The sequence below is a fragment of the Eulemur rufifrons genome, chromosome 6, assembly GCF_041146395.1.
Source record: "Eulemur rufifrons isolate Redbay chromosome 6, OSU_ERuf_1, whole genome shotgun sequence".
NCBI classification, from domain to species: Eukaryota; Metazoa; Chordata; class Mammalia; order Primates; family Lemuridae; genus Eulemur; species Eulemur rufifrons.
In genome coordinates this window covers 20,911,178-20,982,812 of record NC_090988.1, presented here as the reverse complement: position 1 = coordinate 20,982,812, position 71,635 = coordinate 20,911,178, and the positions used below count along the sequence as shown (strand labels likewise).

General features: G+C 43.2%; 1 protein-coding gene and 1 pseudogene across 1 annotated transcript; one reads left to right on the top strand and one right to left on the bottom strand.

The window, feature by feature from the left end:
* Positions 1 to 16,502: 16,502 nt before the first annotated feature.
* On the top strand, positions 16,503 to 56,256 carry HTR3B (5-hydroxytryptamine receptor 3B). Its single transcript, XM_069470467.1, has 10 exons — positions 16,503 to 16,507; positions 21,366 to 21,457; positions 25,742 to 25,902; positions 44,689 to 44,733; positions 45,073 to 45,182; positions 45,601 to 45,770; positions 46,271 to 46,428; positions 54,832 to 55,042; positions 55,177 to 55,359; positions 56,021 to 56,256. The coding sequence occupies exons 1-10, from the start codon at positions 16,503 to 16,505 to the stop codon at positions 56,254 to 56,256; spliced, it is 1,371 nt and encodes a 456-aa protein (XP_069326568.1).
* LOC138385059 (peptidyl-prolyl cis-trans isomerase FKBP3 pseudogene) lies at positions 40,833 to 42,041 on the bottom strand (annotated as a pseudogene).
* Positions 56,257 to 71,635: the final 15,379 nt, after the last annotated feature.

Here is a 71,635-nt window from a genome sequence, read left to right as displayed (position 1 = left end):
GGAGGCCAGGAGTTCCAGGCCAGCCTAGGCAACATAGTGAAACCCCATCTCTACAAAAAATTTAAAAATTAGCCATGCACCTGTAGTCTTAGCTGCTTGGGAGGCTGAGGCAGGAGGATTCCTTGAGCCCAGGAGTTTGAGGCTGCAGTGAGCTATGATCATGCCACTGTACTCCAGTCTGGGCAATAGAACCCAGTTTGTGGTATTTTGTTGTGGTAGCTCCAGCAAACTAATACATCCTACCTAGACTAAGAGAGAGAGAGAGAGAAACATAGATCACCAATATCAGAATGAAAAGGGGTTATGAAAGGATAATAAGAGAATATTATTAATTTTATTCTAACAAATTGGACAACTTAAATGAAATGCACAAGTTTCCTGAAAAATACAAAATTGACTCAAGAAAAAACAAAAGCAAAATAGCTCTATGTCAAGTAAGAAAAGAGAATTGATTATTTAAAACTTTCCAGAAAAGGGAAACCTGGGGCACAGATGGTTACAGTGGTGAAGTCTATCAAAAAATTCACTGAAGAAAAAAACTGCATCAGACCCAGAAATTTGGCAAGGATTATGCCCCTTTATTGGAAGTAGCTGTCCTCAGCCTCCTGAACACACATTCTTAATTTCTTTTGATTTTACAGGTTGAGCAGCCCCCTTGTTGGCTGTCTGTTTTGCACCTAGTGGTGTCCTGTTCTGTTAATTATTTCCATAACTCTCCACACAGGTCTGGCCTCCTTGCCTGCCACTCTGGCATTGCTGTTCATTAAGATTGTTCCTTGGCTGGGTGCGGTAGCTCACGCCTGTGATCCCAGCACTTCGGGAGGGCAAGGAGGGAGTATTACTTGAGAACCAGGAGTCCAAGACTAGCCTGAGCAACATAGCGAGACCCTGTCTCTACAAAAAATTAAAAAATAAAAAGTGGTCAGGCATGGTGGTGCACACCTGTGGTCCTAGCTACTCAGGAGGCTGAGGCAGGAAGATCACTTAAGCCCAGGAGTTTGAGGCTGCAGTGAGCTATGATTGTGCCACTTCACTCCAGCTTAGGTGACAGAAGGAGATCTTGTCTATACAAATAAATAAATAAACAAATAAATACATAAAGCAAGCCTGCCTCACCTCACTTCTGGTGGTTCAGCCCTGACAACCTGGACCCTAACATCTCAGTCTTATCATCCCCATTGCTACTAATGAGCTCAGTTTTGTAACAATATCTACTCCTATCACTTGTGGTCTTCAGAGGAGAGCCACTGCTGAGTTTAGTCATGTTTGTGCTTTTCTCACTATTGCATTCCTATTGCTTTTGTAAATGGTGTAACCTTGGGTCCTTCCATGGGACACAATGTTGTGGCGGGTTTCCTAGCCTTTCATAACATATGCACTCTAACACTCCCACTTGTCTGAAACTTTCAGTCCCTTCTCCCACTGTCTGCCATGTCAATGTTTGCACTTTTGCCTCATTTAGTGTGGACAATCGTATTTTCCAGGATTCCGGGAGCCATCCAAGCAGTGTGATTGATTGGATCATTCTCTAGGGTTGCTGCTGGCACATTAAATCTTATATCCTAGGAGAGTATTCCCATATTGAAAAATTCCCTTTTGTGCAAATTTATGTCCCCCTGTCCTTGGTCTGGGAGCCCTAAAATCTAGTGTCATACATATGCTCCCAGCTTCTGCTGGACATGATGTCTAAATTATGTAGCTCCTGGGGGGTGGGGGAGGGGATGGGGGTATGCCTACACAATGAGTGCATTGCGCACCGTTTGGGGAGTGGTAACACTTGAAGGTGCTGACTCGGGAAGGGGGGGTGGGGAAGGGAGGGATATATACCTCATGATGGGTGCAGTGCGCACGACCTGGGGAACAGACACGCCTGGAGCTCTGACTTGGGGGGAAAGGCGGTACAGGAGCAACATATGTAACCTGCAATTCTGTATCCCCCATAACAAGATAAAATAAAATAAAAAAAAAAAAAAGAAAAAAAAATTATGTAGCTCCTTTTCAGAATAGTCCCTTTCCTCCCTTATGAGGCCCAGCACATCCCCAGCCTGGCTGCTTATTTACTTGACCTAGTTATTGGTCCAGTAGCCAGGAGGGACCTCGGGGCGGGGGGGGGGGGGGGGGGCGGCAGGAGCACAGCCTGATGGAGGCTCATGATGTCTTGTGGTGAAGAGGCCTCTGTGTTGTCTTCAAGCAAGGGGGCGGAGGTGGGGAGGTGGGGAATGCATCATCCCTTACCGAGGAAGAATGGGCCACTTCTGCAACTCAGAGCGTTCAGGAAAATCTGGGGATTCAAGATTTTTGGATGCTTTAACCCAGACATCACCATCCCATGTATCAGGGACTTTTTTTTTCCTACCCAAAGGCCTGACCCTGGCCTAAAAGACCTGCTTTGTTAGGAATTTACCCTTCTCCTATTCTGTTAAGTCCTAAAACTGGTTTTCAGCTTTCTCTACCCTCTACTGCAGGAGATAATATCTTTTTTTTACATCCTACTAAGGAGGCTCTCTGGCTTTCAAACTTTTTAACTGTTGATAATCACTCTCTGCTTTTCCTTATCTTTTTCCAGAGCTTTAGTCAAGTTTAGCCATAGCCACTCAGTGCTACTGTCTTCATACTTACTGTTACTCTCATAAGTCTCAAGTACCAGATATATTGCACCAGCTAATGCATTTCTTTCTATTGGCACATCATCCTAACTCACTACCAATGAAAGATTTAACAATTGCACTTCTACTTTGTATAGGGGCTATTTATGAGTAAGGAAGCCCTCTTGCCAGCTCGACATCAGGTTATATGACTGCAAAATCTCAGATCAGCTTTTGTTATCTTGGACCACTCATTATCAACTGCCATGTGTTTAGTTCCCTGGGAAACAAACTCTGAGAGGAATCTAGTGTGTAGGACACTTTATTAGGAAGTGCTCTTGGGATCAAGAGGAAGGGAAAGGAAGCAAAGTTGAGCACAGTTGAGAATGAAACAGCAATGTAGTCACAACAAAGACCTTAACTGATCCTGCAGGAAGCTCTGAAGTTGGAATGGCCCTTTTGAGTTATCTTGAGTGGGTATGGGGACAGGGTCCTTCTCTGTCACCCAGGATGAAGTGTAGTGGCGTTATCGTAGCTCACTGCAGCCTTGAACTTCTGGGCTCATCTGAGCCTCTTGAGTAGCTGGGACTACAGGTATATGACACTCTCCAAGCCTGGCTAATTTTTTATAGTTTTTGTAGAGATGAGGTCTTGTTATGTTGTTCAGGCTGTTCTGGAACTCCTAGGCTCAAGCGATCCTCCTGCCTTGGTCTCCCAAAGTGCTAGGATTACAGGTGTGAGCTATTGCACTCGTCCAGGACAGGCCTTTGTAACACCACATCAATCAACCATTGGATGTGGGTCATCCTAGAAAAGGGATAGGACCTTGGGAAAAGTAACTTCCTTCAACTGGAACACTCCTAAAAGTGGCTGACAGTTGAGGGGGCTTTCTGCTTACAAGACTCTCAGCAGCTGGAGAAATGAGTCTTTTATTCTTGAATGAGGATCTTGGTACCACATCCAAGAATGCAAGATTGGCTAATATTTGAAAATCAATGTAATTCACCACTGTAAGAGTTTAGCCAATTACAAAGTCAGAGGAATCACAGTGTCCAGACAAGACCACCCTTACTTCTGACACCAACTGTAAGTTTCAGGATCCCCCAAATCACCCTCAGTTTTTATAATTCACTAGAAGGACTCATAGAACTCACTGAAAGCTGTTATACTCATGGTTATGTTTTATTGCAGCTAAAGGATACAGACACAAATCAGGGAAGACATGCATACGGCAGTGTCCAAACAAAGTGCCAAATGTAGAGCTTCATTGACCCTGTGGAGTCAGGACAGTGTTAATATACTGTCCCAGCAGCAAAGTGTAACAAAATGCATGGAGCGTTACCAATCAAGGAAGCCTGCCCAAGCCGGGATGTCCAGAGTTTTTATTGGGGCTCTATCATGTAGGCATGATTGAATGCCCATGTGGTTGATCTCAGTTTCCAGCTCTTCAGGAGGTTGAGCTGATACTGTGTGACCTAAAGCCTCTACCCTAAATCACATTGTTGACCTTTCTGGCATGGTCTGCCCCCACCCTATACACAATCTGGTATAGCTAGTTTTCTTGTGAACAAAGTTAGTGTTATCAGGCATGATGTCCTAAGACCTTTAGAGATTACTTCCCAGAAGTCAAGGGCAAAAGCCAGACCTCATTTTGGGGCGAGGTTAAATTCTTTACCATACAACCACATTAACCAAAGAAAGAAGAAAAACCATATGATCATTTCCATGTATGCAGAAAAAGCATTGATAAAGTTCAAAACCCAATTGTTATATAACTCACAGCAAGCTAAGAACAGAAAAGAATTTCTACATCCCAAAAAAGGCATCTATGAAAAACTGATAGCTAACATCACACTTTGGAATATGGAAATGCTCTCTCTCAAAGATTGAGAACAAAGCAAGCACGTCTGCTCTCACCACTTTTAATATACATATAGGGGTAAAATTGTCTTTTTTTGCAGATGGTATGACTGTGTATATAGAAAATCCTGAGGAATATATAAAATAACTACTCAAGCCAATAAGTGAATTTAGCAGGGCTATAATATATACAAAGTCACAAGGTCAATATACAAAAATCAATTTGATTTCTATGTACTAGTTACAGTCTGAAGATGAAATAATTACCATTTGGAATAACATCAAAAACATTAAATACTGAGAAATAAATTTAATGAAAGATGTGTAAAATCTCTTTAATGAAAATTACAAAATTGCTCAAAGAAATAAAAGGAGAAACCCAACTTAAAAATGGGTAAAAGACTTGAATAGATACTTTATAAAGTAAGGTTTATAAATGGCTGATACATCATTAGTCATCAGAGAAACAAGAATTAAAACTAAAGTGTGGTACCACTAAACACCCACTAGAATGACTAAAATTTAAAAGACTGTATAAAGTGTTTGAGATGATGTGGAGCAACCCTGTTATGGTTTGTTTGCCCCCCAAAATTCATATGTTGGAACCTAATACCCAATGTGATAGAATTAAGAGATGAGGCCTTTTGAGAAATGATTAAGTCACGAGGGCTCTGCCTTCACCGATGGGATGGGTGCCCTTATAAAAGAGGTTGAGGGAGCTGCCTTGCCCCTTCTGCCATGAGGACACATAGGAGGCACCATCTTGGAAGCAGAAAGCAAGACCTCACCAGACATGGAATCTGCCAGCTCTTTGATCTTTTCTTCCCAGCCTTCAGAATTCTGTGTAATAAATTTCTGTTGTTTATAAATTACCAAGTCTAAGGTATTTTGTTATAGTAGCCTGAACAGACCAGGATAAACCCACACTCACATACATTGCTGGTGGGATTATAAAATGGTATAACCACTTTGGGAAAGTCTTTGATAGCTTTGTAAAGGTTAAACATACACATATCCTAATGCCTAGCAATCCATTTCTAGGTTTTTGCCTAGAAGAAATGAAATTGTGTATCCATGGAAAGACTTGTACAAGAACACCCACAGCAGCTTTATTTAAAATGGTCCCAAGTTAGAAACAGCCCAAATGTGCATCAACAGGAGATTAGATAAACAAACTGTATTATATTCATATGACAAAATATTATTCAGGAATAAAAATCAAAGAATTATTGATATACATGACATGTTTGAATTTGAAAAGCATTAATCTGAGAGAAAGATGTCTGACACAAAAGAGTACATACTATACATGATTCTAATTATATGAAACTCTAAGACAGGAAAAGGATGTGAAGGAACTTTTTGGAAATGTTTTATGTCTTTTTTGGGGTGTTGGTTACATGAATGTGTACATTTTTCAAAACCCATCTATTGTGATTTGAATGTGTCTCCCAAATTTTGTGTGGAAACTTAATTCCCAAATTCATATTTTGATGGTATTTGGAAGTGTGGCCATTGGTAGGTAATCAGGATTAGATGAGGTCACTGGGCTGGGGCCCCCAGGATGGGATTAGTGGCTTTATAAGGAGAGGAAGAGGGACCTGAACTGACGTGCTTCCTCTCTCTCACCCTGTGATGCCAACCACCATGTCTTGATGGGGCAGGAAAGCCCTCACCAGATGCTGGTGCTCTGCTCTTGGACTTCCCACCCTCATGAACCATGAACTAAATAAACCTCTATTCTTTATAAATTACCCAGTCTGTGATATTCACTTATGGCAAGAGAAAATGAACTAAGACACCCTCACACTATATATTTAAGATCTGTGCATTTTACTATATGTAAATTATCTCCATTGAACAGTAATAACAACAAAGCACAAAAAAGAAGCAAAAAATTTAAAACATAGAAGAATAAAAAAGTGAGCTGGCCAAACTGAGAGTGAATGTTAGAACAAAAGCCTTTTAAAACTGTCTTCATGCTAGTTTTAAAAATATGACTGCTTTAATGATGATATGACTGGAAACTTACTTATTTTTCTGAATTACGCAGCCTTAGATTTCTTCCAAGGGCTAACCATGTAATTGGGAGTTAATTCCATCTCTAGGGTTCTTTGAAAGTTACAAGGAGTCAGGACATTTAGCAATGATGGAACACCCAGGAGTCTTTTATATTTTTCATTTTTTTGAGACAGTCTCACTCTGTTACCTGGGCTAGGGTGCAGTGGCATCATTACAGCTCACTGCAGCCTTGAACTCCTGGCCTCAAACAATTCTCCTGCTTCAGCCTCCTAAGTAGCTGGGACTACAGGCATGGGCCACTACACTGGCTAATTTTTCTATTTTTTATAGAGACAGGGTCTCACTCTTGCTCAGGCTGGTCTCGAACTCCTGGCCTCAAGCAGTCTTCCCGCTTCAGCCTCCCAGTGTGCTAGAATTATAGTCACCATGCCCCACCGCAAGAGCCCTCAGTTTGGGAGATCACACTAGGCCTGTTTTATTTATTTATTTATTTACTTGTTTTTTTCTATACTTTCCTCATCCTTAGTCCTTGCTATGGACTGAGTTTAGTCCCTAGAAAGCTAGCCTCTTTGGTTTCAGTGCTCTGTTTCATACCTCTGGTACAGTGCCAGCACAGACATTAAACAGCAGCATTCAGAGCCTATTTTAGTCACAAAGACTTTTTTTTTTTAAAGCCAGTCAAATTTAGCAGTGGGGAGTTGTATACCAACTTTAGTGACACTAACGTTAATAAGTTCTGATAACCCACTACCATCGGACCAGCCTCACAAAGCCTTTGGTTTGAATGAAATCATAGGAGTAAAGTACCTAAAAAAGAAAGGGGCTTTGTGGATGATGTCACAGGGGCAAAGCTTCCCCTTTGCCCTCTGAAGGTTCACTAAAAAAGGAACTGAAAAAGGCAGATTAATGTTAATAGAAGAAAAAGGCATGCAAATTTATTTTAATGTGCATGGGGTGAAAATCACAGGAGTGATTACCCAATAACCCAATGGGGTGCAGACGCTCATAAACCATTCTTCATACGGGAGGGGGAGCTGTGGAATGTAAAACAACTCTTTTGAGGGGTCACAAATGATCATTAGGAATAACGAATGGATCCAGGAGGCAGAAATTAATTTGTAAATGATTCTCTTTGAATTTGAGCCTGAGAGGCAGGCATTATGTTTTGAAAAAAATCCATCCAGGTGTGGTTGCATTCTCAGTCTTCTTTTCTTTGATAGATAATGAGGTTTCACGAAGGAGAGGATGAAGGTAAGTGTGTTTGTTCTCTTTGGTGGTCCCAGTCCTAAGGCAGAAAAGCCTCTTCCAGCATCTGCTGACCTTCAAGGTCCTGCAGTTAAAGATAATCAGTATACGAGGGTGCCATACTTGGGGGTGAAACTCCCTAGGCTCTTCAGTACCCTCCTCCCGCAGCATGACGGGGTCTCCCCTGCACAGCCTCTCTCTTCTAGGTTTCTCAGAGCTCACTTTGAAAACCACTGACTTAGAGCCAGTTGAAGATTTTTACAAAACATGGTGTATAAAAATGTGCGTAAGTTTGATACTTCAGGCAATGTGTGTGTATGTAGGCACGTTTCCAGAATCAGTGAGCGGAAATTCAGCTCGTGTTTAGCATACGTAATGATGCTCTAATGAGCTGAAAGGGCACATCGTGTTTCCAAAAGCATCTAACTTTTACCCAAGAGCCAGCTGGGAGTAACAGTGCTCAGCTTTGCCCTTCTTCCAGCACTCACAGAATGCATTGCATTGAGTGGGTGACATTCACAGTGCTTAGCTACAGGCCAGACTTGACCCCATCCTCCTCTCACTCAAGTCAGCTCACCCCAATGCAAGCAACTGCACTGCACACTCCATTGGTTGAGCCAGTTTATGATGCTGTAACAAACAACCCCCACGTCTCTGTGGTTTAACACACCAGACGTTTCTTGCCCATGTCACAGGTGCAACCTAACATCAGTCAGTGCTTGGGGAAGGCCTCTGCTCAGCCCGGGTACACAGGGACCCAGGCTGATGGAGTCCCTGCCTCAAAGGATGTTTCCTCAGCCAAGCAGGCAGGAAAAGGGAATGGGGAAAATTGTGTACTGGCTCCTAAAGCTTTTGCCTGAAGTGACACGTCACTTTCTCTTACGTTTTATTCACTAAAGCAAGTCACATTAGGCTTGTTTTATCATGATCAAGACAAGTGTGTTGAATACATAAACAAATGAACATGCATTATTATGAGCTGAGTTGTGTCTCCCCCTCCCCAAATTTGTATATCAAAGCCTTAAGCCCCAGTACCTCAGAATGTGACTGTATTAGGAGAGAGTTCTTTATAAAAGTAATTAAAAGGACATGTTTAGGCAGGGCCCTAACTGGACATGACTTGTGCCCTTATAAGAAGAGGTGATCAGGATATAGACAACACACAGAAGGACAGCTGTGTGAACACACAGTAAGAAGGCAGCCGTCTGCAAGCCCTGGAGAGGGGCCTCCAAAGAAACCAGCTCTGCCAAAGCCTTGATCTTAGACTTCTAGACTCCAGACCTGTGAAAAAATACATTTCTGTTGTTTAAGCCACTAGCTCTGTGGTATTTTGTTATGACGGCCCTCGCAAACTAATATGTACATATTCTATTCAGTGAGCTTAATGATTAAACTTAACAAGTTTTCATTGAACATACACTTTACAGTGCTAGACGCTGGCTGGATGATTAAGGCATGGTCTCTTGCCCTTAAATGTCCTCTAGTTTAGTGAGGCAGACAGACATGGTGGTGAGGAATGATTCTACATAGGCTCAGCAATGTATGTGCACGATCAGCTTAAATCCTTCTATGTATAGTCACGTGTCTCTTAACAACGGGATGCATTCTGAGAAATGCATCATTAGGCAATTTCATCGTGTGAACATCATAGAGCGCAATTGCACAAACTTAGACGGTACAGCCTACTAGACACCTGGTCTACATGATATATCCTATTGCTCCTAGGCTACAAACCTGTACGCATGTTACTGTACTGAATACTGTAGGCAACTGTAACACAGTGGTGAGTATTTGTATACCTAAACATATGAAAGAGACAGTACAAGTGTGGCATAAAAGATAAAAAATGGTGCATCTATATAGGGCAGCTCCATTATAATTTCCTATGTGGGATTATAATCTCTTAATGGGACCACCATCGTATATGTGGTTTGTTGTTAACCAGAATGTCCTTATTTGGTGCATGACTGTACTTTATCTAATAGAAAGATATGCTTTGGCACAAACTTCACATCTGGCCAAATTATCATTGTTTTAACAAAGGCTTTTCAGTTGCAAGTGTTAAAGTACGCCCCCAGTACAGACAAAATGGACTCCCCGTGGCTAACTGTGGTACTCAAAGTTAAAACAGAACCAGGTGGCCATGGCTGGTTGAGGTGTTACAGGAAGTGTTACAGCGGGTGGTCCCAAGGACAAACCACAAGGAGAGTTGGAGAACCAAAGTTTATTCATTCACCGGCAGGCTCAGAGGGGACTTGCCACCGAATTCTGAGCCCAGTCAACCCAATTTTCCCCACTTTTATTAAGTTGGGGTAGTCCAAGGGGTGGGGGTCTCAGGTGGCTAGGTTAGTTGATGTGTCAGGTAATAGGTTAAGTATTATGTTGATGCCTCAGGTAATAGGGTAATTGATGCACCAGGAAATAGGTTTAGTGTTATGCTGATATGCCAGGTAATAGATTAGTCAATGGGCCACATGATAGGTTAGTATTATGCTGATGCAGGCCTGCCGGTCTTCCGTGAGGGGTGGGGGTCTTGGGTGGGTGCTGTGCCAAGTAATGGATGGGGGTTTTCCTTATCAGAGGGAGCAGTCATCTACTGTCTGTTCTGAAAAAGACGTAAAAGTATCACAGGATACTTTTCTACAATCAAGCCTTTCTTTCTACAATCAAGCCAACGCAGTTTCCATTGTAGGTGCCAAGATAAACGTGGCTAAGACGCCCCGCCCCCCTGCTGCCCGCCAGCATTTGAATGAAACATCCGTTATTGACTTCTGGTTTTGGGCTTGGAAACCAACTAATCAGAGCTCACCTGGTTTGGCCAATCAGGGTCAGCTACATCAACCAATCAGAACTAAGCAAGTTTCAATCCTTCATTTGTATTAACGGACCTGATTGGGAACCTAGGTGGGACCTTTTGCTGTAAATACCACCCTCACACACCTCCCCTGGTTTGCAAACTGTTCACTGGAATAAAGTCGCTTTCCTCCAAATTCCTTTTCAGACTTTTGTTCACACAAATAACAGAAACCACCACGAGTGGCTATAAGTGTTAACAAAATTGAAAGGTAGGGCGATTTTTTTTTTTTTTTTTTTTTTTTGAGACCACAGGGCAATCTCATGGGAAAGCAGCTGGACCACACAACTGCTGAAACCAGTTCCTGGAGAGTCATCAGCAGCCAAAATTACTCCTCCCTTTGACTGGGGCCACATGTGACTTGTCATCCTTCCTCTCTCCATGGGTCTGTTTTCTTCTCATTCTCTGTAGCCAGTGTTCTTTGCTTCTCTGGGGAAATGGTGGAAATTGACAGCACCCCAGTCTGGGGTCCACAGCACTTCTTATTTCCCAGTTGCAGCACCACTGGTGGTGACTTACTGTCCTGGTTCCAAGTGTTGGGAGAGAATCTAGTGGTCCACTTGGACCAGGTGTTTTTCCCTTGTCCTATTGGCTTTTGTCAGGGTGGGATGATGGTGCATACAAGTCCACTGGAGCTGGAGAAAAAGGCAATTCTCCAAGAAGGGAAGTATAGACAGGGTAGGCATCCCAAAATGTTCCTTTTATAAGCATCAAAATTGAATTTAAGGGCTGGGCATAGTGGCTCACACCTGTAATCCCAGCATGCTTCTGGAGGCCAAGGTGGGACAATAGTTTGAGGGGAGGATAGCTTGAGCCCAGGAGTTCAAGGTTACGGTGAATTTTGATCATGCCATTGCACTCCAGCCTGGGCCACAGAATAAGACCCTGTCTCTAAAAGAAAAACAAAAAAACCAAAAAACCAAAAAATTGAATTTAATAATAATCAAATGAAGGGAAATTCATTCCATCCTTCTACAATAAATCAATATTTGCATTGATTTAGACTTGTGGTTATTAGGCCTGGCCACATATCGGACTCACCTGAGGAGTTCAGACACATGCCAGTGCCCAGTCCCCACCTTATACCATACTGTCAGAATCTATAGAGGTGGGGTCCAGCTCATTTAAAAAAGTTTTTAAGCTCCCCAGATGATACTGATGTGTTGCCAGAGTTGCAGATTACTTGTTTAGATGTCACGGTAGTATAATGTAGACTTCAAACTTTATGATTTCGTGGTTTAGTTTTTTTTTTTTTTTTTTTTGGAGACAGAGTCTTGCTGTCACCCTGGCTAGAGTGCAGTGGCATTATCACAGCTCACTGCAACCTCAAACTCCTGGGCTCAAGTGAGCCATTTGTCTCAGCCTCTCCAGTAGCTGGGACTACAGGTGCACACCACCAAGCCCGGCTAATTTTTCTATTTGTTGTAGAGGCAGAGTCTCACTCCTGCTCGGGCTGGTCTTGAACTCCTGAGCTCAAGCGATCCTCCTGCTTCAGACTCCCAGAGTGCTTGGATTACAGGCATGAGCCACCGCAACCAGCCTCATATTTTATTCTTAAAAGATGTGGTCAAGTTAGGAACCCTGTGTCTCTGCTATTTATGGCAAAATCATCACCAAATATTTTGAGGAAAGGAGTTTTTTTCAAGAGGGGTAGTATGAGTTTGAAAATAGTTAATTGTATTTCTGTATGATTGGACTCTGAAAAGTGGATCATCAGATTTCTTGGAATTTCATTGTCTTTTGGAGGAATAAGAACCTTAATGCCTCCCATCTATCTTTGCTGCCTCTGGAATGGAAAACTTTAGTGGTCTTTCCAGATCTTTTCAGACCCCTATTACTGTTTCTGTGCTCCCCTCTCTTGGTTTCTGTGTGCTGTTGCTTCCAAGGCCCACATCTAAGACTTCCCTTGGACTCCTAAAGCTTTGTCTGCCCAGGAAAAGAGCGGGAAATACCTAGAAGTTCACTCCCTGCGCCTCCAACCCACCCCAGCCCCACCAAGGACTGAGGGTATGATTGAGAGTGTGACAGCCAGGCTCCCTTGTGTAACTTTCACTGAGTTTCCCTGAGGGTTCGGGCTAAAACCACTCTTTCTCCTTCCCGATTTCTACTGTGAGCACTTCTAAAATAAATCACTTGTACGCAAATCCTTATTGCAGGTTTAATTCAGGGAAACCCAATCTAAGATAGTCGAGTTTATGAAATTTTATCCCTTCTTGTCACAGTTCAGTCCACGGCTGGACTTCCAAGTGTTGTCCCAGGTCTTGGGCTTCAGGCTTGGAGGAATGGCAGGCCTTGGCCGCTGCGGAGAGAGGGATGACAGACACTCAGCAAGTAAGAGTGAAGAATTTATTGTAAGGAAAGTTTAAGGGTGCAAAACAAAAGTAAATTTCCTAAGGGAAAACGGGTCTGTCTCTGGGAGTGGAGAAGACACCGTCTTCTTCTGTGTTTTTCCTTTTATATGTTAGTAGTTTAGGTTAAGGTTAGTTATAATTATTCATAACTATACGTGATTGTTTTGGGGACTGAATTCAGGTATGGACATGACTTAAAGGTCGTGTTATACATACTGTGGGGAAAGTTCCATAACCGTTTATGGTGTTTTTTATTCCCTGGTGGTCAGTGTTCCATGGCCTAATTACCCCATTCTTTAAGACTGAAATAACCGTTCTCTTTTTTTATTTTTCTGCCACCATTTCCTCTTTATTTTTTTCTATAAATGTTTTCTTCTTTCTTTTTTTCTGATTTCCATTACCTCTCACTTGTTTTTCTGCCCCTAACATTTTGACAATAGTCAAATTTGATATGGCTTTTATGAATATTGTTTGTAACTTTTCAGAGGTGGAGAGCCAAGACTTTATTTATTCTCCCTCTTAGGAAAAGAGTAGGGAAGTCACCCCTTAAGAAGTCACTGAGGCCAGGAGTAGTGGCTCACTCCTGTAATTCTAGCACTCTGGAAGGCTGAGGTGGGAGGATCACTTGAGCTCAGGAGTTCGAGACCAGCCTGAGCAAGAGTGAGACCCCATCTCTACTAAAAATAGAAACAATTAACCAGGCGTGGTGGTGCACACCTGTAGTCCCAGCTACTTGGGAGGCTGAGGCAGGAGGACGGCTTGAGCCCAGGGGTCTGAGGTTGCTGTGAGCTAGGCTGATGCCACGGCACTCTAGCCCAGCCAACAGAATGAGACTCTGTCTAAAAAAAAAAAAAAAAAAAGTCACTGAGTCAGTTTCCCAGGACACTTGGGAGCTCCCAGAGACCAAGAGCTTGGAGGAGCGACAGCAAGGAGGAAAGCAGGGAGGAACTGGTAGATAGCTGTGAGCTCAGTGGAAACAGATTGGGCGGGTTGGAGTGGTTGGTGTTGGGGAACCCAAAGAGGGAAATTAAGAGCAAAGAAAAAGTAGTGATGTCAATAGAGGCATGGCATGACTTTCAAATCACCCAAAAGTGCATGGTATAATTAAATTTAAAATGGGTTATATGCCGTTTTCTGGGGCTGCACAGAATTTGTTAAGACAGGTGTGACAGCTGCCACAAGGTGGTGCTCTGACTATACTCACAGCCGCAAACTTGGCTTTTCTCGGAGCTTTACAGTTCCCCACTCCTCTGCTCTGAGTCTTTAAGGTCTCTAACTAGAGGTCTGTCACACTCCAGCCATGCTCAGCCAGCCTGTTATTAGTGCCAAGCCTTCCTCCTGGCGCAATGACAGTGTAAATTTCAGCAATGGCAGAAAGGGGACAAATACAGCTGTTGTGCATTTTAGAATAATTGCTGTAGGCCATTTGGAGACAGCCTTGTAATAACAGCACTTATACAGACTTATACAATATTTCACTTTCCTATTTTATCCCCCGCTCGACACTTGTATAATGAACTTGTGAATTGATTCAACGCATGTGAGTCTGGACTTATCTGCCCCCAATTTTACAAAGTGAGGCTTGAGGCCCCCCCGGAAGGCACCATGCTCTCTCATCTCAACATCCAGCCTTTTCACATGCCATTCCTTCTGATGGGGGCTCGTCAGCCCTCCCCGCACCCAGCTAACTGTCTGTACTCAGCACAAATGCCATTTGTGAGAAGCCTCTCCCTGCTGCCACCTCACGTCTGGGCTCCCTTATGTACCTGTGTCTTCTCCAGTTTATCCACCTGTAGGCATTTCTCTCCTTGTCTCGAAGTGTATCTTATTTAGCTCCTCCACCGCAAGTACCTTGGGCTTTCTTATCTTTACATCCTCAGTGTTTACCACAATTCCCCACAGAGTGAGTGGATAAATGAATGAATAAATTTAAAAAGCTCTAAAAGATCAAAGACCTGTCCCCACCTTGAGTCCATAGCAGAGATGAAAATATCCGGAAATGTAGACCTGAACCAGAATATCTTACTGGCTGCTGTGATTATATCCAGCATCTCCACAGAACACTCTTAAATGGGCTTAAGTGGAAAAGCTGGGGGTCCCGTGGTGAGCCACATGTCAGAGGAGATCCCCCAGTGCCAGTAGAGCAAGACTTCAAGGCCCGTAACCTGGCTGGGTGCGGTGGCTCACGCCTATAATCCCAACACTCTGGGAGGCCAAGGCGGGAGGATCGCTTGAGCCCAGGAGTTAGAGACCAACCTCAGCAAGAGTGAGACCCCGTCTCTACTAAAAATAGAAAAATTAGCGGGGCATTGTGGTGCATGCTGGGAGTCCCAGCTACTCAGAAGGCTGAGGTTGCAGGATCACTTGAGCCCAGGAGTTTGAGGTTGCTGTGAGCTAGGATGATGCCACAGCACTCTACTCAGGGCAACAGAGTAAGACTCTGTCTCAAAAAAAAAAAAGCCTCATAATCTGTGCAGAAGGCCAGAACAGCATAGTTTACTGAGCAAGACTATCTGCCATACATTGTAGCCTAAACAGTTTCTTGGAACCGATGTAATTGAGAACAGAAACAGAAGCAAGTTCCTCCTATGTTCTATCTTCCTCTGGTTTGGGAGACATCTTACTCCCAGGGACGGTAAGACCTCTGAACTTTGGGCACCTCTGCAAGAATCACAGGGAAGCATGGTCTACCTGCCTCTGTTTCATGTTTATCCTTTGCACTGATTGTTTGCTGGTTCTGGGAAAAAAGCAAGTAAAAGCAATCTTGCTCCTAACCCAAGTCAGCACTCTCATCCATCCTTTGTGAGATGGGTGGAGAAAGGGTAGCAACTTGGACGTGGCTGTGAAAAACCTGGACTCCTCTTGGTGTCCTCTTTTTCGCATATGCCCAAATTCTTTTCTGCCCATTTGTTAATTCTTCCTTCTTTCTCTTCCATCTTTCTGAAACATTTAATGAACACCCACAAGGTGCTGAGCTTTGTGCTGGAGATACAAAGACGAATAAGACCACAGTGCTCTACCTTCCAGGTATTCATAGAATTCTAGAAGAGAGAAATGTGAATAAGTACTCATAATACACCTGAATAAGTGCTGTAATGGAGGTGTGTATGAGGCTGTGTAAGATCAAGGGAATGGCTGCGGTGGTCCAGTAGATGGCTTATAACCAGCTGGTGGGAGAGGTCCTGATTTTGTGGTGTTTGCTGATTTCCATGTGGCAAATTCTCTCATCATGACTGATTTCAAGTTACTAACCTAATGTAAGTGAACACAGAGTTGGGATGGGATGTACATAGTTGACTCTTCTGATACAGTAAGAGCTGGCCGCGATTTTGGCCTTGTGAGACTCTGAGCAGAGAATCCATTCATGTTGTGCCTGAACTTTGGACCTACAGGACTGTAAGCTATAATAATAGATGAGTTCTGCTTTAAGCTGCTAAATTTGTAGTAATTTGTTATGCAGCCAAAGGAAACTAACCCAATGCTGATTAAACCCTTTTTACAGATATGAAAGCTAAGGCTTAGAAACAGTAAGCAATTTGGCCAAGGCCACGAGCATCTAGTGAGTGATAAAGCTGGGGATGCAAAATGAGGTATGTCTGACTCTAAGGCCTGGGTCCTCATCTCTTAGGCTCTCTGATTTCCTATAGAGAACCTTGACACATAAACCACAAAAGGCCAGAACCATAAAAGACTCTATTCCTTTGCTTATTTATTCATTTTGGGGTAACCAGAAAATGTGCATTGTTATTAACAATGAAATTCTAAGCTAGAGGAAAATCAAATGCTGAGTGTGTCTTTGGACTTGAAGTGCTGCCTCAGTAGTTGGCTTGATATTTATTTCAGAGGACAACCCGATGGAGTCACAGAAATTTCACATGGGACTCTACTCATTAAATGTTTGAGTTTGGCTGGAGTGTCCATTTCTGCTTTTTTCCTCCAGCCTGACCAGATGTGCTCAGAAAATTTGGTTCCCCTTGAATATGTACATCTGTCAAAATTCCTGTCAATTTTAGCACGACTGCCAAGGGAGTGAACAAAGAGAGTTAGTGATTAACTTCAAAGAACTTTGTTGGAGAGGAATAAAGATATTTAAGGCCTATTTTGTGAACTAATTGCATTTGCATATTTATGGGATTTACTGATATAGCAGTAATTAAAAACTATTTAGTAGTCTTAAAGGACACATAACTCAGTTGCTGTTTGCATAATAAACACTTCCTTATTATGTTTGCATAATAAACCGTCTCCCCTTGCTTCTTCTGAAAGACATTGGTCTATCTAAGATGTACCATATCTTTCTTGAAAATAAGGGAGAAAGGGCCCTTAGGGGTGTGAGGTGGGGGCTTCTGAAAGAAATATATTTCTAAGTACTCTCTAAATGATGGGCTTGGCCGGAACTGCTGTCAGAGAATGGCAGATTCAAATCTCAGCTTCGTTTCTTTTGCCCAAGTGATGTCACTTATGTGCAAATGCCCAGCCATTCATGATTCCAAGTTTTTGATCTGCCGGAAGGGCCTGAATGAGGTTCATCCCCACACTCATCGTTCTTAAGAAGATGTCTGGGGAATTATCAGAAAAAATACAACTAAAAATCTTTCCCTGGATGACAAGTGCTGTATTTAAGGAGAATGAGAAGGGAGTAGTTTCATGAAAAATTAAAGGTTGGGGTGAGGGGTGATACCAAATCTAAAAGTACTGAGTACACAAACTAAACCCAGACAGGACAGTGAGGTTAGAAAAAGAAAGATCGGAGCCAGCCGACGGTATAGGGCAGGGCCATCAGCAAGAGAGCAGGAAGCATCTGTATGTAAAACTGCTTTGAAGACAAGTCACTCACATAAAACCATTTCCATCTTGGCAGAATTCATCAGCCAATAAAGAGCTGTAATGGGCAGACGCACCAGACTGTTGTTAAGTTAGCTAATGAAGGCCGTAATGTACCTGTATTACACATCATTAGCAATGGCCTTCCAGTAACAGATGGGCACATGAGAAAGTGCAAGGAAGAGGGAGGGGAAGCATGTCCCAGAAGGTTTGACTTAGAGTCATGGCTTACTAAAACGCGTGGCCGGAATGCAATGTTGATCATCGCCTCAATTAAACCCTTACATAAAGGGAAGCTTTCTGTGTTCCCTTCCCATCCAAAGTGCTACTGCCTGTAGTTTGCCTTTCTCTTGTCCTAATTCATCTCATAAGTAGAAGCTGACGATTTGAAGAACTGATGGAAAGCACTGAGATTCTGAGGGCCAGATTAATCCCCTAGGAGCTCATCTCTTGATAAATCTCTGTTTATCTGCTCAACCCTCTCTAAAAGGTATTTCTCAAATAAACTTTCCATAATTGTGTATCAAAGTTCCTCTACCAGGTTACATTTAAATTTGTTTTTTGGCCGGGCGAGTTGGCTGATGCCTGTAATCCTAGCACTCTGGGAGGCCAAGGCGGGAGGATCGCTCGAGGTCAGGAGTTCGAGACCAGCCTGAGCAAGAGCGAGACCCCCATCTCTACTAAAAACAGAAAGAAATTTTCCAGACAACTAACAATATATATAGAAAAAAATTAGCCGGGCATGGTGGCGCATGCCTGTAGTCCCAGCTACTATGGAGGCTGAGGCAGAAGGATCGCTTGAGCCCAGGAGTTTGAGGTTGCTGTGAACTAGGCTGATGCCACAGCACTCTAGCCCGGGCAACAGAGCCTGACTCTGTCTCATATAAATAAATAAATTTGGTTTTTCTTCTAGAATATTTTTAAATGTGCAACATAATTGGAAGAACAGTAGAAAGAACTTCCTCCACTGCCCCACACAACCATTTGAGAGTAAATTACCTACACAATGTGCCTTCACCCTTGAATACAAACAAGGACATTCTTTTGTATAATCTAATACAATCAAAATCAGGAAATCAACATTGCTACATACTATCATCTAATCCACATACCTCATCCGAGTTTCACCCCTTCTCCCCAAAATGTTCTTTATAACAAAAGGATACAATCTTTGGGATCCCACATTGCACGTGGTTGTCATGTCTCTTTAGTCTCCTTTTGTTTGATATAGTTCCTCAGTCTTTCCTTAACTTTCATAACCTTGGCATTTTGAGGATTACATGCCTGCTGTTTTGTGTGTTCCATAATATGGGATTGTCTGGTGTTTCTTCCTGAATAGATTCAAGGTATGAATTTTTGGCAAGACTGTACCAGAAGAGCTCCTGTGTCTTCTCAATTCATCCTATCTCGTGGCACACAATTTCCATTACTTGTGACGTTAACTTTTGTTATTTGATTAAGGTGTTGCCACCAGCTTTCTCCCCTGAAAAGTTTGTTTTTTAAAAAAATCTTTGTAATTAACAAGTATTTTGTATAAATGTTCTGTTTCTCATCAAACTTCAACCAACTAGTTTTAGTATTCATGGATGTTTTCTGGGTGAATTAATTATGTGCCAATTCCATCATCCCTTCTACATTTATTAGTTAGCATTCTAATTTAAGGAAAAGCTTCTCTTCTTCCCAATAGCTTATTTATTTATTTATTTATTTAGAGACAGAGTCTCGCTCTGTTACCCGGGCTAGAGTGCCGTGGCGTCAGCCTAGCTCACAGCAACCTCAAACTCCTGGTCTCAAGTGATCCTTCTGCCTCAGCCTCCCGAGTAGCTGGGACTATAGGCAAACGCCACCATGCCCGGCTAATTTTTTCTATTTTAGTTGCCTGGCTAATTTCTTTCTATTTTTAGTAGAGACAGGGTCTTACTCTTGCTGAGGCTGGTCTCGAACTCCTAACCTCAAGTGATCCTCCCTCCTTGGCCTCCCTGAGTGCTAGGATTACAGGCATAAGCCACTATGCTCGGCCCGTTTATTTATTTAAATCAATATGAATTTGCAGATTATTATTTTATTTAGTGGGTTATAATTTGACATGATCATTATTGATTTTGATGCTCAAATTGCCCCAGATATGGCCAGTGGAAGCCCCTTCAAGCTGACTCCTATGTCCTTTTATCATGTTCCCATCATTCTTTTAATTCTTCTTTACTTTCTGGTACAACAGGATGTTCTAGACTCTTCTCATACTTTCCCTCAGCTCTGAAATCGTTCACTTCACCATTTCTTCCTTTTGGATGAAGACGGCATTTAGAAACTAAGATCTGAGTGCCGGGTGTGCTCATTGCTATTGGGGTGTCACTCTCCTGGGCCCTCTAGTGGAAAGAGCTATGGAATGTATCTATGTGGAAGATACATATGTATGTGAACATGTGTGCACACACATTTACATTTGTATTTATTTCTTCATTGAGCTTTATATAATAAAAACCACGGACTCACACTGACACTTCCAAAACCAACTCAACGCCACCGAGTTCATCCTAGCTTTCTCCCTTTCCCTGAAGGGAGTTATGTATAACTCCCTTTACCAACAGAGAAAAAGCAATCAGGCTACATTTTATCAGTAGATTAAAATTAGATGGAGAACTTCATGGATTCTAAACAAAGGGACTGAGTGATTAAGAGAATAGGAATCAAATATATACTTTTCCTGTCTCATTTTGCTCTGTGAAAATTTACCTCAAAACTTTTGCCTCTACAATCTCAATTATATAAAAAAGCAGGCAGATATTGGAAAAGGTATGGAATTTGATTTTGGTTTCTAGAGCATCTGCAGTTCTCCCAGTGGAAAATAGAGTTGTTGCATAGAATTATGCACTCTTTTTCCTTAGTAATGAAGAGTGAATGGATATTCAATCAAAAAGTGAAAAAAAACTTTTATTGAATGATGTTAAACTTTAGTAGTTCTCATCTTCAATAAGCCTAGAATCATCCTTTCTTAGGTAGTTACTCTCTGAATTGTGGGCAGCGAAAATTTAAGAAGCACTCCTATTTATCAAAAATCAATGCTTCTTTTAATTAAAGGGGCTTAGGAAAAACAAAAAGCACTTTTCCCATTGTATTGTTTGCAGTTGTTCTTCATTAAACAATACCAGGTTTCCATTAGCTTTGTGTAATTCAAGAGTCCAATAACCATTTTTAAATGCTAAAGATGTTACTGCATAAGTCTGATTTAGAACAGCTATTTGGATTTCAATTATTAATGAAATTAGTGTCCTGAATGTCAGCAAGAGCATTGCCTTAGGTAAAGGCTATAAAGGAAATCATATTAGTGTGGAATTTCCTCTCCTTAGGGGCTCCTCTTAGATTACATTATTCACTTAGCTATCTTCTGTCAGGGAAATGGAAATGTTGGCCACAATCTGATCCTGGGGCAGAACCAAAGGGAGAAGCTAAGGGGTTTCATGATGGCATCAATTCCAAAACATTTGCATGGTGCTGGTATTGCCTTTGGTCCCACCGAGTGTTTACAAAACAGCACCAGTAAGGATAGCACAAACTATCAAACAGAGAGGAACGGAGTGGAGAGGAACCCTGTTCGGAAAAATTGAGCGGCATTCCATCTGGTAGGCAAGTTTGCATCCTCCTCTTTGGGACCCGACCAGGGGTGCTGGCAAGTGTGATGGCCCCTCTGTGGCCCTGCATCCTGGTGGCTGCCTCGGGTGAGTCCTTTTTATGATTTCAGTAGGCACTGAGTATTGACTCTTAGAAGCTAGAGACAATATTTTTGTACATTGTGCTACAGAACTCCTCATGTTTCTTTTATTCATCTGTAAAATATCAGTCCTGGGAAGCTACACGGAGAGCAATGATTTGTTTCTGACTTTGTTCCTATAGTTACATAATAGAAACACATACATAAAGTGTCACACTGTGGGGCTTTTTACACATAGCTGAAATATGCTCTGCAATGTTATAATTGCTTGATAAATCTCTGCTTTGCTAGAAATCAAGCTCTCTGCAGTCATTTACATTGAGAGTTTGGGGCGTTCTTTTCCAAATTTACTTTTATGTGTGGATAATATATTTTTATTATCCAAAATAATCTTGGCTTCATTATAAGCTTTTCAGCAGCCCAGAGAAAGAGTCTTTCGGATTTGTCCTGACTACAGACATGTATGTATCGTTTTGGTATTAGAGGCTTTAACATCCAGCCATATAAAATCTATATGGGTGATGAGTGTATCTCTAAAGACAGGTACTATAAACTTGCAAATTTTGAGTACACAATTCCTCTTAAAAACACTTTAGAAACTAATGTATCTCTTCTAAATTTCTGGAACTATACTTCCATTGTGCCAGTATTAATTCTACTTAATTGAACCATTTTAGTTAGGATACAATTGATTCTTAGAAAATGTGCACAAATCAAGAATTTATGTTTATGCTGCTATTTGCCAACACCGTGCTTTCTTGAGGGTTCTCCTAGAGCTCACATCTAAATTCTCAAGTTTTAAAATGTAACTGAAAGTGGAATGAGTCAATTACAGAGATGAGTTAGGAATTTGGTAGCCAAGGAGCTGGAAATGATTTTTTTATTGGGTAGAGAAGAAAAATAGCCACTTATCATTAAAGTATAAAACTCCTGGATGTTGAACGTAAAGGATAAAAGCGTATCTTAATTATAAAAATAAAAACAGAAGAAATTTCATTAAATGCCAAATGGGTTTTTTAGCAGAAAATAATTGTGAACATTAAAGTAAGATAAAATGGAAAAATGAAGGTAAGAAAACAGAAGAAATTCTTCTTAACGATATCTCTTTCTAATGTTTTGTATTATGCATGATTTTGGTTCTAAATGTAGCAGAAAAATTGTTTTAATAGTGTCTAATAACCAGTGCTTTATCATAAATCATACTGAGGACATTTGTTACAGAAAAATCTGCCTTTTGGAATTTTACTGGGTTTTACTATATTTACAAATTTTATTATAGTTACAAATCAAGACGATTTGTAAATATAAGAGCATTATACCAATCAACAATACATGGCTGCTCCCAGGAGGCAATGTGCAGGGCTGGAGGAGGCCCAGATGAGGGCAACCATCTAGGTCCCGCCTCACCACTCACCAGCCACGTGACCCTGGGCAAGTCAATGAATCTCTGAGAGATTCCGTTTCTCTGTAAGTCAACTGTTATTTTGAATATTCATGAAGATAAAATAAGATAGTATTGTGAATTTGTAAGGTGCGATGCATGTATAAGATATTATTAACCGGAAAACACACACATGCAGAGAAAACAACACTGGTTGTTTCTGTCCAATAACGTACATCATACAACGTATCAGTTTTCCTTTGGAAGGGTTACTCACTGCTGTTCCTAGTATTCTGAGGGAGCCAGGTCAGTGTAGTGTCATGATTAAGAGCTTGGGCTTTGGATCCAGATCAACTGTCTTTAAACTCCAGCTGAGTTTCAATTCCAGCTCCTCCACTTGCAAGTTGCATGACCTTGGGCAGTACTAACCTACCTATGTGTATAGTCTCTCACCTGCATTAACAGTGCATTCCTCATAGGACCGTAGAGTACCTATCTCGTAAGGTTGCTGTGAACGTTAGAGATCGATCATTCATGTGAAGGGCTTAGCCTAGTGCATGGCAAACAGTTTAAGTATTCAGTTAGTATTAGGAATTCAGTACCTAAATTTCTATTTCCTTGTAACCTCTCAGACAAATGTATTAATATAACTAAAGCAAGAATAGCTCTTTTCTTTAAAGTGCCCCAAACACTTTGATAGGTGCATGTGACAGAGTAACTCATTAAAACAAGGAAAACAGAGGAATAATTTTATTGTAGTCTTATCTTCTTTTTTAATCTTTCTTCACCTACGAGGGCTTCACAGCTCAGTCCCTAACACATTCTACTTTACCAGAAATCTTACAAGTGAATTATTTGAAACTGACTATTAGCATGCAAGGAGGCAGTGTTAGTGAGGAATCTTTTCTGGGGCTGTTGATAGCTTCCATCAGCGTCTGTTGAAACATCACTGAACTGTGAGTCATTTAGTGCTTGTGTGAATGTCACATTAGCTTTCAAGGGGCATAATTTACTGTTAATTAATGGTCACTTAAATCCTTAATCTCTCTCCTGTAATTGATCTTTCTCCTCAGGCAAATTTGCATTCATAGTAGAAATGCAATTTATTATTTCTTCCCATCTTAAACAAAGAATTCCTTCCCCCTTTTGGTTTAAGTCCATTTCCCTTTGCTTATTATTTTTCTCCTTTCTTTTATTCCTAGTCCTAGCTTCCAGAACTTTCTCTTTTTAACCAAAGACTCTGACACATTCTAGAAAACATGTGTGTATCCATGGGGAACCTATAGATAGTTTCCTAGAAAAGACAGCAGAGGAATTTGAGTCTTTACAAGCAGGGGGGTGTAGGGAACACACAGAATTATGTTTTAACTCTAGGTCAGGTAATTTCCTGTATTGAAACATGCACTTTTCATAGTTTCCCCAACTGAGACTTGAATTGGGAGCTTCCAAGCGAGGTAAAAGTGAAGCTGCCCAGAGCAAAGTTTGCAGGAAAAGCATTGGGCCAGCTTTGCTTCGTGCTCTTGACTTCCCTCCCCTGGGGTACACCAGCCAGAAATGTTCTCAGGTAGAGAGATTCACAGCACATTTTTTGACAATAACAGTTCATAAAAACCCTACAAATGATGCCTGACGCAAGCCACCCACCTTAGTCCTGCACGCCTGAATGGCTAACACCATTTTAGGCGTCTTCTTGGGTGAACAGTTAGGGAGTTAAAATGCTCATTAGATTCCTGGTTCTGATGATAATGAAAGTGAATATTCCACTGCCCACAAGGCGGCCGGCATGTCCCCTCCAGCCTCATCGTTAGCGTTTTGGTCACAATGACATTGTTAAATCGTAGAAATTGCTGCCCGTGGTGGCAAATGACATGACATCATTCATAAAGAAATGGGTATAAACAGGATTGTCACACGGGGAGAAGCGATCTCATTTACAGTTTCCTGCTGGATCCCTCATACCTTCAGCAGCTCATCAAAATAGCCATCAAAACCACTGAGAGCACAGGCACATTCACACGCAGGACAGTACAGATAGGTTTCGCTCACGCGCTGTATCAGGAGGTGTGCAATTTGCTTCGGTCCAATGACTTAGTGAGGCTCTGTATCCCCTAAGGGCTGGCAAAGATTGTGAACAAAATATCCTTTTGCAATTCAGAGAAAGCCCTCAGAAATTTGTCACTTCCAATTGCCAGTGCTCATTTCTCTCACTTCCTTCCCTCTGGCCTCCCCTGCCTCAACACCAATCACGGCTCCTTTGCACATCAAGATGCCTGGGTCACAAGAAATAGTTGTTCCCCGGAACCAGGGAGAATTTCCCCAAAACAAAGATCTCATTTTCTGACAAGTGCATTTTATTTAAAGATAGACAAAATGAGAAAAGAGATTTTTGAGGAGCAAAGTATGAATTGGAATCTCAATCCCGTTATCTAGAAAGACATACAGATCTTTGGGTTCACTGATTTGCCCGTGTTTTTGCTTGGGTGTTCTATAATATTTAATTGCTGAATTACAAATGAACAATCAAAAGGAAAACCAAGGCAGGAGTTGAGTTTTGGCTAAGTGTATAGGTGGGTTTCCTCTCTAGGCCAAGAGCCGGTATTACAGGAATAAAAAAAGGATTCTGTCTCCAAGATGCATGATTGTTGTAAAACAGAATTGTGAATGTGGTTTGCAGCCTTGGAGATGGGGTTGATTTATTTATCTTTACAATGAGATTTCTCCACTGGGCACTGAGGCCATTAGGTTACTTTAAAATAAGTGTTTGCCGAGACCCCACCAGCTAGCTGTGAATTCATGCAGACTGGGATGAGCTGAAAACTATATTCTACTAAGAGCCACTGAGCCCTAAGCAGTCTTAATATGTTCAGTTCCTCTTATATTCGTCCTCACAGTGATAGTTTTCTTTTCCAGGAATTCTAGCCATAGATGCACCTCATCCCAGGAATTCTGTTCTCCATCATCTCACTAAGCAGCTATTACAGAAATATCACAAGGAAGTGAGACCAGTTCATGACTGGACAGAGACCACCACCGTCTACCTGGACCTATTCGTCCATGCTGTATTGGATGTGGTAAGAACCACTCTTGCCCTTTTCTATCTTGCTGCCTTATTTTTTTTATACCCTAACTTATTGTTGATTATAGTCACTTTGTTGTGTTATCCAATATTGTTCATTCTATCTTAACTATCTAACTTTATTTTTGTGCCCATTAACCATCCCCACTTTATCCCCTGCTCCCCTGCTCTTCCCAGCCTCTGGTAACATAATTCTACTCTCTGACTCCATGAGATCAATTGTTTTTAATATCTAGCTCCACATATGAGTGAGAACATGCAAGAATTGTCTTTCTGTGCTTGGCTTATTTCACTTAACATAATGTTCTCCAGTTCCATCCATGTTGTTGCAAATGGCAGGATTTCATTCTTTTCTGTGGCTATATAATATTACAGTGTGTATACGTACCACAGTTTCTTTTTCTTTCTTTCCTTTTTTTTTTTTTTGAGACAGAGTCTCACTCTGTTGCCTGGGCTAGAGTGCGCTGGCGTCAGCCTAGCTCACAGCAACTTCAAACACCTGGGCTCAAGTGGTGACCATTGCCTGGCTACCTCTGATGTTTATTCAAAGCCCAAGGGCTCTTTAGTCAGCAGGTGGTGAATCCTGCCAGGACTGGGTCCTTCCGTTCAAGGCAGTATGTTCCCTTCTGGCCCAGGGTAGGTCTAGAAATGCCACCCAGGAATGAAGGCCTAGACGCAGGGGCTTCAGGAGTCTGCTTGGTACTTTATTTTACTGTGGCTGAGCTGGTACTGAAGTTGCAAAACAGAGTCCTCTGAGCTCTTCCCTTTCCTTTCTGCAAGTGGAAGGAGACTCCCAGAGCTGTACTGCCTGTAGTTGGGAGAGTGGCAACACAGGCAGTGGCTTGGCCACCGCTGCTGGTGTCTCACTGGGTCACATGCACCTCAAGTCCAGTGGCTCCGAGCCCGCACAGCTGCAGGAATTACCCAAGGACGGCAGCCTTTGTAGTCCCACTGCCTCAGGCATTCAGTCTAGTTCCCAGGCTGCTTTTTGTCGGCCGGTGGTGGAGCTAGCCAGAACTCAGCTTTCGGGGCGGAGGGTTTCCCTCTGGCTGGGCTGGTCTCAATGCTTCTTCCGTGGGCACGGGCAGAATTCTGCCCTGTGCTGTGTTCCCCTGTGCCAGGATGGCCCTGAGTTTCAATGCAAAGTCCCACAGTCACTTCACTCTCCCTCTCTGGAGCACACAGGTCTTCTCTTCACGAGGTGAGCTGGCGCGGCACTGCTGCGGGAGGTGGTGGGGTGGCGTAGGCAACGCAAGGTCGTCTTTTCTGCCCTCTTCTGTGCCGCTTTCCTTGAATAATGTTAAAACCAGCTAGTATGATCGCTCATCTAATTTTTAGTTCTTCTACAGGTGCTTGCTTGTGTGGATAGTTGTTGAATTTGGGGTTTATGCGGAGGGATGATCGCTGGGGGTTTCTATTCGGCCACATAGCACCCCCCCCCTCTCTGTTGCTACCTTATTTTAAAACCACCTGCAGTTCATGCAGAAGCCTGGGAGAGGTTATATTCTTGAGACTCAGGGAAGTTGTGCTAGATTCAATTTAGCTGTTAGCATGAGATAAAATATTTATTAGGCAAATTATGCTTTCTAGCCCCCCACGTACATTGTGAGGGGCAAGTAGTCTAGAAATATTAGTTGCACGGAATTGAGATCCGTGTCATAGATCCTGTGTCATAGATCACAGTACATATTTTATGAAAGTTGCTGAACCCCAAAATGGTAATAGGTATTTTTTCCTATGGTTCACATTTGTTAGTGATAATGTTCATAGTAGATTTAGCCAGAGATCCACTACTTATTGTCTGAAATTTTAAAGACAGAGGAAAAAAAGCCTGGATATCTTAAATTTATAAGGGGGCTCTTATACCTAAAGTGTTTGCTGAGGGTGTTGGGAGGATGTGTTTATTAAAGCATCCATTTCCTACTATATCTGAAAGATTGGTCACAGGAGTGATATGAGGACGTGCCTGTGAAGTGGTTAGCTGAGTTCTTAGTAAGCCGGCAAAAAGCGATGACCCTGACAATTGCCACCTCTCTCTCTTCTTCCTTTTTCCTGATTCTTACAAAGTCTTCAATATCAATAGGTCCCGGATTTATTTTGATTTCTCTTAAAAACAGACTTTATTGTGCTCGTTTTGTTAAAGTAGTTTCATAATTGTTTTTTAATTTACTTCTCAAAACTTTTTTCTGATTCAGGTATAATATATGTATATTAAAATGCACAGATCTTGCATGTACAGACCGAAGAGTTTTGACAATTACATGCACCCGTATAATCTGTATCTCTATCAAGATATCAGAGATTTTCATTGCCTCAGAAAGGTCCCTAATTTCCTCTCTAGTCCATTCCCATCCCCTCCACCCACAGGGACAAATGCCGTTCTGATTTCTTTCATCACTGACTAGTTTTCCCAGTTCTAGAACTTCATATAAATGAATTTGTATTGCATGCACTCTACTGTGTCTGGCTTTTTCACTCAGTATAATGATTTTGAGGTTCCCTTATGCTGTTGTGTGTATCGGTAGTTTGTTCCTTTTCATTGATAAGTAGAACTCAGTTATGGCTATACCATGATTTGTTCATCCATTCTTTTGTTGATAGGCATTTGGGTTGTTTCCAGTTTTAGAATATTATGAATAAAGCTGTTGTGAACATTTTTGTACAAGTCTTTTTGTGTGTATGCTTCTATTTCTCTTAAGTAAAACCTAGGGGTTGAATAACTGGGTCATAGGCAAGTGTACCCTTAATGAGAAACTGCTAGACTGATTTTCAAAATGGTGATACATTTTTTTTTTATTTTATCTTGTTATGGGGGATACAGAATTGCAGGTTACATATGTTGCTCCTGTACCGCCTTTCCCCCCAAGTCAGAGCTCCAGACGTGTCTGTTCCCCAGGTCGTGCGAATTGCACCCATCATGAGGTATATATCCCTCCCTTCCCCACCCCCCCTTCCCGAGTCAGCACCTTCAAGTGTTACCACTCCCCAAACGGTGCGCAATGCACTCATTGTGTAGGCATACCCCCATCCCCTCCCCCACCCCCCACCTCAGTCTGATGTCCGATTGGTGTCATTCCCAGATTTGTATTTAGGTGATGATCAGGGAAACCAATTTTCTGGTGAGTACATGTGATGCTTGTTTTTCCATTCTTGGGATACTTCACTTAATATAATGGGTTCCAACTCTCTCCAGGAGAACCATAGAGATGTCGTATCTTCATCATTCCTTATAGCTGAGTAATATTCCATGGTATACATATACCACAGTTTACTAATCCAATCATGTATTGATGGGCATTTAGGTTGTTTCCACATCTTTGCTATTGTGAATTGTGCTGCTATAAACATTCGGGTACATGTGTCTTTGTTACAGAATGACCTTTTTTCCTTTGGGTATATGCCCAGTAATGGGATTGCTGGGTCAAATGGCAGGTCTACTTGAATCTGTTTAAGATACCTCCATAATGCTTTCCACAGGGGTTGCACTAGTTTGCAGTCCCACCAGCAGTGTATTAGTGTTCCTGTCTCTCCACACCCACGCCAACATGTGTTGTTTTGGGTTTTTTTGATAAAGGCCATTCTCACTGGGGTTAAGTGATATCTCATTGTGGTTTTGATTTGCATTTCCCTGATGATTAGAGATGTTGAACACTTTTTCATATGTTTGTTAGCCATTTTTATATCTTCTTTTGAAAAATTTCTATTCATGTCCTTTGCCCACTTTTTGATAGGGTTGCTTGATTTTTTCTTGCTGATTTTCCTGAGTTCTAAATAGATTCTTGTTATCAGTCCTTTATCTGATGTGTAGTATGCAAAAATTTTTTCCCATTCTGTAGGTGGTCTGTTTATTCTCTGGACTGTTTCTTTGGCTGTGCAGAAGCTTTTTAATTTAATCATGTCCCATTCATTTATTTTTGTTGCTGTTGTGATTGCCTTGGGGGTCTTCTTCATAAATTCTTTGCCTAGGCCAATGTCTGTAAGAGTCTTTCCTACATTTTCTTCTAGAATTCTGATTGTATTACGCCTAAGGTTTAAGTCTGTTATCCACCGTGATTTGATTTTTGTGAGAGGTGAAAGCTGTGGGTCCTGTTTCAGTATTCTACAAGTGGCTAACCAATTCTCCCAGCACAAAATGGTGATACATTTTAAATTCCCACCAATAAGCTATGAGAGTTCCTGTGGCTTCATATCCTCACCAATATTTAGTGTTACCAGTTTTTTTAAATTTTAGCCATTCTAATAAGGGTGTAATGGTATTTCATTGTGGTTTTCATTTCCCTGATGGCTAGTGGTTTTGAGCTCCTTTTCATGTGTTTATTGGCTACTTATAGATCTTTCTTTGTGAAGTGCTTGTTTAAACCTTTTCCCATTTTTTTATTGGATCATTGGTCTTTTTATTATAGATTCATAGCAGCTATTTCTATATTCTGGGCACAAATGCTTCATCAGCTATGTCTTGCAAATGCTTATTCTCTGTCTGTCTTACCTACTCACTTTCTTAATGGATCTTAGGATGAACAGAAATTTAAAAATTTGTCTATTATGGTTTGAGTGTGTCCCCCAAATTTCATCTCCCAGATCATATGTTGATGGCATCTGGAAGTGGGGCCCCTGGGAGGTAATTAGGATGGCGGCTTAATAACAAGAGGAAGAAAAAAAAATAACAAGAGGAAGAGAGACCTGAGCTGACATACTCTTGCCCCCTTGCCATGTGCTGCCTTGTGCCACGTTATAATGCAGTAAGAAGGCCTTCATCAGATGTGGCCCCTCAACCTTGAACTTTGCAGCTTCCAGAACTATAAAAATTAAATTTATTTTCTGTATAAATTACACAGTCTTAGGTCTTCAGTTTTAGCAACAAAAAACAGACTAAGACAAGGTTCATTTTTATCAACTCTTTATTTATAGTTAGTGCTTTCTGGGCGCTTTCTAAAAAATCTTTGCTACTCAATATCACAAAGATATTCTCCTATATCTTCTGCCATAAGCTTTAGCATTATTAGCTTTTAGATTTAGGTCTATAATCTATTTTTTTTTTGAGATAGGATCTCCCTGTTGCCCAGGCTAGAGAGCAGTGGTACAATCATAACTCACTGCAACCTCAAAGTCTCAGGCTCAAGTGATCCTCCTGTCTTAGCCTCCCAAGTACCTGGCACTACAGGTGTATGCCACCACACCTGACTAAATTTTTTATTTTTTGTAGAAATGGGGTCTCGCTATGTAGCCCAGGCTGGTCTTGAACTCCTGGCCTCAAACAATTTTCCCACCTCGGCCTCCCAAAGTGTGGGGATTATAGGCATGAGCCACTGCACCTGGCCTAAGTTTATGATCTATTGAAAATTAATTTTTGTGATGGTGTGAGACATGTTAAGATTTTTTGTCAGTGTGTTTGTTTTTATTTTTTACTTAGATAAGAGTTATTTCAGCACCATCTTTATTTATTTATTTTTTGGGGGGACAGATTCTCACTTCATTGCCCTGAGTAGAGTGCCATGGCATCAGCCTAGCTCACAACAACCTCAAACTCCTGGGCTCAAGTGATCCTCCTGTCTCAGCCTCCCAAGTAGCGGGGACTACAGGTGTGCGCCACTATGCCAGACTAATTTTTAAAAATTTGTTGCCCTTTTCAAAAGAAAATAGACTAATGGCCAATAAACATATGAAAAAGTGTTCAATGTCAGGGAAATGCAAATCAAAACCACAATGAGATATCACTCAGCTCCAGTGAGAATAGCTTTTATCAAAAGTCTCGAAACAACAAATGCTGGCATGGATGCGGAAAGATAGGAACACTCATATACTGTTGGTGGGACTGCAAACTAATACAACCTCTACAGAAAATAGTATGGAGGTATCTCAAAGAACTAAAAGTAGACCTGCCATTGGATCCAGCAATCCTGCTACTGGGTATTTACCTAAAGGAAAAAAGGACATTTTATAAAAAAGACACTTGCACTCAAATGTTTATAGCAGCACAATTCACAATCACAGAGATGTGGAAACAACCTAAGTGCCCATCAATACATGAGTGGATTAATAAAATGTGGTATATGTATACCATGGAGTATTACTCAGCCATAAAAAATGGTGAACTAATACCTTTTGTAACAACCTGGATGTAACTGGAGACCATTCTCCTAAGTGAAGTATCACAAGAATGGAAAAACAAACACCACATGTACCCGCTATTCAATTGGAACTAAATGATCAACACTCATGCACATATGGTAGTAAAACTCAACAGAAATCAAGCACGTGGGAGGGGGGAGGAGGGAACAGGTAAATTCACACCTAATGGGTACAATGCACACTCTCTGGGTGATGGACACACTTACAACTTTTACTCAAACTGTACAAAAATAATTCGTGTAACCAAAATGTTTATATCCCGGTAATATTCTGAAATTAAAAATAAATAAATAAATAAGCTCATGCTGTGAGAAGTAAATAAATAAATAAAAATTAAAAAAAAATTGTTGCCCAGACTGATCTCTAACTCCTGGCCTCAGCGATCCTCCCAACTTGGCCTCCCAAAGCTCTGGAATTACAAGTGTGAGCCACTGACCCCAATCTAATTTCTTAAAGTGGAAACTTAGATAATTGATTTTAAACCTTTTCTCTTTTCTAATATAAGCATTCAAAGATATAAATTTCCCTCTAAAAGCTACTTTATCTGTATGCAGCACATTTTGATTCATTTTAAAATTGAGATATAAATTACCTAGAATGAAATTTATCTTTTTAAAGCCAATCTCTTCCCTCTACCACCAGTCCCTGGCAACCACTGATCTGTTTTCTTTTTTCCACCTGTAGTTTTGGCTTATACAGAATGTCATATAAGTGAAATCCTATCGTATTTTACCTTTCATGTATGGATTCTTTCACTTAGCATAATATCTTTGTGATTCATCCATACTATTGCATTTTTCAGTAATAGTATTCCATTGTACAAATGTGCCGCAATTTGTTTATCTATTTACCAGTGTTTACCTATTAACATGTGGGTTGTTTCCTTTTGGGGGAAATTATGAATAAAGCTGCTACACACATTAGCAGATGTTTTCATTTCTCCTGGATAAATGCTTAGGTGTGGTATTCTGAGTTGTATGCTAAATCTATGTTTACTTTTATAAGATATTGTCCAACTGTTTTCCAAAGTAGCTGCACCATTGTGTATTTCATCATTTCACTCACAATGTGTGAGGGTTTCAGTTCCTCCACATAATCATCAGCCCTTGAGACTGTCAATCTTTTAAATTTTAACCATTCTAGTAGGTTTGTAGTAGTATGTCAATGTGGTTTTTAACTTTTATTTCCCTAAAGACTAATGTTTTGAGCATCTTTTCATGTACTTATTTGCCAACTGTCTATCTTCTTTGGTAATATTTCTACTCAGATCTTTTATTCATTTTCAAAGCTGGGTTATTATTTTTTTATTAAGTTGCAAGAGTTATTCATATACTTTGAACTTCTTTGTAGACTCTATTCCATCCAGCTAATCTCTGTGCTTCTCCTTATACCAAGACCATATGCTCTTGATTACTGTAGCATTATAGAAGTCTTGATAGTGTGTCTTCCAATCTTGTTTTTCTTTTTCAAAATTGTTTTGACTTTTCTAGATCCTTTTCAATTTCATATAAACTTTAGAATTGACTCATGAGTTTCTACAAAAAATCTTCTGGAATTTTGATTGATATTGCATTGAATCTATAGATCAATTTGAGGAGAACTGACATCTTAACAATATTGAGTCATCCACTCCATGAGTACAATGTGTCTCTCTATTTGTTTAGTTCTTTAATTCTTTTTATTAATGTTTTGTAGTTTCAGTGATTTATGTATATTTGGTTAAATTAATCCTTAAGTATTTCACATTTTTGTTACCATTATAAATGGTATTTTAAATTCTAATCTAGTTGTTTTTTGCTAACATACAAAATACAATTGATTTGTAGATATTGGCCTTGAATCCTGTGATTGACATCTCTATTTAATTTTAGAGACTTTTCTGGATAGATTCTTCCAGATTTTCTATGTAGAAAATCATGTTGTCTGTGAGTAAAAGCAGTTTTACTTCTTTCCAAACTTTATGCCTTTGTTTCCTTTTTTTTTTGAGGCAGAGTCTTGCTCTGTCACCCTGGCTAGAGTGCTGTGGCATCATCATAGCTCACTGCAACCTCAAACTGCTGGGCCCAAGTGATCCTCCTGCCTCAGCCTCCCAAGTAGCTGGGACAATAGGTGCCTGCCACCACACCTGGCTAATTTTTTCTATTTTTAGTAGAGACAGGGTTTTGCTCTTGCTCAGGCTGGTCTTGAACTCCTGGGCTCAAGCGATCTTTCCACCATGGCCTCCCAGAGTGCTAGGATTATAGGCATGAGCCACCATGCTGGCCTACCTTTATTTCCTTTTATTGCCTTGCTGCACTGGCTAGGACCTAAAATAAAATGTTGAATAAAATGGTGTACTGCTCTACAAATATCAATTCAATAAATATGGTTGATAGTGTTGTAAAAGCTTCTATATCCTTTTCCATTTTTTTGTTCTGTTCTATTAATTTCATAGAGAGGGATATTAGAATCCCCAATTATTATTGTAGTTTGTCTGTTTCTCTTTGGTTCTGTCAACTTTTGCTTCATGTGTTTTTTGAAGTTGTTATTATAGGTGCATACACATTTAGGATTGTATATCTTCTTAATGAACTGGTTCTTTTATCATTATGAAATGCCCCTTTTCATTTGTAGTAATATTCCCTTTCTTGAAGTTTTTCTTATGCTTTCTTTTTGCATGGCATTTCCTTTGCCATTCTTTTATTGTTAATCCATCTGTATCATTTGTATTTGAAGTCATTTCTTGCAGACAACATGTAGTTGGGTTTTGCTTTTTTTGTTTCAACTTTTTATTCTGAAGTAATTATAAATGTACAGGGAATTTCAAAGAAATGCATAGGAAGGTTCTGTGCACCCTTTACCCAACGTCTCCCACTATTAATAACTTGCATAAATATAGTACAGTGTTGATATTGAAAAATTGATATTGCTACAATCTACAGAGCTTATTTAGATTTCTCCAGTTTATCTGTACTCATTTGTGTGTGTGTGTGTGTGTGTGTGTAGTTCTATGTAATCTTATTATGTATGTAGCTTTGTGTAACCACCACCACAATCAAAGTACATAGCAGGACCATAACCACAAGAATCCTTTATAGCCACATTTTCTCCCTGCTAATTCCTAGCCCTTGGCAACCACTAATCTCTTCTCAATCTTTCTGTTATTTCAAGAATATTATATACATGCAATCATATAGTATATAACCTTTGAGATTGGCTTTTTACCTTTAGGATAATTACCTTAATGTTCATCTGTGGTGTTGTGTGTACCAGTAGTTCATTTCTCTTTATTGCTGAGTAGTATTCCAGGTTATTGCTTTTTTAAAACTGGTCTGACAATCTATGCATTTTAATTGAAATGTTTAGTCCATTTGCCAATAGCATCTTGTTATTTGTTTTTTAGTTGTCCCATCTGTTTTTTGTTCTGTTCCTTGTATCTATCCTGCCTTATTTTAGGGAATTTTAAAATTTTAAATAAATGTTAAAAATAATAAAATATTTAATATTTTTTATATCTGATTTTAGTTCCTTATTATCTTTTAAACTATCCATCTTTGTATTATTTTTTAGACTTTGCCTTAGGGATTTCCATACTCATCGTTAGCTTATTACAAAGTGTACTTAGAATGAACATTATATTTCACATGAAATGTACAAAATTTACAGCAGTAAAATTCCATTTACCTGCTCCCCCATCCTTGTGCTACTTTGAACTGCGATTTTACATTTACATACATAAATACCCCACAATATAATGTTATTATTTTAATGTAGTTTGTTAAGATATTTTAATGACTCTAATTTACTTTAATAGAGGTGTTTTTCTATGTTTCTATCTCTGTGCTAGCAGTGAATCATAAAATCTCTGATTTTTTTGACTGAGAATTAGACATTGAAATTGATGAAAAAATAAATTTGAACCTTAGAGTATAGGGTTTAATTTTTTTTTTTTTTTACTGATTCAAGTTACTTTGGTATAACTTTCCCCCAACTTAGATAAACCCCTAATTGTTTAAGATAAACAGATAAACCCCTGTTGTAAATATTTAAATGGTACCAAAAATTCCCCCCTTTAAAAAAATTTTATTTAGTTATTTATTTTTAGAGACAGGGTCTTATTCTGTCACCTAGGCTGGAGTGAGTGCTGTGGCATAACATAACTCGCTACAGCCTCGAACTCCTGGGCTCGGGTGATCCTCCTGCCTCAGCCTTCTGAGTAGCTAGGACTACAGGCACACACCACCATACCCAGCTATTTTTATTATTTAAATTTTTTGTAGAAATGAGGTCTGGCCCAGGATAGTGTCAAATTCCTGGGCTCAAGTGACCCTTCCACCTCAGCCTCCCAAAGTGCTGGGATTGAGGCATGAGCCATCGTGCCCAGCCAAATTCCTCCCTTTTTACAACAAATTGCAGTTTTATTTTTCCACCTATTAAAAAACTAGCCCTAAGATCTTAGAAAATATTGTTTAATTAAATGCCAAGAAATACCCCCATGCCAAAAGGCCTCATCTTACATAGTTCTAACAGAAAACTTCTTTAAGTCTCTTTTCTAATTGGATATTGATCTAGAATTTTTGGAGACTTAATTTCCTGGGGTTGTTTCTTCACCTGGTTAAAAGAGATATTACTCCTGGCCATTTAGTTGTCAGTGGGTTGTTATGATTGTGCTGCTTACCAGACATTGTCCAGTGGTAGAAGCATGATTTGCATATAGACACGCAATGGGAACCATGCCAGGTGCAACCCCAGGGCAGAGGTATAATCAGCCTTGAGTAAGGGATTAAGGCTGCTTTTTTGGTCTCTCCTCTCCTTCTACTTTCTGACTTCATATTGATTAAGATAAAGTAAGATTGCTCAGGCTTTCCTTTGCAGGCTTATTTGGAGATAAATAGAAAAGGTATAAGGTCTTTATATTAATGTTTTCCCTTGGAACAAACGTGTCAAATTGAAAATTTTTCTCTGACTTTTCTTCCTCTCCTGACAAAAGAAAGTAAAATCAGATTCCTTATGGTAGGTAAGGAGAACACCATTATTTTTCTAAAGATGTGTTTCCCCCCCACTGTTGTATTAATAGAATATACTCATTTGTTACTAAAATATGTTAGACATATCATATTATTGAATATGCAGAAATCAGGAAAATTCTTGTATTCTATCCCTCTAGTTTTATCCCTGTATACTGTCTTATCTTATCTTCTCCATGTCTCAGTACTACAGCAAACCTGGACCCCATGTGGTCTCCTGCCTGTACACAGTTCATTCTACTGTTTCTTTCACTAACGTCTTTCTCTTCATTCTCTTTCTGCAAAATATTATAGTCCTTCAAATCTCAGCTCCTGAAAGAAATGTCCCTCAGTTCACCACCGTGACAGTAATGTCTTCTTCCTTTAAATCCACTTAAGTCTGTGTATTTCTTAATGCACATACTTTTTTGTTAAAATGTCATATACCCTAATTTATTATAGGCTACAGGAGGGAAGGACTTTGTTACTCGTATTTATAGGTATTTCCCTGAAGCACAGTATATTTTACTTCTAAGACACTGGATTGATACTTGTTAAAGGAAGGGATGAATTAAAAATATTTAAGTACCAATTCTAGGATTGTCTTCATAAATGACTTGGCTTCTCGGAGTGTGCGTCACAAATGTCTCTATTATGTGTAGGTGGGCTAAGCCTAAAATTAGTTCCAGAGAGGCAGGGACGGTTTTGAAGGACTTGATAAAAATCGCTCCCAGATTCTACACAGACAAGGACACTTTCAATGTGAATAGATAACTTGTTGGATGCATCTGCCAGCCGCTGAACTGCTGGTAACTTTTGTTTGCAATGAAGAGCTTTCAGCCCAGCACCTCACTTCCATTATAATGTTTTGCCTCCTGTTTTGTTTATATAAAAGACTACAGTCTTAGAATTTCTGGGTATTATGAGTACCTTAGGGAAATCTGATTATAGAGATAATCCACTCAACAGTGAAGAGTTTCAATTTGTTTCTATTGAGTTTTGTCAATTCCGAATCCCAGATACCTTTGTATTCCAGTCCATTGACTAGAGCCTCCCAGCCAGACGTTGAGGCATCTGTTTCTATAGTCTCCGGAACTGGGGAAGATAAATAAGAATGTGGGGGAATTATCTGTATATTTGCTAACCACCAATTTAGATCTAAATAGACTCCCTCTGTTAGGAAGACTAATGAATTCCAATTCTCTGAAATATCCTTTGCTTTTAACAAGCAAGATGGAAGGTATCTAAAGGAAAAAAAAAGGGAGAGAGATACACAGAGGGAAAAGCTGTGAATAATGCCACCAGAGAACCAATTATGTTCACCAGCTGGCATTGAGAAACTTGTTTCCTTTGACAAAAAAAGATTTCAGTTTTAGCCTCAAACTACTTTTTGACATTGTGTTCTTTAGGGCTGAATGACGCATCTTCCCAACCACCCCCATAAGATGTTAGAAAAAAATTCTTGTTATTGTTACATGTAAAATGACCAAGCGATGGGTAAGAAGAGAAAAACAAGCTCAGGCATCAACATGGCAGTGAATAAAAATCAACGGGATACAATGATAGTGAAAATGAAACATGAAAACGTAGATACCCTCTCCCAGCTCGATGACCGAATCAGTGAGATACATCCACCACTTGGTAGGACAGTGATAAAGAAACTGGTAAGGACATTTAATAGATGGAAAAGTATATTTCTTGTGAAAGCGTAGTTAACTGCTGTATTGCCCCATAATATAAACTGCATGTTGGACTTGTTTTTTTTTTCCTATTTGCAGGGAAACCTCATTGATCGCAACTAGCCTTTTGTGCTTTAGTGGGTGAGACATGATCTATTTCATGATCTCTCAGCTGGTAAAATTTGCAAAGAAGTGGTGTCACCTAATCTTGAGCTCTCAATAGAGGTCTTTTTTCCTAACTGCCAGAACCCCTGCTGAGCCAATCTTGGCTGGGAGTCCCCTCTGGTCCTCCTGCAAGCTGTTCCTTAGGGAAATGATTGTGAATTCAATCTTTTCACTTTGTATACCACTTTAAAACCCGCCTTTCCCAAGTATCTATTTAGGGTCCATAAAAATCTGTAGAACAAGTTCACTCAGACCAGGCTTTGTTGAGACACTAAAACAGGGTTACTACATACCTGCTCATAATCCCTTCTTCTTTCTCAACGTACCTAGAAATTTTATTCAGTAGCAATTTGCTTTCCTGATTGTAAAAAGGGAAAACTTTAAGAAGATTTTTGTTTCTCTTTCCAGTGATGCCATCCCATGCAGAGCCACTGTGTATGCCTATACAGCCTGTGGACTGCACAGTTCTAGGCACAATGTCCACTAGAGTGTCAATGGTGCCTCCGTAGCCTCTGCCCAACCTGAATTCTCCAGAGTGGCAGGTAGTCTTGACTCTGTGCAAAATATATATATATATATAATTATATATATATAATTTTATATAAATATATTTTAGAGACAGGGTCTTGCTTTGTCATCCAGGCTAGACTGCTGTGTCGTCATTATAGCTCACTGTAGCCTCAAACCCCTGAAATTCCTGGGCTCAAGTGATCCTCCCACCTCTGCTCATGAGTAGCTTGGACTACAGGTGGGTACCACCACACCTGGCTAATTTTTTGAAAATTTTTCATTTTTGTAGAGACAGGGTCTTGCTATGTTGCCCAGGCTGGTCTTGACTTCCTGGCCTCAAGCGATCCTCCTGCCTCATCCTCCCAAAGTGCTAGGATTACAGGCATGAGCCACCATGCCCAGCCAGAATATATATTTTTAATGTGGCTAGATAATTGACTGGGCAATGAATATACCCCGTTCTGGGGAGGAAAACAGAGCTGTCATTTGCTTTCATGCCATCGATTTCCTAAACGCTATTTCCTGAAATTTGGGTACTAAGCATTATAGAAATACAAAGGTTATCTAAATGACTCTTTAGCTTTGAATCTAAATCAACAGGGGAAATGTTTTACATATTTTATTTCACATTACTTCATCTTGAATTTTCCATCTTATTCTTTTCTAAGGATGTAGCTTTTATTGGTCGATTATACATGAAAAAGAATGAAAAAATTGAGTTCAAGGAGAATTCTTTAATCGTATGTATCAGCCTTCTTACTTCTAAATTCCCTGGAAATGTCTTCAAAATGGTTTCTCTTTTCTGTATTAATACATTTTTAAAAATAGCAGCCTTATTGAGATTCAATTTAACCACAAAATTTACCCATTTAAAGCATGTAATTCTGTGGTTTTTAGTACATTGACAGAGTCGTGCAACCATCTTCACTATCTAATTTCAGAACATTTCGTCACCTCAAAAAGAAACCCTGTACCCATGAACAATCACACCCCACGTTCCACGCCTACCAGCCATAGGCAAACACCCATTTACTTTTTGTTTCTATAGGTTTGCCTATTCTAGGTATATCATATAAATGGAATCATATAATAAACGGCCTCTTATGACTGACTTCTTTTATTTAGCATGTTTTCAAGGTTCATACATGTTGTCACAGGTATTAGTATTTCTGGTTTTTTTTTTTTCCAAGACAGTGGATACATTTTTATTGAGCCTTTTGGTTTACAACATGAGGTAAAAGGAAAACGCTCTACTTGACCAATATTTAACACAGCTGTAGTAAAATATTTGACTTCAGGGATTTATAAGGGATTATATTTCTCAAAAATTGGGGCCAAGTAACAAGTTTTAACTTAACTCCTTGAATTTTCCAGTTGACTCTTTCCTTATAATAGTAACAAGCTCTAATTAGTAACATAAGTTTCTCCAAGGCCAAGTTTTATCATTGCTGATGTCTTTAGATCCAAATCACTGCCATTTCAATCAGTATCAGTAATTCCACGTCGCAAATGAGTTTTGCATTTGGTGGAATTTTGGCATCAGTCTGTCCCTTCTTTCCATAAGCCCACTCTGCTTCAGTCTCCAGTCGACCCTTTTCTCCCTTACTCATCATCAAGGGGGCTTCATCCCATCCTCTGACAACTTTGCCTACTCCAACCTTAAAACTTACAGGCGTGGTATTTTTCTTCTTCTTTGGACTTCTTTGAATATTGGTATCAAAAACAGTCCCATCCTGTATAGTGTTGTGTATGTAGTGTTCCTGTATACCAGCAGTGAACAATATCTCTCTTTTTGGGAAATTGGTTTTATCTCCCTTTTTTAGTACAGATTTTATATATTTTGGTAGACCCACAACCAGAGTCTCTTCAGACTTGGTTTCTTTGGGTTTATTTTTCTTAAGCTTCACATTTTTCACTTGCTCAGACATTTTACTTATACTTTCAATACCCTTGAAATGCTTAGTTTAAAAAAGATGGTTATAGGCTATAATAAAATGGTCCTAATTAGCTGTCTCGGCCACATTTTTAATGTTTCCTAACAATTTATGTTCTGCAAGAAATGAATGTGAACCATCATCCTGCAGAAACTTGATAATGTCCTTCCTGGGCAGCTGGTCACTGTGCAGCTGCTCCACCGTCCACACCGGCTGTGGCACAGCCCTCGCCACCTTCCCCTGCTGCCTCTACTTTACTGTGTATTCATATTTCATTTTTTTATTACTGAATAATATTTGATTATATGGACATATATGGATATTGCACATTTTGTTTATCCATCCATCAGTTGATGGTTATTTCTACTTTTTGACTATCCTGAGTAATGCTACCATGAACATTCTCATGCAGGTTTTTTCTGTGTGGACTTGTGTTTTCAGTTCTCTTGTTTATATACTTAGGAGTGGAATTGCTGTACTCTATGGTAACTGTATGTTTAACCTTTCGAGGAACTACTAGACTGTGTTCCAAAGTGGCTGCATCACTTAATAATCCAACCAACAATGTTGGAGGGCTCCAATTCCTCTACATCCTTGCCAAGACTTGTTATTTTCCATCTTTTTTATCGTACCTGTCCTAGTGGGGATGCAGTGGTATCTCACTGTGGTTTTGATCTGCATTTCCCTGGTAACTAGTGATGTCAGACATCTTCTCATGTGCTTGTTGGCCATTTTTATATCTCATTAGGAGAAATGCATATTCAAGTTCTTCACCCATTTTTTATTATTTTTACTTGTGGTAAAATACACATAACATAAAATTTATCATCTTAACTATTTTTAAGTGTACAGTTCAATGGCATTAAGTACATTCACATTCTTGTGCTACCATCACCACCATCCATTTTCCAGAACTCCTTTCATCTTGGAGAAGTGAAATTCTGTGTTCTTGGCCGGGCGCGGTGGCTCACGCCTGTAATCCTAGCACTCTGGGAGGCCGAGGCGGGTGGATTGCTCAAGGTCAGGAGTTCGAGACCAGCCTGAGCGAGACCCCGTCTCTACTAAAAATAGAAACACATTATATGGACACCTAAAAATCTATATAGAAAAAATTAGCCGGGCATAGTGGCGCATGCCTGTAGTCCCAGCTACTCGGGAGGCTGAGGCAGTAGGATCGCTTGAGCCCAGGAGTTTGAGGTTGCTGTGAGCTAAGCTGACGCCACGGCACTCACTCTAGCCTGGGCAACAAAGTGAGACTCTGTCTCAACAAAAAAAAAAAAAAAAAAAAAAGAAATTCTGTGTTCTTTAAACAATAACTTCCCACTTCCTCTTCCCCTGCCCCCGACAGACGCCATTTTACTTTCTGTCGGTATGACTTTCACTATTCTAGGTACCTCATATAAGTGAAATCATGCAGTATTTGTCTTTTTATGACTGGCTTATTTCACTTAGTATAAGGTTCATCCGTGTTGTAGCATGTGTCAAGATTTACTTCCTTTCTAAGGTTGAATAATATTTCAATTTGTATATATACCACATCTTGTTTATCTATTCATTTGTCAGTGGACACTTGGGTTGCTTCCATCTCTGGCTATTGTGAGTAATGCTGCTATGAACATGGGTGTGCACTTACCTGTCCAAGTCCCTGCTTTCAGTTCTTTTGGGTCTATACCCAGAAGTGGAGTGCTGGATCATATGGTAATTCTATTTTTAATTTTTTAAGAAAATGCCCTATTGTTTTCCAAAGCACCTGCGCCATTTTACATTCCCACCAACAATGCACACAAGGGTTCCATTTTCTCCACATCCTCACCAACGTTTGTTATTTTCTGCTTTTTAAAAACAGTAGCCATCCTAATGAGTGTGAGGTGGTATCTCATTGTGGTTTTGATGATTTGCATTTCCCTAATGATTAGTGATTGTATTAGAAAGCTCAGGCTGCCCTAGCAAATACCACAGGCTGGGTGGCTTAAACAACGGACATTTATTTCTTACAGTTCTGGAGGCTGGGAGTCCAAGATCAAGGTTCTGGTTGATGTGGTTCTTGGCGAGAGCCCTCTTTCTGGGTTGCAGATGGTTACCTTCTCACTGTATCCTCACATGGTGGAGAGAGAGATTTTTCTCTCTTCCTCTTCTTATAAGGCCACCAATACTATCGGATTAGAGTGCTATCCTGTGTCTTCATTTAACCTTCATTACCTCTTAAAAGCCCTATCTCCAAATATGGACATATTCAGGGTTAGGACTTTAACATATGAATTTTTTGGGGGACACAATTTGGCTCATAGCAGTGATGTTGAGTATATTTTCATGTGCTTATTGACCATTTGTATATCTATCTTGGAGAGATGTCTATTCAAGTCCCTTGCCAAGGGCTGTTTGGTTTTTGTTGTTCTTGAGTTGTAGAAGTTCTTTATATTCTGGATATAAACCCCTTATCAGATATATGATTTGCAAATACTTTCTTCCATTCTGTAGGCTGTCATTTTCATTTCTTGATGGTGTTCTTTAAAGCACAAAAGTTTTTAATTTTGATGAAGGCCCATTTAGTTTTTCTTTTGTTGTCATATTTAAGAAACCATTGCCTAATTCAAAGCCATGAAGATTTACTCCTGTGTTTTCTTCTAAAAGTTTTATAGTTTTAGTTCTTACATTTGGGTTTATGATTCATTTTGAGTTAATGTTTATATATAGTGTGAGATATTCCTTTTCTTTTAATTCCTAAGAACATCACAGTTTTAAAATGTTCTTTACTAGATCAAATATGAAAAAATTGCTAAGGAGGAGTTTTTAAATTGCTGTTTTGGGAGGTCTTTTAAAAAATCACTGACTCATTGCAGACATGGGAAATCACATCCATTATATCATTTAAAATTTGCCTCATTTATAATAAACTCATTCAGTCTGTTTTATAAGCAGAGAAATCCAAACATAGGGTAACTTACTTAACAGGAATGGCTGCCAATAACAGTTGAGATAATACTCATTGAAAGATTATGAATAATATCTTGATTACAAATAAAAGCATGGTCTCATCTTTTTAGCTCAGAATTGTCTGAGACTACCTATCATTTTCTAGTCTGATTAATGGTGGAGTAACTAATTAAAGTGGGAAAGAGATTAGCAAATCATTCAAGATGTCAAGTACAGTCAAAGTGCCATTTTGTCAGAGATAATTTAGTAAATCTCATAGCGACAGGTGTGCATAATTAATAGGAACTGAGATTACCCAGGTATTGAAGAGTCTAGGTAATGTTTTAAAAGTCTGCATTCTTTGGTGAGATTTGATTTTTGTTCCTCTGAATTGTCATAGTGTTGAATTGGCCTTTGATTTATTGACATTCTAAGATTTGGTGTGGATTTTCTTTTTGCCTTGCAGGATGCAAAGAATCAAATATTAAAGACAAGTATATGGTACCGTGAGGTAAACGATTATGTTTCTATGCATGCTGGACTCCTGATCTGGATCTACTGCAAAATATGATTATTCCAAGGAATAGAATTAATAGAATAGTATTATATTTGTGCTTATAGATCCTTAGATCTGCAGTAGACCTTATTTATTAGAATCCGTGTAAAATGTACGGTCCTGGTTTCTGACTGGGGCTGCAGTCTTTATGATTTGGATGGGAAGTTCTTTCCTCTAAAGGATAGTACCAAGGGGTTGATAAATTGAATTATTAACCCAAATATCTCCTTAACTCTTTAGTGAGGTCAACATTGCCCCATTTTGATAAATTTCCTTTTTGGCTACTCCTAACAGGTTTGGAATGATGAGTTTTTATCCTGGAACTCCAGCATGTTTGATGAGATTAGAGAGATCTCCCTACCTCTAAATGCCATCTGGGCCCCTGATATCATCATTAATGAGTTGTAAGTGTGCTGGTGTGTATCTCTGTGGGATTTAGACTAGTTAGAATATTCAGGCCAGTGGCTGCTTGCTTATAGTCGGTATTGCTATTTTTTGCTTCCTAACTTGTAGAGATGCATATTGTTGGGAATATTCAGGTTAGAAGTACCCTGAGTTGATGTCATTTAAGATGCAGATATGATTACTAATGCTTGAGATTACTCATTATGTCTGTGTTGTAACAATAGCAAATGAGTTAAGAGGCTGTCACTACTGAACCCATCTTTGCCAGAGTGAATCATCTCGTGGGAAATGTGATTCTGTCTTTGCAATGCTAGGCTGGCCCTGGGTCTCACGGTCAGTACTATTTCATAATCAGTCTATGTTTAGAAATGACTGAAGCCCTCTCTATAACACAATGTTCTCTTGTGTTCTGTATAGTGTGGACACTGAAAGATCCCCTGACCTTCCCTATGTTTATGTGAACTCATCTGGGACCATCAAGAACTCTAAGCCCATCCAGGTGGTCTCTGCATGCGGTTTAGAGACATATGCTTTTCCATTTGATATCCAGAATTGCAGCCTAACCTTCAGTAGCATTTTGCACACAGGTAAACCATGAGAGATACAGTCCCCTGGTTGGAAAAACATATCTATGCTAGGTTGGCACACATAGTGACCTTACATTATATCATCCCTCAGGTCTATTTTATTCTTGCACGTAAGTGACTATTCAAAACTCTAAATCTCTTCTTGCAGTTTTTTGGCTCCTACTGTAATTCAAAGTATGATGTCATAGCCCAAGCTGTTGATTTGGAAATACAATATTAAGCTTCCACTGCCATTGAGAACGTTATAGAAGTCACAGGGCAAATCTCATCATTCTCTGGAAAGCAGACTCCATACCCTAAATTCATAGGTTTTTTTTTTTTATTTTTTAATGACTAGAAAGATTTTATTTCCCACCTCCACACCCTAATTCAAATAAGGCCAGTGAGATAGTGCATGCGGGGGCAGGAGAAACAGGAAGGATTCGAATTGGGAGTTGGAAAAGTGGGTTGGTGTTGGCATCTCTTTCTCTCAGGAAGTCAACTGTTTCTGTTGTTTCCAGTGGAAGATGTAGACCTGGCCTTCCTGAGGAGCAGAGAAGACATTAAACATGACAAAAAGATGTTTTTGAATGACAGTGAGTGGGAACTTCTTTCTGTGTCCTCAGCATACAGCATCCTGCAGAGCAGCGCGGGAGATTTTGCACAGATTCAGTTTAACGTAGGTTCTTCTCCTTCCTGTCTCTGCTGCCTGCTTCTCTGCAGTTCTTGCCTTCTCTGTTGGGCTGAGGAATCTCTGCTCCGTTGCATACTGTCATTCGTTATCACCCAGGAACAGCTGGTTTAGATAGCTCTGGATGTCCACCTGCATTCCAGCATTTCAGAGATCAGAGGTTCAGTGAGAGATCCTGGGCTCCTGCCAAAGGTGTTACACAAGCCAGTATAGAGAGGGTGGTGTTCAGGCACCAGAGACCTGAACCACCCCCCTGCAGCAGGAATCCTCAGACCTTTCAACACCTACTAACATTATCACTTCTAATTGCTACTGAGAAAAAACACAAACAAACCCACAGTCAATAACAACAGCAAAAAAAAAAAAAACAAAAAAAAAACTTGGGAAGACTGTCTCATCAACATTATTAATATTTCCTGTTTTTCATTGGGTAATTATCAATTAATTCCAGATGCAGATACAGATGCATAAAATGATCATATTATTAACTTGAATATCAAAAAGTCACCTGCAGGATTCTCACAGACCACTGATGGCTTCTAAATCAGAGGGAACAACTACCAAAAAAACCATGATGAGCACATACACTCTTCCAGTGCACCCCTGGAAATGCCCTTGGCTGCGTTGTTCACAGGGAAATTTGTCCAGTCAGGGGCTGGGGGGCAGTGGGGTGCAGAACAGTGAAGCCTGCTGCCTTGTGCGCCAGAGGCAGCCATTCTCCCTTCCCTGGCCCTTCTGGCAAACTGTTTTGACATGTGGTCCGCAGCAAGTTCACACAAGCGCTACACTCACATTGTTAGTGTTCTGCAGTGCGCTCTTTTCTGCACAAAGTCAGCTAGTGGTGGTGGTGATGAGGGCAGGGTGGTCCTTCATGTTATAGGAGGCAAGTGATGGATCCAGTTGAAAAATAGAGACAACAGGCAGGTCAGGGTGGCACACAAGAGGAATCCTCCTAGAAACAAACCTTTGGAATAAGAAGGAAAATTTAGACCAGACTAAGGGGCTACAGTACAATGGATATGCTAAGGGTCGTGGTGCAGTAAACTATTATTGAGGGCACAGGTGTCCCTCCATTGAGTCGAGAGGTGTTATATGCAGGTTCCTAGCAAAGCTTTTGTTAAATTGGGGCCTTTTAGACACAGCTGTGGTTTAAACCTGACTAATGTGTAACATGGGATAGTAGCTAATTGCAACTCATATCTTCCTAGCAGTGGGCTTTGGTTCTTGCCTAGAATTCTGCTTGGTTTTAAGCAAAGCTTGCATTGTGGTCTGTTTGTCCACTTTTCTTAGTGAGGAAAAGGGAAGGGAAAAAAAAAAAGAAAGCTTTTTTTTTTTTTTTAATTTCAATGAGTTTCTTGGCTAAGAGTAAACACCTCATTAATTTTAAAGATATCAGCCCACAAACATTATTAATGCAGCCCGAATAATGGAGAGCATTAAAGGGAAATGTGAAGGAATAGCACGTGCAAGGTGGAACATAGTCACCTACCAAGCGCTCCAGAGAATGCTGCACACACCATTACCTACACTGCACGGAGGAGACAAACAGAGGCAAGAGATGGGGCAGGTAGGCAGGAGTGCGTGCTTGTGTGTGCGAACACACACACACACACACACACACTCCACAGAGCAGCCATTATTTGTAGTTCCATATCACCCTTCACCCTGAATATTAATTTGTCTTCTCAATACCAGCTGTAGGTTTTCTCTGTACTACCTCCATTGCAAATATGATGAGCAGATATGGTAAAAGGTTGTTTAATGAAGGGGAGGCGTCCCTGGATCTCAGAACCACGGTCAGTTCCTCTGTTGTCATCACTGCTGTGCTTCCTCCCTGTGTGCAGTGTTGGCATACAGGAGGAAGGCAACCGGTCGATTTCGCAATCTCAGAGGTTTGCCCTGGGGCTCTTTGCCCCGAGGCTAAGGTAGGTTCTCTGGCAGGGCTGGCTTCCACCCTTGTCCTCAGGAACAGAGTAGGGAAAGAATCCTGAGCAGAGTCACAGATCATATTTGGTAGGGCCGGGAGCCAGACTAAGGAGCAACTCTGCAGCTTTAGAAGGACAAAGTAGACTCAGTGGCTATCACAGGTCTCTCTCTCTGTCTCAGCCTCGTTCAGCTTCCATGCCTCTCTGTGCACTGAGCCTAGGCTCGTTGTATTCTCTTGCTCCGCACCAGACATCCCACTCTGAATCTAGCAACTGAGGCACCCAGGTGTCCTTCAACAGCCCTTGGCCAGTGATGTGACATTCAGAGCCCAGCTCCACACCAACACTGGGCCTGCCAGGGTCCTGACAGCAAAAGGCCATCTCTTTTTAATCTAATCACTGGACATGTTTCCATCCACTGGACAGGCTGCCCAGCAGGAGTTTGGGGACAGCAGGGGCAGACAGGAGAAGCAATGATCTAGTCTAAATTCATCATTGCCCTGGCCTGACATCTACGGCTGCCATTTATACTAAATCAAGTGCTCCGGATGCCCCTCGAGTCCCAGCTAATGTGCAATCATGGCTGCTGGCTCTGGGACACGTATTGTTTATCAGAGGGCACCACTGATGCGCTGGAGTCGGGCTACGTTCCACAGGGGGCCCGGAGCACAGGCACTTCTCCCTACAAGGATGTCTGTGTGCAGCCTGGGATGCCATCCAGCAGCCATGGGAGGGGACGTTTCCTCCAACACATTATCGGAGGTGTTGGTTCCCAAAAACAGCAGGGTGAGCATTCAATTTCTGTATGGCAGTGTTTTTTTGTTAAAAAAAAAAAAAAAAAAAAAAAAAGAATGAGGGTAGAAGTGGGAGGAAGTAGAAATAAAATTTAGGAACTCGTGTTGGATGGAAAAGGGTGGACAGCTGTGGGAACTGAACCAGGCCCAACCACAGACAGCCTCACACAGACAGCCTCACACTGAGTAAAGTGCTCATGCGGGCAGGAGTTGGGGCACCCACAGGGTACTCCTAGAAACATTCAAAGGGGCATTTGGGAAAGAAAGATGCTTCATTTAGCCTCTTTTTCCTGTCATAATTTTCCTTTCTAGATTAGGGTAGAGTAATTTTGTTCGGATACCCATTGAATGCAGCTCATAAGCTCGATAGAAGGTCCTTCTAAGCACCGTTAGATCATATGGGGGAAAGAAAGAGAATTTAGAGCCCTAGAAATCCTTCCAGGGTCACTCAAGGGATTTGGGAATCATGGGCTTTCTGTTAGTCCGGCCCAATCCACAGTCCAGATCCAAGAAGCTCTCACTCTGGTGCAAGAATCTTACTTCAATGGCAGCAACTTTCCTGTTCTTTCTAAGTTGGGAATGTTGGGAGGGGCTTGGGAGAGGAGGAAAATGGGCTTCTGTATGAAGCGTGAGTCTGGGCGTCAAAATTCCAGCTATGTCATAAAGACGGTCATGCAAAATTGAGTACTGGTGGGGTCTACCATCAAGGAGGCAATTAGAGGCTAACCTTGGGGCCTATTCCATCTCCAAGGAGCTCTCCACACACACATTCTGAATTAGATTGATCTCTTTCATTAACATCAATAGGCTCCAAATACCTTTGTGTACTTATTATTACCTGGCTTTAATGGATAATGAAATTGTGGCATAATATTGCTAACACCTGAAGGGTGTCTAATGGAGAACACGGACTGAAACTAAAGTGCCTTTTCTTCCCTTTCTGTGGAATTTAAAGGCACCAGCTCCTTTAGTCCATTAGAAATGATGGGCTCTAGGTAGGGGCAGTTTTGTAGAGAGCAGTGTCTCACTGAGCTGGTGACATACCTTCCCCCGGCAGAAGTAGGGGTTACCACTTCTGGTATGATCTGAAGAGTATGATCAGAAAGACTGACCTCAGTAGGATAGCCCCCATTTGGGTTAATGGAATGTGTGGACACCTCCGTTCCATTGGAACTAAAAGTGGCATTATCACCAGATGCCAATACAACTCAGTGAACATCATTCGAGCCCTTATCATGTGCCAGGCTCAATGGTAAACACTTAGGACATAAAGATGAATAAAACAAGGCTCCTGATAGCTATCATGGAACTCTGCCCAGGAAGACACAATATTAATAACAGTAACCACAAAATTGAGCACTTTCTCTATGCCAGGCACCATTTTAAGAGTTTGCACATGTACTTCTCACATCTCTAGGAGGTGGGTACTCTAAGTATCTGCATCTCTACAGATGACTTGAGATGCAGAGAAGTTAAGTAACTTACCAGAGGTTGCAAGGTGACTAGTGGACGCTGGACTTGAATTCAGGCAATCTGACTCCAGAAACTATGTGTCTGATCCTATATCATGCTGACACACAACTGAACATAGTGCAGTATATTCCAGTACATTCTTTGCCGTCCACCCGCTGTGCATTACTGGGCAAGTCACCTGTGTTAGTTTCACAAGGCTGCTGTAACAAAGTACCCCAAACTGGGTAGCTTAAAGCAACCAGCAATGTATCCTCTCACAGTTCTGGAGGGTGGAAGTCTGACATCAAGATGTTGGCAGGGTTGGTTCCTTCTGGGCACTCTGAGGGAGAATCTGTTCCATCCCCCTCTCCTAGCTTCTGGTGGTTGCCAGCAGTCCTTGCCATTCCTTGGCTTGTAAATGTATCACTCCAACTCTGCCTCCATCTTCATATGGCATTCATTTTGTGTGTCTCTTTTCCTCTTATGAGAACACGAGTCACATTGGATTTAGGACCCATCCTAATTACATCTTCAGTGACCCCATTTCCAAATGAGGTCACATTCTGAGGTTCCAGAAAGGACATGATTTCTTGGGGGCACTATTCAAAACTAGTCTGCCACTGTCTGGCCTCCGAAAATTCACGTCTGCCTCACATGCAAAATACATTCACCCCATCCCAACATCCTCCAAATTTCAACCCATCAACTCAAAGCACAAAATATCATCTAAATATTAATATAAGCTCAAAAAGTCCCAAATCTCATTGTTTAGTCATCTATATCAGGTATGGACTCTGACCATGGGGCAAAATTTCTCTCTGCCCACAGACTTGTGAAACATCCAACCACCAGAGTCTGTTCCTGATTCCATGCGATGGGTGTAAGGGCAGGGACCTGTCCTATTATAAGTGGTACTAAATCCAGTATTTAGGATAGTGCCTGGCAACCTGTTAATTCCCAATTAGTGTTTGTGGAATAAAGGGCTCTGAGGATCAAATGAGATAATGAAAACAAAATTTCTGAAAGCTATGTGATAAAATTAGAGTCTCTTTAGGCAGCACTGGGCTTTTAGAGAAAATTAGTCTAGTCGTTAGGTAACATTGCCCCTAAATAAACTAAAGAAAAAGGTGGGTTCTTTGTTCTGGAAGAAAACCAAAACCCTAGGTACTATTTGATCTGTGTTAGGAGTGGGAACACCCTTGCTAAAGGCAGGGGAATGGATGAGGTGGTTTTGGAAGGCCTATCTAGCTTTACAATTCTATGAACCAAATGAAGACAGGAGATTACTTTGCTTTATATCACAGCAGAAGCTAATTATCCATCCTTGTACCGATATCTTTCCCCTGTTCTTTCATCTACTGTTGATATCCAGTGAGAAATATCCTTCTGGATGTTGGCTATATAATTTGTGAGTTTTAGTGAAAAAAGAAAATGCAGGGCCCCCTGTTCAAAAATTATTAAGAATTTCAAAATGGCACCCATGGAGCATTAAACCGAGTGCAGAGCCCTTCCAAGGCAGGCCCTGTGTGATTGCATATCCGTGAAGCCTGCCGCTTCCTAACTTCTTAGCTCTTCCCACACCTCTTCCTCAGCTGACACCTTGGGGAACTTGTGCTCTGATAAGACTGCACTCTTCTGGAATCAGGGACCTCGAGGGGCCTCACTGCCCATCTCTGACTCGGGCTCAGACTTACATTTACTGCCTGTGCCAGCCTCTGGTTGGAGAGGAATCATCTCGGCTTGTGCTCTTTACAGAGGAACTTGATTTAAAGAGCACAACAGCTCATCTCAGTTGTACCCAAGATGTTTGGCAAGGAAAAAGTAAACTGCTTTTTAAAATAAGGGGGAAATCGAGGCATGGAGAGGTTGACTGTCACCCTGGATCACCTTATACTAGCACATGTAGACACTTGGGATGGAGTGGCTCTGAAACTCTGTTCCCTTGACTTTAAGTCTAGGCTCTTTTTGCTAACCAAATGTCTACTTGTACTTTTCTTTGGGGTGGTATTCTCATAGTTTTCTTCCCCTTCATGTAGTATCTGCCATGAAGTCTCTAAGGGGTTTCCCATTTCTACCCTCCAGAAACAGCAGGCTTGGTCCCCACCTCCCCCAAGGCCAAATCGCCAACAGCCCAGGCTAGGTCACAACACAACACCCTCATGGACTCTGACCCTTGGCTCCCTTTTTCCTGCCCCCACCTGGCCATAGCCTTCTCAGTCACAGCACGATGACAGGAGCTACAGGGGTGCAGGTTTATGACAGTTAATTTTGTTGTTCTTTTTCTATTGTCTCCACTTTGTTAGAATGTATTTTAACCAAATTGTTGCAAAGCAGTGAGCGTTGCTCTGGTTTAGATATTTGTAGCCAATTATGTTTAATGTGAAAGACAACAGCCAGATTACAATCCACCACACAGCTCTGGCCTGCCAAGCTCCACTGAGTCAGGATGTGCTCCCAGACCCAATGGCTGGGGAGCCCCCACTCCAATCAGCAAGGTGACGCCCCCAGCCATGCTGTTCCCCTGCCACTTCTTGCTCCACGCTGGCCTCCGCCCTTCATCTCTGCCTTGACTCGTTTCTTTGTGATCCTCTCCTAGAGTGGGAGATGTGCTGAGGGAGAAGAACCTTGCACTTAACTCAGAGGTCTGGTCGGATCAAGAGTCATAGCTATGCTGTAGTGGGGAAGAGCCCTGGGCTTGGAATCAGAAGCTGGGGGCACGTCCCAGCTCTGTCACCTACTGGGCATACTCACTTGAGGGAGCTGAGCTTTAACTTTGGAAATCTATAAAGTGGAGGATATTACCCACCAACAAATTTGCAGTGAGGATGAAACAAATCACATAATATGCACAAAAGCATCTAGCATGTTATCTAACATGCAGAGAACATTCCATTATTTGGTGAGTCAGAAATGGGAGTTTTCAAGCATTATTTTTGTCCAAATCCAACAGCAAAGGGCCCAGAACATTCATCTATTTAATAGACATTTATTGAATACCCACTATAAGACAGATCTTATTTTTGGCCCCAGGGGGATTGTCACCATCCCAGAGATGGGATGCGATGAGAATCCCCAGTCTAGTGGGGGGAGCAGACCTGCCATTCCCCGCTTTCCCTTTAGGAAGGATGAGAATAGAGTATTACCATCCCAAAGAAGCTAGGGACAAAAAACAGCAATAGTGATAGTAATTTTATGAGGCTCAAATTCCAAGCTACAAAAGCTGCTCCCCCTCTCTGCATGCAGCACATGCAGGCCAGCTGGGTAGCTTCAGGTGGCTTCACAGAGACCCACTTCCCCCATCTCCTCCCTGTCTGTGCTCCTGGAGCCTGAGCCGTGGCCTGCAGAGATGGGATCCCTGGCCATGTCTGGCCAATGGGGTCGGGGGAACAGTGGCAGGAGATTGGGGGGAGATTGAGTGGGGTACTGACCTCTCTCTTTTCCTCCCAGTGGAGTCACTGCCAGGCTGGCTGCAGGGAAAGCCACAGCTCCCGTCTGACAGTCTCTCCGCACAGCTTCCTGGTGTCTGGTCACCACGCTAGCCCTTGGCCCCTTCAGGCCTGAGGGTGGTAACAGCTCACCCAGTCCCTCAGAGCCCCGGGGCGCTGCCCTGCTCCTTGTGGATGCCCTCTACCTGCCCACACCTTGCAAGTAGTCTCTCTGTTGAGCCCTCTTCGGCTCTCCCAGTTTAATTGTGCTATTTGTTCCTTCCTAGGCTCTGATAGATGCACAGGTGCTAAGGAGCTCACCATCCAAGTAGGGAAATAGACAAAACCAAAATAAGTGGTTTAGGTAGGAAGATTTTGATTTTAGAACAGTTTTTCACTTACCAGCTCTGTGAGTTTAAACAAGTAATTGAACCTCTTTCAACCTCAGTTTCCTTGTTTGGAGATAATAGGACCCAGCCCTTGAAGTGAGGAGGATTGAATAAGATAAGCCAGTGCCCTGCACTGCACACTGTAAGTGGTCAATAAATGCCAGCTGCTTCTTTTTGTAATTATGAATGATATTACTATTAGCTCTATATAAAAGCTTAAAGGATTCTTTTTCTATTTTCTAAACTACAAAATAAACTCAAACATATTTCTAAGATAAGCTATGGAGACTTTTCACACTATGCAAGCACATTGGGACGTCAGGGAGCATCTCTGGCTGTGGATTTGGCCAAGCGTCCGTCTGTTGGCTTAGACTCTCTTTTCCTCAGAGTCCCTGTCCCTGGCCAGGTGGTGATCCGCAGGCACCCGCTGGTCTACGTGGTGAGCCTGCTGATTCCCAGCGTCTTCCTGATGCTCGTAGACCTGTGGAGCTTCTACCTGCCCCCCCACTGCCGTGCGAGGATCGTGTTCAAGACCAACGTGCTGGTGGGCTATACCGTCTTCAAGGTCAACATGTCTGACGAAGTGCCAAGGAGCGCAGGGAGCGTCCCTCTGATCGGTAAGCAGCTCTGGGGTCACCGGACACCCACCTTACATTGCTCCTGTCAAAGTCCTGCTGTTGCATTTCAGACTGGAGGAGCGAGAGGCCCAAACGCTACAGCTAACCCCACCTCCTCCGGCTCCTTCTCTCAGGGATCTTCTTCACCGTCTGCATAGCCTTCTTGGTGCTCAGTTTATTCAAGTCCATCCTGCTGGTCAGATTCCTCCACGATGAGCGGCGCAGTGGGCAGGAGTGGCCCCTCTCGTGCCTTCAAGGGGACACGGATGCTGATGGACCTACCGTGGATCCCAGGGCCCAGGATGCTGGGGTCACAGGTTTGTCAAAAGCCTTGAAATTCCTGCCCTGTCTTCCCTGATCACCCTCAAAACTAATTCCCCTGGGTAAAGTACCAGGCATTGTGTTGGACTAAGTGACAAATCTGAAACACCTGCTTCCAAGCCTGGCGCTGCATCTGATGGTAACTCTCTGGAGACCGAAAGCCGCCTCCTGCTGCCTTTCCAGAAAGCCTCGTTTGAGCCTGAAGGTCAGACTCTCAGCTGCCTTCGGGTGGTTTTAGTTTCCAGTGACCTAAAGCGACTGAGCCGTTGACTCCAGAATAGTGAAGTTCTGGCGTGCACATGCACACACATGGAGTTTGTAAATGTCTGGGTTCTAGTTGCTTAATGTGAAAAAGTATAAGAATCATCCCAGCCCCTAAAGCTCCTACTGAGTCATCTGGGGCTGACCCCTAGCTCAGAAAATCTCCCAGATGGATCTAGCCTACAGACACTCTACTTCCATGATATAGCTGTGACGACGTGTCCTCCGAGGCTTCCTTCAGCACAGCTTTGTCCCCGCTGAGTAGGGAGGAAGGGAGACCCCCAACCCAAACCCAGTCCACCGCTCAGTTTTGCTCATAACTTTGCTTGAAGGATGAGGCCATCAGCTTCCAGAGAAAGTCCAGGCTCACCTGGGGTGTTTTCCTCTACCATGCAGGGTCCCTGATCTGTCAAGAGCACCAGGCCCAGGCAGGAACCCTGAAGGAAGTCTGGTCTCAGCTTCACTCTATCAACAACCACCTCCGAACTCAGGACCAGGCGCACCGGCAGGAGGTTGGGTGGCTGGCCCTCCTGTACCGCCTTGACCGCCTGCTCTTCCGAAGCTACCTTGTCATGCTGGGGCTCTACACTGTCACCCTATGCTCGCTCTGGGCGCTGTGGAGTGGCTTGTGAAGACTGAAATTTATTGTTCTCAATCAAAGTGCTGTCACAGCACTTAGGGGAGATTGGAGGGGGAAGAATGGCAGGTCGAAACGCTTGCCTCTTTCTGTTGAGTCCAGGTACGCAAACCGAATCGGCTGCTGAGTGACCCGGGAATACTGCATCATGTTGAAAATGTATCAATAGCATGAGGTATACAGTAAAAGTAAGCTTTCCTTCTTATCCCAGTCCACTCCCCCAGAGTAACGATCGCTCGCAATCTCTTTCAGAAAATTTCTAGGCACATGCTTGTATATACATATGTTTAAGCAGTTTTTTTTTAAAGGTGTAAGATCACTCCATCTCCCAGCCCTACTTTGGTCATTTATTGTCATTCATTCAACAAAACCTTTCTTAAGTGTCGATGAAGTCCTGAGCATTATGTTAGACACACCAGAGAACACAAACTAAGTCAGTCACAGATCATTCTTCACTTGACTTGATTCCTGTGGTCGATGTTGTACCAACCAGAACACAAAATTCCCACCACATCCATAACCTTCTGAAGCTCTTGTTCCCACTGTCCCAGCTGTGTCCACTGCCTCCGTCCTCCTCCTGTGCCTCCTTGGCAGGGTGTCACTAAGGGGAGAACCCAGGTGCCAGGGCTTTGAGGCCCAGTCTAGTACAGCACTTAGTGACTGCACACCCTGTGTGATGCACTGAAGAGGAGGACAGGCACATCCCATGGACCATCCCATGGTCCCATCCCAAGGAATTGGCAATCCACTGTCCCAGTATTAGTCAGTTAGGGCTGCCATGATAAAATAATACACACTAGCCGGACATGGTGGTGAGTGCCTGTAATCCCAGCTACTCGGGAGGCTGAGGTAGGAGGATCGCTTGAGCCCAGGAATTCAAGGTTGCAGTGAACTATGATCATGCCACTGCACTCCAGCCTGGGTGACAGAGCAAGAGCTCGTCTCCTAAATAAATAAATACTACACACTGGGTAGCTTAAACATAGATTTATTTTCTCAGCATTCTGGAGGCTGGAAGTCCAAGATCAAAGTGCCAACAGGGTAGGTATCTTCTGAGACTTCTCTCTTTAGCTTGCAGACTGTTGCCTTCTTGTCATGATCTTTCCTTGTGCATGCACATATCTGTGTCCAAATCTCCTCTTCATATAAGGACACCAGTCGTCTTGGATTAGGGTCCTTTTTTTTTTTTTTTGAGACAGGGTCTTCTTTTGTCACCTTTAACTCTTAGCCTCAAGTGATCCTCCCACCTTAGCCTCCTGAGTAGCTGGGACTACAAGCATGAGCCACTGTACCAGGTGGATTAAGGCCCATGCTAATGACCTCATTTAACCTTAATTACTTTATTCAAGGCCTTATGTCCAAATACTGTCACATTCTGAAGTACTGGGGGTTAGGACTTAAACATACGAATTTTGGGGGAGGAAGCCGGGGGACACAATCCAGCCCATAATACTCACGTGATTGTGGTGGTTTTGCAAGTTCAGAATCTGCAGGGTGTTTTGGCAGGCCGGAGACCCAGTTTGAGTCCAAAGGTGACAGAATTCCCTGTTCTTCTAAGATCAGTCTTTTTCTAGTAAGACCTTCAACTGATTGGATGAGACCCACCCACATTACAGAGAGTAATGCATTCTACTGAAAGTCTACTGATGTAAATGTTAATGTCACCTAAAAAAATACCTTCACAGAAACATGTAGAAAAATGTTTGAGCACGTCTCTATGTGCTGTGGCCTAGCCAAGCTGACACGTAAAATTAGCCACTGCAGCCCTGATGGCCCCTTGGCTTCCCATCTGTGCTCACAGTCACTCACCCAGAATAGGAGAGCCCTGGTCACCTGGCACTTGGGTAACTAATCCAATTCTGGCTCATCTTCTCTAGTAGCCAAATCTATACTGATTGGCCTATCTTACAAGTTCCTGTGGCCTCATAACCTGAATCCTAAGATGAGAATTCAAGCCTTCCCCAAAATATCCATCCTTGTATTTGACTTTCTTTGCTTCTTTCATTGTTTCCTATTGTAGAGTCTTCAATCCAGCCAAGCCAACCTCCTTGCCATCCTTCCCGGGAAGGGGTTTATTTCCACCTAAGCCTCTACTTGTATTTGGCAGATTCTTCTGGGCTTTGCCCATCTGTATTTCAGTTCCGTCCTGGAACCTGCTCAAATGGCCTTTTGCTCCCACTCCCCAGCCCGCCTTGTCCACCTATCGCCCTGTTCCTCTTGCCTCATCTCTACCTTTGGTGTCTTTGGTCTCACATTACCTATATCCTTCTCCCTGTGAATGTTCTGTGGCCGTGTGTGTGTGTGTGTGTGTGTGTGTGTGAGAGAGAGAGAGAGAGAGAGAGATTTGTCAAGTAGATAAGCTCCTAGAATAGTTACCTGTGTCTCTTGCTAGTTTCTGCCCCATCTACAGCCAGGTCCATACAGAGCTGTGCATGATATGGTGCTTCTGCAATAACTATTGCAGAGCTACTCATTCTAGCTCACACTGATGGTGGACACATATCTAGGTCTGAGAGACAAAATCTACCCCAGGTCAGACCCCCAGTCCCTGGGCATCCCTCTGCCCCTCACCCAGAGCAGTCGTGAGGAGGTTGGCGGGTAGAGCACAGTGGGCTGGGTGATAGTCATTGGTCCTAATGCTGTCGACAGAGGACACAAAAGTCCAAAGCTGTTTGCTAGAAACTTTTCCTAGCACTAAAATTGCCTTTTAAAAAAATCTGTCCCCCTCCGTCCCCCTGAAGAAAAAGAATTTAAATTCAAACAGCCTTTACCTGCATCCTCCTTCTCTCATTACCTCCCAGTTAGTGCTCAACGCCAATTGTCCATGAAATTCCACTGCTGCTTTTAATGAAATGAGGAACATAAGAAGTTTGTGAGCAGGAAGTGTCCACACAAAACTCCACCTGTTTCCTCCCTCACTTCCTACTTTCGACCCCAGGCCTCTCCTTGCTCCACGTGCATGTGGGGTCTCGCCACCACGGTCCCCAGGGGGCCTGAGCTTCCCATCTATGTTGATTCCAGCCTCCCCAACTTGCTCCTCTGGTTAATAGAGGAGGAAAAGTCCTGCAGTGAGCTCATTGCTGTGGGATCTCCCTCCTTCCCAACCATGTCTTGAAGGAAACACCCGTTAAGAGTCAGGAGTACTGATTTTGGTCCTGGCTCTGTCACTATCTAGCCCGGTGACCTTGAGCTCAACTCCTCTGACTTCAACTTACCTTATTCGAAATTGGGGCTGTTTATACTTACTCTACACATATCACAGAGTTAGGAGGATCAAAATGAAGCAATGTATTGCACGGTACTTTGAAAAGTAAATAATATATCACAAAATAAAGATAAGACCTGCTTGCTGTCAACAAATGGACTCCAGTCTGAGTCTTTGGAGTGGGGTCCAATTTCCAGCTACCTCTATCAATATCCAGTTGTGGGCTCTGGTTCTCCCCATTGGTACCTTTGTTACAGGATCCAAAGGCCAAGGGATAAAGCCATCACATGCCTCCTTGCAGAGGGACCTGAGTTGGGAGGCTTGGGGGTCACCAAAGGGACTTACCATTTCTTTCCCATGCAGCTCACCTTTGCTCCATCCCCAGATTACATGGCCCAGGTTCCTCATGTCAGCCTCTAAGAAGCAGCCTTCGGGGGTGAAGCCTGACCGAGCTGGTCCCCAGTGTGGACTCCCTCTGACTATTACCAAGTGGCCCTAATCTCAACTGCAGCCAGGAACTCATTCTAAGCCCCAGGGTCAGGCCTGCATGCTGAAGCAACGACAGTATTAACTTATGGCACTACAGACATCCTCCTGGAATGGTGTCCCTCTGTGGTGGGAGGAATACGGGGTGCCAGCAGCCTTATTTACAGAGCAGCTTGAGCTTAGCCCTCCAAATGTTCATAAATTTCGTGATTCCTGTTTCATAAAGGAAGGAAACTGAGGAACAGAACAAAAATGGGATTCTCCCAGCTGTGAATGCTCCTACCATCTGTTGTTTCCCAGAACCTAAGGTAGTTTCTCCACTCCCCAAGAAATCACAGCTCCAGTTCTGGGCGCTTCACTGATGTCTAGAATCACGAGTCGGTGAAGCACAGTCCCGGGTTAGGCAGGCAGCCTTCATCATTAAATCTGAAGATGACTTCCAAGTACTGCTCCAATGACCCCCCAGAGCCTGCGCGGCCTTTTGCATTGCCAGTAATCAGGTGGCAGGGTCTCTCTTTCCTCCTGAGATACCCCCGCCACCTCCTGCAGTTGTCCTGGAAGAGCAGGAGCCATCACATTAAGGGAAGTTGAGCTTTTCACCTTTTAAACCTCTAAGACAAGTTTTCCGTGGTCTGACTTGTAGCCTAGATGGGTGAGGACCAGGAAGTGAACGAAAAAATGGCCACGAGGGGCGCCAGAGTGAAGCACACCCGGTGGAATTAGTCCTCCTCTCTGCTCAGCCTTGGGCTTCCCAGATCTTCTCACTTCTCAGGGGTCTAATTATATATATGTCTAAAGACAAGGTTAGTAGAAGTGGGTGGAGTCTACATTTTACCCTACCCTGGCTCTGAAGCTTCTAGAAAACTTCAGAGCTTGGGTTTTAAGGTGATGAGTTCCTCCACCAATTCCTGGCTGGTGGATGGTCACCCCAGGGTGGAGAGCCCAGGAAGGCATAGCCTTCCTCCTTGTACCCCCTCTGTGCCCCTGGGCCCCACCTCAGTGGAGCTTAGTTTACCCTGTCCTGCTCCCTGGCTCAGACTCCATCTCAGCAGCCGGAACTGCTCAGTCCTGAGTTATTTACCTGCCGAGACAGTAAGAGCTTCATAATTAGCTGAGCAACAGCATGGAGGCTTTTATGAGCAGCCACGCCCCCCACCGCACTCCGGTGTCCGTAATTGAAATGACCCACGCCAGTGATTAGATTAGGGGGCTGAAGAAGCCCAGCACGCCACCTCCAGCCCCCTCCCCTGTCCTGTCGGGGAGGTGATGTAGTTAAGTTTGTGCTTCATTTGGCAGAGGCCATAAAGCAGGAATTGCAGCAACGCTTTCCGCAGGGGCTGGAAGGTACTGCTGGGCGTGGGCGGGCTCTGTGTCAGGCACAGGCTCCAGATCTGAGCGGGAGGGGGCCCCTTGCTCCCCCTTTTCCTCGCCCTCTCTTCCTCTCCCCAAGCCTGTGCTGGGCTTCAAAGACCTGGGGGTCCCCGTGAGCCTATCAGGATGGCCAGCCTTGCCCGGTGTCACTGGGGACCAGGGCTGCATGTGGACAGCAGCCATGGATCAGACCCTGCTCCTGGTCACCCTGCACTTCCTCTGTGGAGAGCTCCAGGCTGAGGGCGAGGGAGTCAGGTGCCAGTGGCAGTTCTTTTCTCCCCGTCTCGGTCCCATCCTCCTGCCACCACCTCCCATCTCCTGGCCCTTTGAGCACTGAGACTGCGTTTGGCCACACCGTGCAGTAGCTGAAGCTTGTCTACGTTTCCTCTCTTTCCTTCCTCTTCCCCACCCACATCTACCCAGGGACCTACATTGCCACACTGCCCCAGGGCCCCTCGCCTGCCGTGCCCCTGCCAAATCTACCTTCCTGAAGGCTGTGCACAAACCCATCAAAATCCTTTCACTTGTGCCAATTTCTGTACAGTCACTTAAAATTAATCTATTCTCCACTACAAATTGGTGAACTGAGTTCATGTCAAATTTTCCATCGAGGGCACATGCAGCCTCAGAGAGGCTCAGCAGTGTGCCAGGTGCACTCGAAGCCCCGGGGTGGGCATGGCTCCTCTTCTACAGCATTAGTCTGATGCAATGGTGTGTTGTTAGGACAATTATTTACTTTCATATGAAAATGAATACTGATATATTTTGGTGGAGAGTAATTTAGACTAAAACGTTAGAGACGAAACTTTAGACTTTATGGAAGGGGAGGCTTCTTTGGCTCTGACCCTGCTATTAAAATACAGTGTATTAAATGGAAATTTCAGAGTTATTGAGGCCAGCAGATCAGGAGATGATTGCCAGGAAAGACAGTTTGTTACTCACAGTTCCCAAGAGGGGGACGCGAGCCACACTACATCGTAGGGGAGGGGTGCACACCAGAAAACACCGAGGGGGATCATTGTGGAGGGGACAGGGAGGGAATGTGAGCAAGAGCCGTAGCTGTGGTTTCTGCCGGAAGGAACAAGCTGGCTTGGGGGTGGCTAGTGGGAGTAGTTTTGGTGGCTCTGAGGCACAGGGCTGTCCCTAGTTGGCTGGTACCTGGCTCTGAGGTGATTAGGGCAGGTAGATAGTGGCCCAGAGTATGAGAACCCAATAAAAAAGATTATTGGGGGTGTGGGCTCTGGATTGGTTGGTTTACATTTGAAAAATGTGCTTGCAGGTAAGTTGTTCACTATCTTTAGGAATTGGCTCTCCCTGGGAGGGGCAGTCTCTCCAGGGTCAGCAAGGCCCCAGATGTCAAAGCATCAGAATACAGAAAAGAAAAGACAAGGTTAATACAGTTCATTCTAAGAATTCAGGCAGGATGAGATCCCTTCCTTCTGTACTTAATTGGAAACAGGCAACACAACTCAAAGATCCGACTATAGGGGAAGAATGTTGGGTATTGTACAAGCATGCAGGAACAGAGATTTGAGGAAAGCAGCACCTGGGCAAGACATATTCATTTAGTCGTGCATTTGTTCATGCTCCCCCTCAGTCAGTAGTAGTACCCTGAGCATCTCCCCTGTGTCAGGGACCTTGCCAGGTGCCAAAATAACACCTTGAATAGGACACTCAGAGTTTCTGACCTCAAAGGAGCTTTTAATCCAGCAGAAGTGATGTAGTGGAAAGAACACAGGTTTTGGGGTCAGCGATGTACATTTGAGTTCGACTACAGTGTAGTTCCTCAGAACTGACATAGATTTTGTCTGAGTACAAACCTGATGGTCTGGAAGAAGCTGCCTGGGGTGTCTTGAGACAGATTTTTGGGCCACAGGTGGGCTCTGTGTGAAAGAATGCCATAATGTATTAGTGAAATCTGCCACAGGTGACCTCAGGTGAGGACAACCAGAACTAACACTTATGAGGGTTTTGCCAGGTGCCAACCACTGTGCTGAGTGCTGTGGGTGGTATTATTTTAGGGCCACTAGAATCTCTAGATAGATGATAGATAGATAGATGATATTAGGGTTATTGACAATACTAGAGTTATTATGAAGATTATATTATGAGATTTCATTACATAGATACATTTTCATAATATATATAATCTTCATAATAACCCTAGTATTATCTTTCCCATTTCACAGTTGGAAAAACTGAGGCCCAGCGAGGTTAGGTAAGTTGCCCAATATCACTGAGCTAGCAAGTGACAAAACTAGGATTCAAATCTAAGCATTCTGGGCTCAGACTCCCTCCTCCTGGACAGGTGCACTCGGACTCCAGAGCTTGCCACCTCCACCTCTACTTCTTAAAGGCACCTCATATTTGCCAACTTTCTGCGTGGATAGAGGAAGGGGCTAGTGTTAGGATACGTGAGTTTGATTTCCAGCTCCACCGCTCATTAGGTTTGGGACCCTGGGCAATGTACTTAACTATCTCAGAACCTCAGTTTTTCCATCTGGAACTCTAGAAAGAGTTCTTTTGCTGAGGTGTTGAGAGAATTGAATGAGACGAGATTTACTAAGTGCGGAGCACTGTGCCTTGTATTGGAGGCGCTGAGAATGACAGCGATTCTCCTTCCTCACGGCCTGACCCTGGGACTGTCATGAGAGCCCAGGGAGATCCTAGATGTGAAAAAGCCTTGTCAGATCTATAGGTTTGCTCCTCAGAGTGTGGTCCCTAGATCAGCAGTGGCAGCGTCACCTGGGACTTGTTAGAAATGCAGAATCTCAGGTCCTCCCAGACCTACTGCATCAGAATCTGAGTTCTAACCATTGTCTCGGGGGATCCGTGTGCACTTTGTCAGTGGAGAAGCAGGGATCTAAAGACCCATGGAGGTAAAGGGTGACAGTGGCAGCTCAGGGGCAGCACAGTGTCACATGGAGCCCACCCCTGCTACCAGGGCAGCTGGGCCCACGGGGCACCTGCCAATCACTGCGCCCCACTTGATAATCTCCCCTCCTCACAATGAGTGCAGTTAGGCACTCGGTGCAGCTGGGCAGCTGAATTATAGGCTGTGGGCAGATGGCGGAGATGGCTCTGTGTGTGCCATCCAAGGAGAGAGGGGTGAGGGGTAAAGAAGGCCCCTTCCACCGGCCTCCTTCCCCTGACAGCAAACACGCTCTTCTCTGCAGAACCAGGCTGCTGGCACCAGCAATCAGGCACCTCCCTTTCCCCAGAGCCTGCTCGCTGCCCTGGCCCGGGCTAGCCTCTTGGCCCTCCTGCTGGCTGAGTCATGGCCACGATGTAGCCCTTTTGTCCATCTGAGCCCTCCCTTTTTGCCCAGAGCTTGAAACATCAGGCATCAGACGGAGGTAGGCGTGGGACTGGAGGGACCATGTGGTCATCGTCCTGCCCAGGCTTCCAGCATCTAGTACCCAGGCCGGCGCAGAGCAGAGGCCCGGAGAGTTCTGGCTGAAGGAGCATCCTCGCCAGTTTTCCTGAGAGGCGGCCAGCCGGGCTGCGGCGAGTGACACGCCTGGCCACCCTCTCCTATCAGAGCCCCCGTGATGGAGAGTGAGGTGGGTAGAGTCCCAGGTGACGGTGGAGGCTGTGCTGCTGCCACTGCTCATCCCCTCGCCTCCCAGAGGTGCCAGTGCCGGGCGGAGGCGCCACTTTCATGGAGCCAAGGCTCCATCCTCCCATCCAAGTCCCCCAGGCTGCCAAGTGGCCTGTCCTCCCTGCCGCCACTGCGTCTCAGCCCTGGTCCCCGGGAGGGATAAAAGCTCTCTCCATCTCCCAGATCTGCCCTTGCTGGTGATAATTCAAGCGCCCATTCAGTTTTATGGGCCGCTGCTCCCAGGGCTACAGGAGACAGCTCTGGGGTTGCACTCCAGGCCCTTTGGTCCCCTCAGCCTGCTGACCCTCCTGCCATAGGGCATGTTCCCCTCTCACTGCCTGCCCCGAGCCCTTCAGGCATCATGCCATCCTGAGCTGGTTGAGAGGGCACTGGGTTAGAACCCAGCCTTGTTATTGCGGCTTTATAGGCCTGGGTGTGTGTGTGTGTGTGTGTGTGTGTGTGTGTGTTTGAGGCAGTAACTCAAAGTTAGAGGAGAATCTAGGTGAGCTTGTGCAAAGCTCTCATTTTACAGATGAAGCTGGGAGAAAAATAACAATATATCCAAGATAGTGATAAAGACAATGATTACTGATAGCCACTACCTGTGGGACATGTGTATGTGTCACATTCTGTATGAAGACTTTCCATATTGTATCTAATTTAGTCGTCATAATAATCTGACATGGTAGGGTGAGTTTACAAGTACAGGAGCTGAGGCCCAGCCGGGTTTAGAAACTTGCCTAGCATCACACAGCCAGTAAGTGAAAGGGTAGAATTTGATCTCAGGATTATCTGCTTTACCTTCTGGCAGCTTTAGTACCTTCATCTGAAAACCCGGGTGGTGATGAGGACCGTGGCCTTCCTGCCCAGGGAGCTGTTACAGGAGTGTGGAAGCCGCAAAGGTGAGGGGTGATTATCCGGGGTCACCTCGGGGGTTACCTGGGGTTCCACCCTGCTAGGGAGGAGGCCTCTGCCCCAGGTGTGAAGATGCAGGCACTGCCTTGGGCCAAGACCCTGGGGACCCCTGTGGCGTTGGTCAGGGCTGAAGAGAAGCAAGTGGGAAGGGGAGGGGGAGGTGTCAGAAATGGGGCTGGGCCGCTGCAGGTACAGTCAGCATGGGTAAGGTCCTGATTTAAGGAGCAGGCTAGAGAGAGCTGGCATTTGGAGCCCTGTACAAACGATGCTGATCTGGGAAAGCAACGGGGCTGGCTGGGGGGTGGAATGGAGGAGGCAGGGCTTTTGGAGGAGGCAGGGCTTTTGGAGGAGGCAGGGCTTTAGGAGGGATTACGTGCCCAGAGCTGGGAGAATTTTCTTTCAGCAAGATAAAGAAGATGATAGGGAGAGAGTCATCCATGCCTAAATTCAAATCCTGGCTCGACCATTTGATGGCTTCATGACCCTGGACAAGTTAAGTAACTTCCCTGAGCCTCAGTTTACACATCTGTAAAATAGGGATAATTATGCCCAATACCTAGAATGAAGAGTCTGTGAGTATATGGTACAAAACATGTAATAGTTGCTCAAAAACTCAGTCTCTGTCCCCTTCCTGAACCCTGCCAATCACTTCTAATTAGGGGACTCTGGATAATTCACTTAATTTCCTTTATAATAATAACAGTAATAATAACTGCGGTGACTACAATTCCACTGGGCACTTAGGTGACAGACACAGCGCTAAGAATCATACTCATATTATCGCACTGAATCCTCTCCACACTCTATGATGGGTCCCGTACCCCCATCCTCCCAAGCCCCAGGGGGTTAACCGACTTGTCCCAGGTGTGGAGCTGGAAAGTGGCAGAGCTGGCATTTGAACACGACCAGTCAGGACAGACTGTGCTGTGGTGACACATGACCACTGCAAGGCCAAGGGGAAAGGCCCTGAAAATCGCTGACGAGAGGCAGATTAATTGGAGAAAAGGCACACAAATGTATTTAATGTGTGCACACAGGACCCTTCAGAATGAAGACCCAAAGATACAGGGGAAATTGTTCATTTTTATGCTTAGGTTCAACAAAGCACAGACAGTCAGGTAGACATATGATTGGATGAAAAGGGTAGGACCTAATGCTAACAGACTGAGTGGGGAACCTGGCAAGGCCTGTCTGTCTAGAGTCTTTTCGGCCTCTCTGGGCAGCGTTCCTTCCTTCTGGGTGTGGGCAGGGCCCTCTCTGGAATGGGGGTCTTGTGGCCTACAGTCAAACAAGTTTGGTCAGATAATTTCTTTTTTTTTTTTTTTTTTGAGAACAGACTCTCACTCTGTTGCCCAGGCTAAAGTATTGTGGCATCAGCCTAGCTCACAGCAACCTCAAATTCCTGGGCTCAAGCAATCCTCCTGCCTCAGCCTCCTGAGTAGCTGGGACTGTAAGCATGTACCACCATGCCGGGCTAATTTGTTCTATATATTTTTAGTTGTCCAGGTAATTTCTTTCTATTTTTAGTAGAGATGGGGTCTCGCTCTTGCTCAGGCTGGTCTCGAACTCCTAACCTCGAACGATCCACCCGCCTCGGCCTTCCAGAGTGCTAGGATTACAGGCGTGAGCCACCACGCCTGGCCAGATAATTTCTTTGTGGCCCGTTTTTGAACAGAAAGGCGGAGGGAAAGTTAGAGTAATATTTTTAGGTTTTATGTCTAGTTTTGGGGAAAAGGAGTTCTGGTTTCTAAGACCTGCCTCGGGGAAGAGGGATTCTAGTTTCTACGGTCAGCTTTGGGGGAGATGGGACTGGGAGATAGGAGGGCAGGAGAAGGTCAGAGAAGTTTTGCTTCTGAGACTGCTTCTGAGGCTTTCATTTTAGGGCATTGTTTTTTGAGGCCCAACACTCTTAAATCATGGTGGCTTGCGACAGCAGGCCGTGGTGGGCCCACGGAGGCCAGCTCCAGCTCTGTGTGTTCTGTGTCCTCACTCTGACGCCCAGGCCAGTGGAGCAGCCTCCATCTGCAGCATCACCTGCCACCGTGGCAGAGAAGAGACCTTGCAAGTGTCTGTCTTGCCTGGCCTGGAAGACACACGTGTCCCTTCTGCTCACAAGTAACTGTCCTATTGTCCTTATCGTGCGACCCACCCAACCACCATGAGGTCAGGAAGTACAATCCTTACAAGTGCCCAGAAAAGAGAGAACTGGAATATTTGGAGCACAGCACTCATGGTTACCACATGCGGTGGTGATCACCATGCTCAACTGATTCCTTCCGTGTACTGAGCCTCAGTTTTCTCCCTGGAAAAGTAGAAATGATAATTATACCTTGCAGGACTGTTGTGGTGAACAAATATGCAAAAATCTCAAGCCTAGGCACATTGGATTGTAGCTGTCTGTGTTCATCTGTGAAGTTCAGGGATACCCTGGGGCTGGTCAGTTCACTCCTTGTTCAGTGGAAGGACAGGCCTAGCTATAGACTTCGGGAGCGGCCCCGTGAAACAAGAGGACCTGCTTTGGGAAGTGCTGCTGCTCCCAGGGCACTCGTGGAACCACCTTCAGGGAAGCCAGAGGGGAAAGAAATTTTCCAGGATGACAATTGGTGGCAACAGCAAATGTGCAAATATGATTATGTCAGCAAATATGCAAAATGCCGTGCACTTTTGGAGGACTCTTCATTTAGGACTAATTAAATGCTTGGAACCAGGAAGATTGAGAGGGTCCTCTTGGGGACGCTACTTCATTCAGGCCAGCAAGGCACTTCAGGGTCTATTTACAGGGGTGGAAAGCTCCAGAGGAGGAGGAGGAAGAGGAAGGCTCAACTTGGAAGACTCCAGAGCAGGAACATGAGGCCAGAAGGGCTGAAAATCACTCGGGATATTGTAGGGTCCTCCCACTCCAACTGCGGTCCGAGGGTCTGAGGTTTTGTGTGACATAAGAAAACAGAATTGGGGTTTGTCCTGGTGGCTGTGAAGTGGGCGCTGCCTGGGGAATGGGTGTACTAGCTTCCTATTGCTGTTGTGACAAACTACTGTCAACTTAGTGGCTTAAAACAACATGAATTTATTCTCCTGCAGCTATGGAGGTCAGCAGTGCAAGGTCAGTTTCGCTGGGTTCATGTCAAGGTGTGGGCAGAGCTGGTTCCTTCTGGAGGCTCTGAGGGGGAATTCGTTTCCTTGCCTTTTTCAGCTTCTGGGGGCCGACCGCGTTCCTTGGTGTATGGCCCCTTTCTCCGTCTTCAGTCAACATCCAGTGTCTGCTTTTGTTTTCATGTGCCCTTCTCGTCTGCCATCAAATCTCCTTCTGCCTCCCTCTTACAAAGACACTTGTGATTAGAATCAGGGCTGACCTGACAACCCAGCATAATCACAAGACCCTTCATTTAATTGCATCTATAAATCGCCATTTGCCATATGAGGGAACATCCATAGGTTCCAGGGATTAAGACGGGTATCTTTGGGGGCATTATTCAGGCTACCACATGGAGCATATGAGATGGGTTGGACAGCAAGAGAGGCGATCGTGAACCCAGCTGCACCCACCAATCTCCCACTCGGGATGTCATCGAGATTTGGGGGCCAGAAGGTGGCCAGACTGACTAGATGGCTTCCAAGGCCCGAGAGAGTCTCCTCTGATATCTCTATCTCTGGAGGACTTTGATACAAAGGCAGGCTTGTGTCTATTGGGGTATGTTGAGGGTCTTCCTTTAGGCTGGAGATGGACTGCTCTCCCACAGATGCGGAGGTGAATAAGACAGTGGCCCCCAGGGCAGGAGGCCCACGTGACCTCCTCAGTGTCCTGTCTGCCCTCTGGGTGGTGAGGGCAGAACGCTCCTTAGCTGAGTCCCCTGTGGGGCCTCACTGCCTCCCTCTTTCTCCCATGCCTGCCCTCTCCACACTGTCCCCTCTCTCTGTCTACTCACCCAGGACGACAGGCTCTGTGTCCTGTGCTTCCTCTCTCCAGGTAATGGCAGCTCGAGGGCCCAAAGGTTCCCGTCCCAAGAAATGCATTGCTGCCCAGCTGCCCAGTGGTCCCATCGTGCCACTGCCCAAGAGGGCAGCAGACGAGAGTCAAGACCCAGTGGGACCATGACTGTCTGCTCAGTGCATTCCTGGAACCAGAGGAGGCAGCCAAGAATCCCAGCTCTAGGGCTGGCGGCATCCTTCCTACCTCAGTTGACAGGTTCCAAGGAGACGGGGAGAGGCCCAGAGCACAGGTGGATTTTACTAGACTCCTACCCCCACTTATTTTCCCCTCTGCTAATGCCATCCATTCAGCCAACAAGTATTTATTGAGCATCTACTATGTGACAGGTACTCTTGTAGGTTCCGAAAATGCAAAAACCAACAAAATGGGTAAAAATCCCATATATTGAAGACAAGCTTGTGGAGTTTATCTTCAATGTATATAGTATGTTAGATGGTGACAAGTGCTGTGGAGAAGGAATCAAGCTAGTATTGGGATGTAATTTAGATAGGGTAGTCAGAGAAGGTCTCACTGAGAAGTTGGTTTTCAAGGAAGATGACAGCCACTTGTGTCACATACAAGCTGTTGCTTTTCAATTTTCCCTGCCCCTCTGCCCAGGCTCCACCCTCAGGCCACTGTGGCAGGCTGCTCAGGAACAACCCCGTTCGGGTTGTATTGCTAAACTTAACTCTTTCAGAGTGTTGATGACCTATTACCTCATTTATTTATTAATCCTCTTGATCCATTTTATTTGTAAAGGGAAGGAAACTGACCAGTGTCGAATATACACTGTGTGCCAGGCAGTGTGCTGCAGGCTTTACCTACATCTCATTTAATACTTGCAACAACTTAGGAGGATAAATATGGCTATGCCCAATTTAGAGGTGAGAAAACTGAGGTTAGACACCTTAGGTATTACTACAGACTGAATGTTCCTATGCCCCCCAGCATTCACTTTGGAAACCTAAACCCAGTGTGATGGCATTCACAGGTGGGGCTTGGGGAGGAGATTAGTGCCTTTATAAAAGAGGTTCCAGAGAGCTGGTAGCACCATGACTAATGTTTTTCATAATTTCCCGTGCAGTGGGGAAGAGGGGGTGGGTATAAGAATGTCTGGGCATGGGGACATGTATAATTTGAACAAGTGATGCTGATATTGCCTTCTCCAGGCTAGATTAATAACTACTCAACTATATTACTCTCAGAAAAAGTCCAGTGACTTTGGTGGACAGGTGAATTCAGTAGGTGGGGCCATATTCCTTACTCTCATGTGATAGGTGATGAAACCAAGGCATAGAACATTTAGTTGGTTTGCCCAAGGTCACACAGATAGTTTCTGATGGAACCAGGACTGGCACCAGGCTGTATTCCATTCTTTTCGTTGCTTCGTTTTAAAAGCTCCTTTAATGTTTTTTTAAAGGTAATGTATTTACAATTTAAAAGCATAACAGGGTGGAAAGTGACAAATAAAATGTCCCTCCCTACCCCATGCCCTGATGCACATCTCACCCCAAAAGCAACAACCATTACAATTTGTTGTGTGTTTCCTTCCTCTTTGCCTCTCACCCCAGCGGAAAAGGCAGAGGACAGAGTCAGACCTTCAGGAGTCTGTCCTGGCTTGACTTAGGGGTCTAAACCAGGCTTGGTCATCCATTAGCTGAGTGACCCTGGGGAAGTCACTGAATATCTCAGAGTTGTAGTTCTTCACCTGTAAAATGAGGATAACATCACTTACCTCAGAGTGTTGCGATGAGTTCAGGGAAAGAGCAGGCATGAAAGCTCATTGTCAGCCATGCAGGGCTGTGCAAAGTTGGTACATGTGGCTATTC

What these genes read in the sequence shown, in the direction of transcription:
- HTR3B (XM_069470467.1), top strand. An exon ending in TCCATGCTGTATTGGATGTG is followed by an intron (nt 25,903 to 44,688) that starts GTAAGAACCACT and finishes TTTGCCTTGCAG; the next exon opens with GATGCAAAGAATCAAATATT. An exon ending in GATATCATCATTAATGAGTT is followed by an intron (nt 45,183 to 45,600) that starts GTAAGTGTGCTG and finishes TGTTCTGTATAG; the next exon opens with TGTGGACACTGAAAGATCCC.